We start from the raw sequence: 72,089 nt of genomic DNA, 5'->3' as shown, positions 1-72,089 counted from the left end.
GTACAGTACCCTAAAAAAAATGTTCTAATGGAAAAACGAGTTTCGAAGCTCAAAAGTTTCCATACCACATATATATAGACACACACACACACACACACCCCAACACTCAGGATCGTTCCTGGAAATTTCCCTTATACAATGTTATTGGCCATGATTCTTGATTGTAACCGTATAAATAAATTAAACCGTTTGATTACCAGATTGACAAACTCAAAAGTAAGAATACAGCAGAAAAAAGAAAAAAAAGAATAATGAAGTCAAGGGAGAACATATACTTGCATTGCAATCCATAGCAGCTGAAATGTGTGAGAAAGGGAGTCATGGGCTCAAGTCATTTTCTATATTAAATTTTCATAATCTAACTAGTGCGAAATAAGAGTATTAAATGTTAGAAATGGGAAAATATAAGATTTTATAGTAGAATACTTGCATTCGTAGATTGAAAAGTCGTGTCAAGAAATTGCAATCCCTAGGTAGAACTCCATGCAGTTTTCTAAATGTGTGTGTTTTTGTTATACCAAAGATAAGGAAATATAGACACTACCGAATCCTTGACATGCATTGTACTGTGGATTGAATAAAATTTAAAAGAGTTCATGACGTGTTTTCTAGAAGTAAAAAAAAAATTCATTAATTGAAAACCTGCTGTGTATTAGATTATAATTTTTTTAAAATATCAAGCTGATGATGTATTAAATGATTTTTTTTTATTGAGATGACAACATATTAGATTAATATAAAAAAATCTTAATTGACCTATAAAATTAAGATCAAGGTTATGAGATTATAATAACTTTTTAGAAAGCAAATCAAAATAAATAATAAAATTCAATTTCAAATCAATTTAATATATGAGGATGGAATTGAAAAAATAAATATTCAATTTATAAAAACAGACAAAAAAATACTGACTTGAGTCAACCTTAGTAAACCTGCTAGACTTATTACCTGAGTTATGAGAATGAGATAAACTAATAGAAAACAAACTAAAAAAAGATTACAAAGCTTAATTCTCAAACTAATACAATGTTAAAGGGAAAATTGATAAATAATAGATCTAAAAAATGACAAAAAAATAATAAATGATTTGGGTTAACCTAGTAAACTTGATAAACTCGTAATCCGGATCATGAGAACATAATAAAACCATTGAAAGTAAATTGAAAAGGACTGTGAAGCCCAATTCCCAAAACAACACATTATTGAAGGAAAAAATTGAAAAAAAAATCAATATAAAAAAACAATGAAAAAAATATTTGAGTCAACTTGGGTTATATCCTATAAAACTCGTCCCAAGACCTGATACTAGGATAACTCCATAAAAAATAAATAAAAAACTTTCAAAACCCAGTTACCAACTAATCAAATGTTCAAGGATGAGATTGACAAAAAAAAATTAAAAAGAACCCCAAAAACAAATAGCCTAAGTCAACCCACGTCATCTTTTCAAACCCATGACCCAAGTCATGAAATCAAAATTATCCCATACAGAGCAAATTAAAAAAAAATATAAAGTTTGATTCCTAATCAGTACAATATTGAATGATAAAATTTAAAAAATAATTTAATAAAAAAACTCGCAATAAAAAAAAAAGAATTAAATGACATAAGACAATTTTAAGAAAGCATGGAACGAAACCTGTGGTGAAGTGAGAAATTAAAAAGAGAAAGAAAAAAAGATTGGGATGGTGGCGACACGCAACTGTATATCCTCTAACATGCACCACCTCACATTGTAACCCTTTTTAAGATGGTGGAACACCATCTTCTGAGGTCTAAAGACGTCGCACACGTCTCTAAGGCGCGATGACTCTCTTCACATTTTTCAATGCCCATTAAATTTAGTTCTTGATGCTGGCCAAAAATACATTTGTTCAATCTTTAAATTCGGTCCTCAAAGCTTTATTTTTTTTTAATTAATAAAATTTCATAAAAAATTTTCCAAATCGAGCATCAAGTGAATCACATATTATTTTTCAAAATTACGAGACCCCCTTACCTAGAAAACTCAAACAAATTATCAAGTTCAATTCTAAATAAATACAACATTAAAGAAACAATTCAAAAAACAAAATATGAAAAATTCAAAGGATAAAAAAGAAGAAGAAGGAATAATCAGTATCTATATCTTGTTATGCTATCATAGCTATTATTGTATCTTTTTATTGTTTTGCTGATTTCATCCTTTAGATGTCCAACTTTATATAATTCTTTGATATTCATTAAAAAAAGACCAAAAATATCGTGGAACACTTGGAAGATGTTTTCTCTCTTGATGAAAAATGATTTTATCAAATCTCCTAGTTTTTTTCTTAGTGTTTTGATTCAAATATATTAATAAATTAACAAGTAAAATTATAAATTGCATGCTATATTCTTGAAGGGGTAGGGTTACAAAATTCTCAAATGTATATATGTCGAAAACATTTCTTCTACATCAAGAACACAATGAAAAAGGGAGGAGAGGAGAGGAGAGGAGAGCTGGATAGGAGAGGAGGGTTGAATTTTTTAGACCATACTGTTTTTCTGTAAATAATTAATTATAATACTTGACGACAAAGAAAAGGCAATTCTTCATGCGACAATTGAAAGGCGATTATTCAACGCATTTAAGGACATAGCCGCCCTTAATTATGACATCCTCATGCAAAATAACCTTGTCCATCGAGAAAAACAAAAACCATGTAATGAATATCAATCGAACAAAACCTTTGTCTAAATGGTTCATACACCGAACCCCAAAAACATCAACTATAAAAATAAAAAATAAAAACATAAGAAATCAACTATACAAAAACTTATGTGAAACCTCGAGTCAAATCCATCAATCTATATTTAAGTTCTAAGGAATGTTGATAGAAAAAATTTAAAGATCGGTGAGTTGAAAGAAAAAAAATCCAAGATTGTTGGCGGTTGAAGCAAGAACACCAGAACAAGAACACTTCCACAATAACATCTTCCCTGCCACGCGTTCAAATCATGCTAGTACACTACCCAATTTTGAAGGACACATTTCAGTACCATCCGAAGAAAGAAAAAGGAAGAAAGGAACATCTTTATTGTAGTCCAAAGGGTGGAGGTAGGTATGACTTCATCTATTCAACCAAAAAAATGGCACCGAGTAAGGTGAGTACTACACGAGTCAATTTTATAAGTACGGCAGTTTATTTGCCTTGTAGTTACTATATAAAATAATATCTTCTACTTCTACTATTATCATACGGTTCGTATATATTGAGCAAGGTGGCTGCTAATTTTCTTATCAAAATTCTTTTTAGCCACTCATAAACTAACAAATATTTTATCTTTTTGGGCATTGATGCTGGTTAAAGGTCTTGCTGGTGACAAACTTGGACTGGTGGTCTGCGCTAGCTGTTTATAAAAGAAGAAGTGGTAACGTGACTTTTTATAGCCATACTTTATCCTAATGCCTACGGATTCTTGCCTGGTAAAAAAAAAAATTCATACTCTAGAGAAGGGGAAGTCAGTTTACTAGCACCAAATTTTTCCTTTTCCACTTTCTCACGGCTAATAACGTGTGAAGGAAAGAAAAGAAGTCAATCTATGTTTTAATTGAAAGAAATTAAAGTTTAAGGGTAGAATGATAATTTTAAAAGTTAATTTGATTAAATAATAAGCTTAATTGCATAAATATTTAAATTTGATGAACAATTAGGGACATTAAAAAAATCTAAAACTGAGAACCAAACTGAAAAGGAAGTGTGAATGTAGAGGTTAAAATTGATCAAATCAATAGCTAAATTAAAAAAATTAAAAGTTTGTTGGTTAATTGAGAGTCGAAATGTACAAATTCATAACTAAAGATAAAAATAAAAATAGCACACAACTTTAGAGCTGGCAATCAAGTTTGACAATAGTGAAATTGCATGAAATTAAAAGTCTGAAGGGTATATATATATATATATATATATATATATATATATATATATATAATAACTTATTGAATTGATTTGAATAAATCTTGTCTAACCTGCAAAATCCTAATCTAGGTTAAAAGATTATGATAACTCGGTAGAAAACAAATCAAAATAAAATATGAAACTCAATTTCAAATTAATCAACCAAATGTTGAAGGATGGAGATAGTTGAAACAAAGTTTATGATTAATTTAGGAGGCTTGCGTAATGCAATAGCCATTTCGTATATTTATATGAGTAGGACAGAATACAATAGTTATTGTAGTGCACTACGCAATATAACTCTATATAAGAAAAATACAATCTTTCCTAAACTACAACACATTCCATAACTGTTGAGGATGCAACAATGTAGTAGCAAAAACTGCACCAAAAACCTGCAGTAGCAAAAAGTCGGTCAAGGGAGAAAAGACAGGGAAGAATCTATTCTGCAGAGGAGAAGGAAGCCTTGAATCTATTCTAGATGTTTCAAGCTCTAATACCAAGTTGAAATAAGGTTTATGATTAATTTAGGAGGCTTGCGTAATGTAGTCGTCATCTCTTATATTTATATAAGTAGGGCAAAATATAATAGTTATTGTGTAGTGTACTGTGCAGTATAACTTTATACAAAGAAACTACAATCTTTCCTAAATTACAACACATTCCACAATATAGATGAAAAAATATTCAATTTAAAAAAAAATACCAAAAAGACTGACTCGAGTTGACCCAATTAATTAAATCTACCAGACTTGTGATTCAGGTTATGATAATGAGATACACTCAAAAAGTACAAACTGCAAAGGACTATGAAACCCAATTCTTAGACCAACACAATGTTGAATGGAGATATTGGGAAAAAATTAATTTTTTTAAAAAAACTCAAATTAATTCAGATTAATATGCAAAACTCATGAACCAAGTCCTGATACTGGGAAAACACCATATAAATAAAATAAAAAAATTACAAAACTCAATTACCACTAACTCGTAACTTAGGTTATGAAACTGAGATTACTCCGTACAATGCAAATTGAAAAACATTACGAAGCTCAATCCATAATTAATTAGTACAGTAGTAAATGATGAATTTAAAAAAAACAATTCATTAAAAAAAATAAATAACAATTAAAAAAATAAAAACAAAAATTGATATATGACAAATTTAACAAAGCATGCATTAAACTTGAGGTGAAGAGAAAGAAAGAAAAAAGATTGGAATGCTTGCGACACACCATTGCCTATAATTTTATTAAACCAAGTATTAATCGAGTCATATACTATTTTTTTCAACACCGCAAGACCTTCTAATTTAGACATCCAAAACAAATCACCAAGTCTAATAAAAAATAAACACTACATCTAATAAGCAATTCAAAAAATTAAAAATTAAGGGACTGAAAAAATCCAAAGGACCAAAAAAAAAAAGACTGAAAACATAGTGTAACACTATTAAGTACAATTCAAGTGTTTTCTCTCTAGCTGAATAGTAGTTTTACCACCTCTCTAAGTTTTTTTAATGTTTTGATGCAAATTATATATTAACAAATATAGGTGCCTTTTTTAGACCATACTGGTTTTTTTTTGTTTTGTAAATAATTAGTATTCTTGACAACAAAGAAATGGAAATTCTTCAACGCATATAAGGATATAGCCGCAATTAGTTATACCATCCTTGTCTAAAACCATACTTGGCCATCAAACAAACAATTAATAGTATTTTGTAAATAATTAGTATACTTTCCCATCACACAAACACAGAATAAGCTGGGTTATATAATTAATTATATGCTACATGCATGCACTTCTAGATTGATTCACTAACTCTTATAGATTATCGTATATAATAAACTATATATTTGGTGATCCACAAGGACATCACCTTCGGTGCGTTGCATTGGACGTACAATTATTTCTTTTTTCCCCCATTTGCAATATATAAACCCAACTGAGCTTTCAAGAATTTTATTTTTCAATTACATTTCTTTTAGGAAAAGGCCCTTTTATCTAGCTAGAATCGGTGTGTACAACAATTTTAATTTTGTACAAAGAACGTCTACCTCTTTTCAAAACTTCTTTGGTTTCATTCCATGAATTCGCTTCTAAGATGGAATTGAAGATGTTGATGGATAATGACAAAGTGTCTGAACTGGAAACCTCCAAGCTGTTACTACTTCATTCCATGAAATAATAACGCTCTAGAGCTAAAGACTAGTGAGAAAGAAAGACTTGATGATAATGATCAAAGGCATTATTTTGAGTTAAAATCATCTTTGGACGTATTTGTGCTTGTCATGGCACATAAGAAATATATAAAAGGCATCAATCAAAGAAAAACAAACGATGAAAATGATAGATAGAACCCAAATTTTGAACGGTTTTGTTTAGAATGTTTTTATTTGTTTTGCTTTGGTTTTTTAATTTTCATCTAATCGAAACAAATTTTTTATTTGTTTTCCGGATAGTTATTTTCTTAATGGCCATGGAATCTAAATGATATTTCTTCATTACTAAATAACAAAAAAAGTACCCAAATTTTGACTTACATTTGTCTTGGGATGGTGAATGAATGTACACTACGGTGATGAAAAATTCAAGGATTGCATGTTCAACTTCATTTCGTTTTAATAGATAGTACCCAATTTATTTTAATGATTTTTAAACGAAGATGCATAGCATCTTCAGACTGTCTCCAAGGTCAAGATTAGCCATCCATGATTGTGTCAAGCAAAAGATTCATTTAAACCAAAAAAAATTTAAATTACCAGGTAAACTTGTAAAATTAATTTTATAAAACTCTCTAACATATTCTTCAAATAAAAACTTTTTAAATTTAAAATTTACATATATTCACACTACTTAGTGGACGAGCCAGATCTTTTTTGAATGGAACAAGTGTGTAAGCCTACGCGCCCACTTTGCCTTTTTTTGATTGGGTATCATTAAAATTTCATTTGTTTTTCATGAAATGATAGACCTTTTTACAGTAACGAGCCCATACCTTTATGATTTTTTTTTATTCGGTCGCTAGATTGTTTATCTTGTTTGATTAAATACTGTTTGATTTTTTGGTGTTTTCTATTTTTTTGTGAAATTTTGTGGCATTAGTTTTTATAACATTAGCCAGTGTTATATTTTTTAAAACCCTTCACAATGGTTTTGGATCATGACATAAGAAAAAAATTACTCGTACTAAAATAATTTCTTAATGCTAAAAAAATACATTGTTAATAACTATTTTTTTAAAATAAAATTAAAATTATATGGCCTACCACGAGGTAAGAATCAAGAGAGTGTTTGAGGTGTAGTAGTAATTATTTTTTAAAATGTATATTAAAACAATATTTTTTTAAAAAAATATTTTTAAAATTAATATATTAAAATGATCCAAAAATATAAAAAAATTAATTTTTAATAAAATAAAAAATTAAATTTTTATATATAAAAAAAAACATTTAGAACGCAATTTTAAATTGTCCATAAATAGCTTGTCATCATGAACTAAGCACGCGTAGGAGTCCCTCGAATACGTTCCATTTAACATATTCTGTGCTACCATGACTTCAACTTCAACGTGTTTCGAGTGAAAATTATGTAGTGACGTATTTTTTTGCTTACACCTTAATACTAGTAGTTGCCATGATACTTCAGACATTTGGAAAGCATCAATCAAAGAAAAACAAATGATGAAAATGATAGATAGTACCCAGATTTTGAACTTACATTTGTCCTGGGATGTTGAATGACTATGTACACGGTGAAGAAAGGTAGTTTAGTGAAAACATAGGTTTTTCTAAGGAAGGTTTAGGGGAAAAAAAAACTTTTTTTCCTAGAAATCATTTTAATGATTAATTTCTAAACGGATAAGAACGTAGCTAGATGGAGACTTTAGACTGTCTGCGAGGTCAAGATTAGCCTTCTATCGTTATGTTTTAGTAAATAAAATAAATGATTACAAAACCTTGTTCAATTGGGTGATTATCAAGATCATTAATTAACTATTATATTTTTCTATTAATTGAGGATTAATTTTCCTGTTTCGACGACTACGAAACCGACATTGTAGAAGAGACAAAACAGAAGCCAAGTATCACACGGTTGATTCGTGCATAAGTTTAAGTTCATTGATAAGTACAAAATAAATAATTGAATTCCCTTATCAATTTTCACGATGACATGGACGCGAGGAATATAAAAATATAGAAATGGATTAAATCATTTGGTTTAAATAAATTTTTTAAAAAAAAACAATTCGTAAATCAAATCTATTGATCCAATAATCATCCCCATCTTATGTTGTTGACTCAGTAGCAACACCTTGGTTGATGTGAACATTTTTGTTTCAGTGATTAGTGTTGAAAGAAGAGAGAGTTTAATCTAAGAGAAGAAGAAGAAGAAGAAGAAGAAGAAGATAATTAAGACCAACTTCGGGTGGGCTGGAGTAAATATGTGTTGGGGGTCCAGTGTATTCAGCCTTTCGTCTTTTGTCCTAAAATATGGATTCAACCGAGGAACAAAATTTTGTCGAGTACAGCCTTCAGAAATTTGAGGTGTTAATTTATTGTCAAAAACTAACTCACATGTAAAGCATTTCGAACCCCCTTATTTTTAAATTCTTAATACATAATCCTTATATATATATGTGTGTGTGTGTGTGTGTGTGTGTGTGTGTAGATAATAAGATAAATATAAGATCAAATTAGTCTAATCCAAATTAATAAGAATCCTAAAAACTAGTTAAACAAGAACATAAATCCTTCAGATCTCAACATTTGTGTGAGTAATTGCATTTCATAATCTAGAGTGCCCTCAGGCCTCAGCATCAGAATTGTAAGATCATTTTAAAATGTCAAGCATATAAACACCAAAACCGCAGAGAATTAATAGGATAAATATTTCATATCATGATTAATTAAGTGTTGATGTAATTGTTCATAAATTTTTGTGTTATAAAAAATAAAGAATCTCCTAATCCATGTCAAAACTCCAAGGTTACTTTGTGTACATGAAAGACATGAACTTTATTATTAACCTCTTTTGTTTTGCTAGACTAAGATTCTTTTATATATAACCTAATTTTAAACATCCATTCTATTAGAAAATAATATAATTATATTTTGGAACCTTACCTAACAGTTTAAACTTTTAGATTGAGATGATTTTTTAACATAATATCAGAGTTTTGATGACCAAGCGGTCATGAGTTTAAATCTCATCATCCTTATTTATTTAATAAAAATTAAACACAAGGTAGTGTGAGCATGTGTAAGTTTTAAGTTCAAAGAGTTTTTACTTGAGGGAATGTGTTAAAAAATAATATAAATCATATATTGAACCTTACCTAACAGTTTAAACTTTTCGGTTGAGATAATTTTTTGACACGTTCATCAGGGAGGTGTCTGGCCCACTACTAAAGTCCAATAGACTCTAAGCCTTAATTATCACTTAATTTAAAATCTATATAATAATATAACAGTCACATTAAGAATTTTTTTAAACATTCTCCCACTTGACTCATATGACATCACTTGAAAAATGACAATATCTTTATAAAGTTCAAAATATCTAGTAAGTGGAAACACTCATACTTAAGTCAATAATACAACATATGAATTATAGTAGTCATACTTTATAATCAAGTACTTCATTACATGGATTACAATATATTGCATTCTTAAAATAAGTATTTAATGAGCAAATAAACTTTTTGAATGAACTTTCGATAAGTCATTCATGTCCAACTTTATATATCCCAATAGATATGAAAAATAATATTTTATGTGCATGAAACATCACTTAAGTCTATATAAATAACATAAAAATTGTCCAAACAATCAACTAAAAGAAAATGAAGTCAAATACCAAATGGGTTAACTAGACCTATATGATCCACATGCTTTCTATATTGTCTTGTTGGCAATGCTTTAGTTATGGGATCCGCAATCATTAGCTCAGTGCTAATATGCTCAATGAGCACTTTATGTTCCTTCATTTTCTCTCTCACAACAAGATATTTTATGTTGATACACTTGTTTCAACTTCCACTCGTAGTACTCTTAAAGAAGAAAACTGCAGCCAAATTATCACAATATATCTTTATTAGTCTTGATATAAAATCGACAACTTTAAAACCATAAATAAAATTTATTAACCAAATGGCTTATGTTGTTGCTTAATAGCATCCAATGAATTTTACTTTCATAATAGATGAAGCAACAATATTTTTCTTAGTAGTTCTCCAAGATATAACTCCTCCAGGAATAAGAAAAATATATCTTGAAGTAGACTTTCTTGGGTCTATGCAACCAGCAAATCTTAGTCTGTATAACCAATAACCAAATAACTTTCTTAGCAGCTATCCGATGGTCCATTCCTAGATTGCTTTGGAACCTTCCCAACATTCCTATGGCAAATGTCATGTCAAGTCTTATATAGACTTGTGCATACATCAAACTACCAGCTGCAGATGCATATGGAATTTTACTCATCTGCTCCTTTTCTAATGTATTTTGTGGGCATTGATTTTGATAGAATTTATCCATTTTGATAATAAGCGCTACTAAAGGTGTGTAATTTAACATCCTGGATCTTTCCAAAACTTTTTCAATACAAGCTTTTTGAGATAATTTTAATATCTATTGAGACATATCTCTATGAATCTTTATGACAATGATATAAGAGGTTTCACCTAAATCCTTTATATTAAAGTTTTGAGAAAGAAATTGCTTTGTCTTATGTAGCAAACCCAAGTCATTACAAATAAATAATTTTAATTATTTATTTGTAATGAATTTTAATTAAAAAATAAAAAAATAAAGGGTATTGCTCATGTTATTACATCTTTACTACATGTTTGTTTACTTAAAACCATAGTTATTAAACTTGGACCGGCCTGACGGGTCGACCCAGGACCCGGTCGACTCGGGGGCTAGACCGGTCCGAGTTTGTCAAAAGATTCATGCACCAGTTTGATGACAGTTGAGAATAATTAAGAGGAAGAGAGAAGGCCGGCTACAAAAAGGAGAGGAAAAAAAAGTTCTAACGATAAAAGACTTTGATATCAGGTTGAGAATAATTAAGAGGCTTAACCTAGTGGCTAACCAACACTTTCTATATGTGTGTGTGTGTGTGTGTGTGTGTATGTGTGTGTATGTGTAGGGCAATATACAATAGTAATGGTGGAGGTTAACACGTAAGAGTATAACTACAATATTTTCTATATACAATATTTTCTATATAGGTACATTCTATAATAATAACAAAAATATTATCAAAAGAATCAATCCTCAATTTTATTTTATTTTTTACTTTTTGATGAATTTTATGATTTCCAAGAAAAACAAATGACTCGCATGTTCTGGAATATGACATAATGGAATAACAACTAAAAAAACTATAACTTTTTATCCGATTGTTACATCGCATTTAAATTTATGAAATCGCTACTTCGATTGTTGGATCGTTAGATTTTGAAAATCTCACCTTAGGGGCCCGATTTTGACAGCTTTTATGATTTTCCTTGTTATTTTCAGATTTCATGCTTCTTTCCTTTGTAATTTTGGATTTTTTTTCTAGTTAAGATAGGGTTTTATGTGAATTTGGGGTTCATATCTGCAGCTCCTTTCGCTTATTAAAATTCTTAGTGTTTTTTCTTTGTTTTTTGTTATTTTTAGTTCCTTCTGCATCACAAAGACTCTAATGAAGCTGAGTTGTTAGCTATAGTGAAAGCCTCAAATTATCTTCTTAAGAGATGATATGCTTGGAAAGAAATTTGTAGTAGAATCTGACTCTACTAACATTGTCAACTGGATGCTTAAGAAAAGTAATATATAGGCCATGGTATTACTGCTATCTCTTCATCCTTGCTACTTGTTTCTATCAAAATGAAGATCAAATCATTCATGTTTAAACTCCCTTGTATTCAGCAACAGTTCAAACTTCCTTAAGACTAGGAGTCTTTATCTTATCCTTCCTTGTATTTAGGTGTTGATTAGTGTCTTTAACCTATATGTACAGCTTGGTTGATTAATAAAGAAGCACAACAACATTGTAGAAATTGTTCCATCTCTCGTGATATCAGAGCTGCCTAATTCTATTCTTCATTAGTTTCTTCTTTCTTCTGTCACAAACCGTCGATCTTCTTGTTCAAAACATAAACATGACCACACAAATAGACTCAGCAGCTACTATCTCTTTTTCCAGCCTTCCACACCATGAGGTTCCTCTCATTACAATAAATACCACAACACAAACACCTCTCAAACTCACATCCACAAACTATATTTCCTGAAAGCTTCAGTTTGAAACTTTATTCATTGGATATGATCTCATTGGATACTGTTAAATTAATTAAGATCAAATAGATAAAGGAGGCTAGAATTCTGAATAATCGGTATATTATGAATGCTTAATGTTAACCTAAATACAAATAAAGTATATATAGGTCAAACTGAAAGTACTATTCTACCCTTAATAAATAAGATTACATAAATATTATTTAACATCTCCCCTCAAACTCACGATGCGGCAGCTACAAGCATCGAGAGTTTGCCAACCAAAAAACAAAAACGAGAGATGGAATGCGCCTTGGTAAAGAAATCTGCAATCTGCAAGGAAGAAGGAACAAAAGGCAAAGCAATGGTGCCATGTTTGAGATGATGACGAGTGAGATGACAATCAATCTCAATGTGCTTAGTGCGCTCATGAAAAACCGAGTTATGAGCAATCTGAATAGAACTCTGGTTGTCACAATACATAGGAGTAGGATGAGAAAAGGAAATTCCCATATCAGCAAGTAACCAACGTAACCAAACAATCTCTTTGGTAGTAGATGCCATGACACGATATTCTGCTTCGATGGATGATTGAGAAACAATAGATTGTTTCTTGCTCTTCCAAGAAATAAGAGAATCACCTAAAAAGATACAGAACCTGGTAACAGACTTGCGATCTGTGGGATCACTACCATGATCAGCATCAGAGTATGCACGCAACTCCAAGGAAGAGGTGGATGAAAGTAAAAGACTCTGAAAAACTGTACCCCGAAGATATCGCAAAATACGAAGAACAGCTGCCCAGTGAACAGTAGTAGGAGAAGCAACAAACTGACTAACAATATGAACAACATATGCAATATTTGGACGAGTAATGGTGAGATATACCAAACTCCCAACAATAGTGCGGTATAAAGTAGGATCTGTCAAAGGTAAACCATCAGAAGAAGAGTACCTTGCGTTAACCTCAATAGGAGTATCTACAGTTTTGTTATCAGTAAGTCTAGCCCGCTCAAGAATATCTGCAACATATTTCGACTGAGAAAAAAGGTAACCTCTAGGTGAGTATGCTACCTCAATACCCAGGAAATATCGAAGATAACCCAAATCCTTAATTTCAAATCGTCTAGCCAACTCTGTCTTCAAAACTGAAATACCATCAATATCATCACCAGTAATAATCATGTCATCAACATATAAAGACAGAATGATACGACCTGCATCAGTGCACTTAATAAAAAGAGCAGAATCATGACTGCTAGAAACAAAGCCAAGAGATGAGATCACAATAGAGAATTTCTCAAACCAAGCACGAGGTGCTTGTTTGAGACCATATAATGCTTTCTTAAGCTTACAAACATATCCAGAGTTATGTGAAATACCAGGAGGGGGTGCCATATAAACTTCTTCTTGAAGATCTCCATTCAAGAATGCATTTTTAACATCAAGCTGAGAAATATGCCACTGACGAATCGAAGCTACGACAATAAGAGTGCGAATAGTAGTCATTTTTGCAACCGGGGCAAATGTCTCCTCATAGTCCATACCATACTGTTGAGAGTATCATTTTGCAACCAGCCTAGCTTTGTATTGCTCAATAGACCCATCAGAATTAGTCTTGATCTTATACACCCAACGACAACCAACAACACTCTTACCAGGAGGTAGAGGAACCAGATCCCAAGTATCTGTCTTATGCAAAGCAGAAAGTTCCTCATCCATAGCTTGCTGCCAAAGCGGATCAAGAATTGTCTCTTTATAGGAAGAGGGCTCAAAGAGACAATGAATAGAAGCTAAAAAGGAAGTAAATGATGAAGAATAACAAGAATAAGCAAAATCTGGTAGTTTTGTGGACTTATGAATACGGATGGACTGACGTGGAGGTGGATCCACAATCTCAGATGAAGCTTGAGGGGCTGTAGATGAGAATGAAGCTTCAGGTGTGCCCGTGAGTAAAGTACCAGTACCTGCAGAGTTATGAGTACAAATTGATCGAACATAGGGAGAGGTATCATTACCAGAATCCTCAGAAAAAAGGATCTATATGAATAAGATCAGATTTTGTCAGGCTATGAGTAGTGGATGGAATAGAAAAGAAAGGTATATGCTCAAGGAAGACAACATGACAAGACACATAAAGTTTCTGAGTTATTGGATCGAAACAACGATACCCCTTTTTACCTTCACCATAACCCAGAAAGACACAAATAGCGGATCGAGAGGATAGCTTACTGCGTTCTACATGAGGACGAAGAACGAAACAAGAACAACCAAAGACTCTAAACGAGGAATAATCAGGGGCATACCATATATAACTTTTTAAAAGGAGATAGACCCAAAACTATGAGAAGATGAAATTATATTAATCAAACTTACAGCAGTAAGAACAGCTTCTCCCCAAAACTCACTAGGAACAAAGGCAGACAACAAGAGAGAACGAGCAGTTTCAACAATGTGCCTATGTTTTCTTTCAGCTACACCATTTTGTTCAGGAGTATCTGTACATGAAGTTTGGTGGATGGTTCCATCTAAGGCAAGCATTTGACAAAATTTATTAGAGGTGTATTCCCCACCCAAATCACATCTAAAACATTTGATCACAGCAGAATGTTGAGTTTTGATAAGAGCTCGAAAAGCTGCATATATCTCAAAGAATTCAGAACGATGTTTCATTAAATAAACCCAACAATAACGAGTATGATCATCAATAAAAGAGATATAATATTGAGACCCTCCTTTTGTGGAAACAGGAGAAGGTCCCCATACATCAGAATGAATCAAATCAAATGGTGAAGATGAAACAGAAATACTTCGATTAAAAGGTAAAGCAGAAAATTTTGCCAGTTTACATCCACTACAATCAGAAATGTCACAAGTTTTCAAATTTCCTAAAGCTCCTGTGGATGCCAAAAATCTCAAACGAGAAGATGAAACATGACCTAGACGGGAATGCCATAAATAAAAACTAGAAGATGAAAGACTCAAACGAAAAGAAGACAAATCAGCAGTAGCAGCAGCAGCAGCAGCAGCAACTGGCACTTTTAACTCATCCAAAATATATAGTCCATTCTCCCTACGGCCGGTCCCAATCAGCTTCTGAGACTGCAGATCCTGTACACAACAAAAAGAACCAGAAAACATGACTAAATAATCACCAGAATCACATATTTGACCAACAGACGCAAGATTCAATTTGAGTTTTGGAATAAGATAAACATTAGGGAGAGACAAGTGAGGTGTGACAATAGAACCAACACCTACTAAGGGTATGGAAGTGCCAGCAGCAGTCATAACAGGAATGGAGGACAAAGGGGACACTGAGGTAAAAGATGAGGAATCTGGAGACATATGATGGGAAGCACCAGAATCCAAGACCCATTCAGAGTGTGACATACCTAAGGAATTATGAGGCAACTGACCTATGGAAGAAACAGACATTGCTTGTGGCTGCAAGGAGAGAAACTTCTGAAATTGTTCAGCTAAAGTATTAGGATCGGTAATAGAGCCTGGGGAAGCTACTGCTGCAGTATTGTGGTGTGGTGGTTTATAACCCTGAGGTGGTCGATGAGCATTAGATTGTGACTGACTGCTAGACTTCCAAGCTTGATTCTGCTGTCTCAACTTAGGATACTAAGCCTTCCAATGACCTTTCTGCTTACAGAAACTGCACTCATCAAAGCCAACCCTTGTGTAAGGCTTGTTCTGATGATTAGAGAATGGCTTAGAAGGTACTGCTAGTACAGAAGGATTTGAAGCAGAAAGAATTCCCTTTTCAGAATAAGACTGAAGACGTATTTCTTCAGCCAATAACTCAGTGACAACAGAGTCAACAGAAGGCAGTGGAGTACGATGCAGAATTGAACCTCTAAGTCCTTCGAAGTCACTGCGAAGCGCTGTTAAAAACTGTACCAATCGTTGCTGCTCTTTACGCTCAATATAGGCACCACATGCCTTTAATTCTGCTGATTCTGTAAGAGCCAATTGATCCCAAAGATCTGTCATAGCAGAATAAAACTCTTGAATACTCATATTCTTCTAATGAAGAGCTCGTATGTCATTCTCTAATTGATATTGTTTTGCAAAATTTGATTGCGTGAATAACCTTTGCAGATGATCTCAAACCTCTTTTGCTGTCTCATACTTCGCCAACTGCGTACCTATCGAATGCTCAACAGAATTGTTGATCCAAGTAATGATCTTTGCATTATTTGTTTCCCATGTATCTATCAAAACAGCATCCCCCTCCTCAATATTCTTAGGTACTATATAAGTTCCACTAACATACCCCCACATCTTCTTACCCTTAAGAAAATTTCGCATTACATAGCTCCAATACGAATAGTTCTTCCCATCCAACCTCACACTCACAGACTGAAGCGAATCATCTCTTTCAGTAGCCATAATTAACAATCACAGAGAACCAGAATGCAAAAGCAGCGGAAAAGAAAATACCAAATTGCAGAAATTGAACAGAGATTGCAGAAACTAAACAAATATCTTCTCAAAATTATACAATTACTCCAAAACACAAAACCAATTTGCAGAAACTGAATGCAAATACCAAATTGCAAAAGCTGAAGGGTAGACGAAATACCAAAATAATTGCAGAAACTGACGAAATACCAAATTTTGCAGAAGCGGAAGATAAAATATCACTCCAAAAAATTTGTGCTTGGGATTAAGCCTCGTTTCATAAAACCAGCTCTGATACCATGTTAAATTAATTAAGATCAAATAGAGAAAGGAGGCTAGAATTCTGAATAATCGGTATATTATGAATGCTTAGTGTTAACCTAAATACAAATAAAGTATATATAGGTCAAATTGAAAGTACTATTCTACCCTTAATAAATAAGATTACATAAATATTATTTAACAGATACATCATGGATCAACACCCTGTCCTCCCAACACCATTACTGCAGACAACATCACCATAACAAATCTCTCTCTCAGTTTGTCCTCATTTTTAGGTTTTGTATCTTTCACTCATACTTTGCGTGGAGCTAATCATATGGCAGATAATCTAGCAAAAGCAAAATTAGGTGTCCGTAGGAATTGTGAATCTGTGGCATGGGTGTGATGTTTTCTGAAATTATCTTGTTGCTTGGTACTCAAATTCTTTCATGGATGCTTCTCTCTATATATATTGTTTCGTTATGAAAAGTCTCAGTGTTTATGCTCCTTGGTTTCGGGTTTCCAATTCTTAGTTGGCTGGTTTTGCTGAACATTTTTACTTCGAAGATCTGCGGAATTGGAAGTTTTGGTTTTATATGCTAGCTCTAACAGTTTCAATCAGATATAAAAAAATTTATCAGCTCAGCTATGTTTTGAATGAGCCAACGCTTTTTTCTAGAGGTATGAGCTCTGCACATGTATGAAAATGGCTTCTCTGAAGAAAAGATTTCAGATTATTAGGTTTTAATTGGTTGGTGATTCTGAGATGATGGTGTTGAGAGGTCTTTCGGGAGCAGTACCAGCATATTGGCTTCAAATAGAGCAATCCAGATGAATAAATTTCAGTCTTAGGATTGTATTAATGTGGATCAGATGTAAGAGGTTTGAGTAAATGATGCAAAGTAATCTCCTCACAAATGTTTATGGAAGGGATAATTTGTTGGAACTATATTAGAGTTCTTTCTTTTTTATTGCAAAGAAAAAGCATTGTCAGGTTGGGATTCAGTGGTGGAACACAATGGAAGGAGAACAAATGAAACATACCAATGCAATGGCACCAAGGACATTGCCACGAACACCATAAACACTCGCTATACTTAGTCTCCATGCAATTGTGTTTGCATCAAACAATTCATCCAAAACTCTTGGCCAGCATCAAAATTATGGGAAGCATTTGGATAGTCCAACAATTCTTGGACCCACATTTGATCTGTGTATGCCTCTCCATAATCCTCCACCTTGCCCATTTGCGCTTCCATTGAAGATGGCCGATCCAACAAACTTAGTTCTCCAGTTGATTCGAGCGATCCAATATTGTCCTCCACGCGCTTGTTTTCATTGATGTCATTCACATGACTGGAACTTGATGATGACAAATTACCAGTAGACCGAATTGGTGACGTGTGGAGCGTCCCCTTGGAGGACTGATCTTCTGAATTCAATATTTTTGGAGCAGTGGGAAATGAAACATCAATGATGTTCGATGATTTCCTTTGCTTGGATTCTTCTTCAGATGTCTGTGTTCCTTCAAGTTTAGGTGCTTGCACTGCAGTATTACTAATATTGTTGTTGAAGCTCTTCCTCAAGTGGGTGTTCCAGAAATTTTTAATGTCATTATCGGTTCTTCCGGGCAACTTTTCTGCAATTGCAGACCATCTGAAATACATGAAAAAATAAAATATTAATATCTTATGCAGCCGATCCAAGTCATTATTCTTTTCAATTGATGTAAAATACTACTAGTTTGCATACTTAGCTCTATATACCAATCGACTACTACTTAGAGTTGTATTACTTTCTTCAAATTTTACAAGAAGAGAAAAAAGTGATTGAATGCTTCGAAAATCATAGAAAATTCATGATAAAAAAGGGATTTTATAACATGAAATACCTATGAATTGTGTCTTAATATACTAAATAGAACTATTAGAGGAGACTGTGCATGTACATTTTTTTATTGCAGGACATAAGTTCAAGAAATGAGCTGAGAGTAACTCGATGAACATGTGGAATAGGTGAGCCCTCATAAAAAGAAATGGAAGCTCAAATGCGTTAGCTAGCTAATATTATCTATATTTGAGAATAAATTTACCTATTTCCTAACATTTCATGCAGCTTGATTATGGTCTGCACTTCTTCCTTGCTGAAGTTTCCACGCTTAATATCCGGCCTTAGATAGTTCATCCAACGAAACCTGCAACTCTTCCCTGACCTTAACAAACCTACAAATGGAGGCAAAAAAGAAGTAATAAATTATATCATAGTTTATTTTCACTGCGTTTTGCCTGTAAATGTAACATTTTGAATTCAAGTACTAATCATTAGCAGTATTTTTTGTATTAATTACCAGCAGCTTTCGGCATCTCATTCCAATTCCGAGTGCCATGTCTCATAATATAAGCTCTCAATATTTGATCTTCATCAGGATCCCATGCCCCTCTTTTCAGGCACAACTTCTGATACTTCTGTGAAATACTCATCATCTCCGGGCATGAAACTCCATTTCTAGACTCCACATCCTTTACCTTAAAACACCCTACAGCAGTATGAGTCATTGCCGTACAATACCCTAGAAAATGTTCTAATCGAAAAACGAGTCGATCCCAAAGTTTCCATACCCCATTTATATACACACAGGATCGCTCCTGGCGCTTTCCGTAATAGAAGGTTATTGGCCATACAATGCACGGAGTTTCTTTAGAAAAAAAAATATTTTTTGAAGTATTTTTATTTTTTAATTTAAATTTTTTTTCTATTTAGTATTATAAAGCTTTTCTAGTTTTTTTATTTGAAAAAAATAGTTTTTATATTTTTATTTTTCTATTCAATATTAATAGGATTTTCTAGTTTTTTCTATATAAAATTTTGTAATAGTATTTTAGCAAGTGAGACAATAATAAATAAAAATTAAATATTTTGACGTGTCTATATAATTATGGTATTTTTTCTATTTGAGGCGTTTGACTTTATTTTTTTTCAGCTATATTAGCTGGTATCAGAGCACATTAATTCCTAATAAATAAGAGCATGGTATGTTGTTAATGAAAATACTAATTGTGGGATCCATTATGAGGCGACTAACACAAATATATTATAGATACGATAAAAGGTTTTAAAAATTCATGATGAAATAACTCGTATAAAAATATTAGATATTCATGAAAAAACTCATACACATAAAAATTATTGGTTTTTTTGACTAAGTATATGCTCGAAGAATGTTATGATGGATTTTTTTATGGCAGAGGACAGTTTCTAATTGAGATGGTTCTTTCTAAGAATAATTTAAACTTGTTGATAAGTTTTTTTCAACATGAAAAAGAATGGTGTATGATCTTTTAGAGAAAATAAATATTTTTTTTATTTTTTTATTTCATTTTTTTCTATTTTTTCTATTCATAATTATTAGTCTTTTTTAGTTTTTCTATTTGAAGAAAATAAATTTTCTATTTATATTTTATATTAATAGGGTTTTTAAGTTTTTTTCTATATATAAAGAGTTACAATAGAATTTTGATAAGTGAGACGGGGATAAATAAAAATTAAATACTTCGAATAAATTGAAAAGTCTTCGCAAGAAATTTCAGTGCAGCCTACCCAGAAATTCAAGCTGTCGTCTAAATATAAGATCTTATGTTTTGATTAAATATATTGCTAAATTAATATATATATATATATATATATATATATATATATCGCTAAGGTAAATATGACAAGAATATTTAGACAGTGTTCGGGAACGCGGCTACAACTACATTCTTAAAAAATTTGAATTTTTTTTTTACTAAAATTTAATATGGTTTGTACATTTTGGATCATTTTGATGTGCTGATATCAAAAATAATTTTTAAAAAATAAAAAAACATCATTGATATATATTTTAGCATAAAAAATTATTTAAAAAATACTCGCAACTACACTATCAAATACACTCTTAATCCACAGTTTCACGATGAGTGAGGGGGAAGAAGAGGGGTGCATTTTTTAGACAGTACTGTTTTTTGGTAAATAATTAGTATACTTGACGCCAAATTAAGAAAAGGTAAATAATTGAATTCCCTAGCCAACTTTCATAAAATAAAAATATAAAATATAAATACTAATTAAATCATTTAATTTAAATAAAAATAACAAAATAATTGTTAGTAAATAAAGCTTTTAATCCAATAATCATCCACGTCTTATGATATCGATGATAGTAAATTTGTTTTAAACCATATTTAATTAATATATTTAAAATCAAATGAAAAATGAGTTACATTCATTTTTAAAGTTAAAAGTTTTATAAAAAAATATTCTTTAACTAAAAATTTTTATTATGAAATTTTGACATAACTAAAATAAATTATAAATAAATAAAAAATTAATATTAAAAAACCATTAATTAATATGTTCTTGTCAAAAATCCTTTTATTCTATATTAAAAAATTACAAGATTATCTTGTGCAAAAAATTAAATAATTATAAATGAGCCTGAACAAAATAGTTTTGGTCTTAAATCACACTCACTTGACACTCGGGCTTATTTTTTGCTAATTTATTTTGAATTTGAATTTAAATTAATTATAAAATAAATTTATGCATTAAAAACTATTCTTTATCAGCCCATTTATATATCCAGCCTAAAAATAAGGAGTCTAAATAGTTTTCTAAGGAAAAATGTTAGGTTTTCAAGGCAAAGAAGAGTTAAGTTTTTATTCTTTTTATAATATTAGCAGCCACACAGCAGCACCAACATGGAATTTTGAATTTGGAAATAGAATTTGGAACCTAAATGCTTTGCTTTAAAGGTTTCTGTACCTTGTTCATGTTTGTGCTAAAATGCCCTCAGGCCTCGGAATCATGCTACCATGGCAGAAGCAAGTATTTGATGCTGGCAAAGTTTGTTGAACAATTTGTGAGCTACTCGGCACAAAACTGCTTTTGCAGTGAGGATCCAACAGGCCAATTTGTAAGCTATGATCGAGAGAGCTTTTAGGGAAGACAACCCAAGATTGCTAATACACTTGATTTTTACAAACTTCAATAAATCAAACTCGGCCAGTGTGAAATAAGTAGTGTTGCTACAATATTTACAACTTCCACCACTAAACAAAGCACGCAAAGAACAGGGGTCTAACCAATAACCTAACAATGTTCATCTCCGTCTGCATGGACTGCAAACATCTTCTTCATCAGATACTCGCAAACAGGTTATCTTCCCTGATTTGAAAAGGCAGCAGTCTGAGTATAGGCAGCAAATGCTCCACGCTGCCCTCTGATTCTTCTTGTAAACAAGATTGGGTGATATTGCTTGCATATCACCCTTTTCTTCAGGAAATAAATCATGTGGAAGCTCATAACACGTTGATTCAGAGATCAAGGTCTCAAGCCCAAACATCTCAAGTCGAAGGTTGGTCACTGACATTGGTATTTTTTTGCATGCTGCAAACATCAGGGGAGCTGGTTGTGACAGCGGGAGGTGGGTGCAGCTCCAGGAACACTTTGTTTCCTTCACTATAACTACCCACACATATAGTGTCACCCCGCCCATGCCAGGTACCATCTTGGACATTGTTCATCTCCAATGTCCTGGATTCCTGCTCCATTATAGATGAAATGCTTAAAATTAGGTCTCAGAAACGTCAAGAGTATGGCTATAATTAACAACAATCAAAATTTATACGTAGGCTGGTAGTAAACAAACATTATCCAGTAAACGAACCTGGGATAATGTGCAGCATGGGCAGATCAGATGGTAGATGCAATCATCCAAGGAACTATCACTACCCTGAAATGAACACTCGTAAAAGAAAAAAATTAGTCTATGATTTAGCTTCAACTTATAATCTCAAAGACGAACATTTCAGAAACAAAAGTAAAGGATCAGGAAGCCTCGAATAACTACTAACTAATACCTCACTGAAAGAATGAAAGAGGAAATATTTCCATAATCTACATGTGTATTGTGGTAAATCAAACTAAAAAATAGATCTGCTTGAGAGAAGCTTGGTTCCTCATATGTGTTTAATTTGGTAAAAACACAAACAAGAGCCAGTAACCTTTGAACACTTATATTTGTAGGTCTTCCATCAAATTCCCATTACATTTGACAATTCACAGCACAGTGCATGGAATGGTCAAAGTTTGATTGAAAAGGGGGGATAGCTAGCTAATCTGAATATCAAATACAAATGTGAATATAGCTGCAGTCATAATTTAAAAGACAAACAAGAAAGCAAAACTCTAAGAATATAGCCATCTCATGTTGCAACTATATCAAATAATCAGCAAAAGTTAAAACATAGTGAGACATAAATGCTCACCCTGATATTAAATTTCTTTCTCATCTGTGTGCGGAAGAAACCCAAATATATTCCTAATGAGAAGGTAAATACAACTGACAAGTACAGAAAGCAGCGTCGCTTCGTCACAATAAAGGCAATGAAGTTGAGCAGGGCGCCAAGACCAAGAATGTAATATGCAATTCCCTGCAAAATGACATTTATGAATTTTCAAAAATTTTAATTCACATAAGGATCCCATGTCAGATTTGTATGAGCCAAAGTCTTACTCTAGTTTCCTAAATTCTTAAAATTTAAAGAATTGCAAGAAAATGTTACCTGAAGAAAACAAGAACCAAAACCAGCTCGTCTCATGTTCTTTCCAAATCTATAGCATGGACAGCTGCAACATCACATACACAGTAAGTTGAAAGTCAAATCAAAATTCAAACACATCATATCAATAAAACAAAATGGAAGAATCCTTTTTCTCCTGAACAAATCTATGTTCGATGACCCAAAGACAGCATAATTGACTAGAATAAGTAAATCAACATAGAAAATAATTCACCATAACACAAAAAAAAAAAAAAAAAAAATTCCCTTTAGAGCATTGCCTCAAGTCTTAACACCCAGAAAATTAAAATCAATATCAACAAAAACAATTTCTCTAAAGAAAACTATACGAGTAGACATCTAAAGCTACAACCATAATTTTCACCTCATATTACACAAATTTATTATAAGAAGCAACATGTAGAAACCAAGACTTTACTGAGTTTTTTTAATACAAATTTAAAGCGGCCAGCATAAAATTTTCATATCCAACTGAACTCCCAAAACCCATCAACATTAAAATCCTCCACACAAATGTAAACTAACTAAAATCATATTTCATTAAATTTAAAGCATAGCAATAGTAGCAAGAACACAACAAAACCAAACAAAAAAAAATGAAAAGTTCCATCATTTCTTTCTGGGTTTAACTTCTCCTTCTAAATTCTAATCATGGAACCCTTAGAAAGCAGAGAGAGAGAGAGAGAGAGGAATACCAAAGAGATTCAATGGCAATGCGGCGGTCATCAAAGCAATCAAGAACTTCACCTTCCCACATCCTGAAACCACCACCACCACCTCCATTATTGTAACGATTCAAATCATCGTCTTCTTCTTCGTTGCTTTCAAGTTTGGCCCAATATTTGCCTTGTGTTTGCATAGCCACGGTAGAACACAACATATCAAAATCCAAAACACTCATCCCTTCCATTAACAGCTTCTCCTCTTCCTCTGCCTCCTCCTTCCCTCCATTCACCACCACTTGCTTTTCCAAATCCCCCATTTCTAAAAACAGAGAAAACTTGACAAATCTTTTACCAGTTAACAAACAAACACACCAAAGTTTCCCTTTCTCTCTGTCTTCTCTTTTGTTCTTATCCTTTGTGTATTAAAAAGGCATCCCTCCTTTTATAAATGCAAATGCAATGTATTTTCTATTTTGTTTGTTAGAGGGAAAACTCTATTTCAGTCCCTATAAAGTAAACAATGTTCTACTTTAACCTCTATAGTTTAAAATATTTTTATATTAGCTCTCTACTTCTTAAAATTTTAAAATCCATCCCTGGTTGTTAACTACCTAAGGTTACCCCTTCAATTTTAAAATATCTTTATATTAGTTTATCATAGGATCATTTGTTTCTTGATATTATTTGAAATTTTTAATTATACTTTTAATTTCAATAATAAATTTATTATCATAATGTTTGATAGCAGATATCATATGAGATTTCAAATAATTATTAAAGGTGATGACAACATTATACATGCATAGTTCATAGCCAAATTACTTTTTCTTAGATATTTCATGGTTAGAATTGATTAAACTTTTTAGAAATATATACAAAAACTATACTATAAGGACTAAAGTGAAACATTCTTTAATGTATAGATGCCAAATTATGATTTGTTTTGCTTCTTATTCATGAAGGCCGTTGCTTTTTGGGATCCTCTTTCTTCTAGCTGGGCGGGGAATTAATGGAGAGTGGGACCCGATTGCATTATTGGACGGTGAAACGGTTGCCACGTAATAGTTTAATCTCAACAACTTCTTCTCTCCTATCCAATCTAACGGTCTACACAGTCAGAGATATCTGAAACCATCAAAATATGAAAAGGGATTTTATGATTATATTTTATCAGATTATTTTCCGAAAATAAAGCTTTGAGTGATTATGTTTAGATTAAAGAAATCCTTCACGCCAATAATAGTTAACCTAATTATCAACAACCCAATTAGCAATTTTATTGGTTAAATATAGAATGGTGTTAGGCAAAGTGGGGAGAGAGTTTTTCATGTGAGAAATTTAGAATGCGCAATTAAAATTTAATATGATTTTTATATTTTAAATCGTTTTAATGTAGTGTGTTAATTTTAGAAATAATTTAAAAAAAATAAAAAATATTATTAATATGTATTTTGATATGAAAAATTATTTAAAAAACAACTAATATCACACTACCAAGCAAAATTAAAAGAGTGATTACTATCTCTTAATTGCAATTAGTAAGTTATCCCAATGCATGAAAAATGAAACCCAGTTTGCAAATGAATCAACCATTAAAATAAAATTAGGATTTTCGTTCTTTCAAGTTGTCGCCTTTTCGTCCATTGAACATGAGAGAGAATATCCAACTTTGAGGCCTTTTGACATTACTCTGATTCACTAAAATTGGTGGCGGAATGTGTTTTTCTTTAATTGGAAGAAAAATTAGGTATCAGGTTGAGTGGAGGGCAAAAGACAGCGCGCCGTCAGGTGTCCACCGGCCACCAGGCCACGCCCATTGTGTTACACGTCTATGCCTAATCAGATGCCATCCATAATAATTAACAAACAAATCTTGTGCTGCTAAGATAACGAAGGCAGGCATCGTCAGCACTCTCTGTCTACCTCGCCCGTGGGGAAATTCTTTCCATCAATGGCTGGCAGCCCAAGATGGTGCGGGTCGTGGTGGTGGGACCTTTAGGAGCTCATGCCTGCTTAGGGTCTTCTGGTTCCCAATAAAGGTCGCCATTTTGGGCAACTCTCGAGTCTCCCCTCTCAATTTCTCAACAAACCCATGTGCAAAGAGCCATTTCGTACCAAGTTGACAAAATCAAAGGAAAATAATTATAATACTGTTGCCAGGCATGAACCGTGTATCATGTATGGTGTTGCCTGATTTCACAAAAGGCTGCAAACAGCGCCAGGCTAGAATTATATTTATTAAACTTCGACTGATGTAACGAGTTAATCTGAACTTGGTTGATTTAGTGATTGTACTGGTATGAATAAGATAAAAAAACTAAACTAAGTAAAAACCAGATAAACCTAACTGACCCTTAAAATCTAGTTTTTTTAAGTTGATTATTAAGTATTTTTAAAATTTATTATATAAATAGTAGAAGAATATTTTATTTTTTTAATGTGAAATTTGAAACTTTTTAATATATACACTTTATATTCACAAGAAAAAAATTTATATTTTTTTAATGTGAAATAAAAAAACCTTTTTCGTTTAAATACTTCAATTTAAAAGAATAATATGGTATCTTTTTAATATATTCATATAGATTGTTTTTTTATTTTTTTATATCAAATATTAAAACTTCAAATAGTTTTTTTTTTTATTTTTTCAAGTTAATCAGGATCAACCCATATAACCTGAGATCTAGCTTTTTAACCGGGTCAATTTTCTGATCGGGTTTGATAACTATGCGTAGAACTAGTCGAAAATGATAGCATCAAGGATAGAACAGTCCATGCCCTCCATGGCCTTGTCAAAACCATGCATATTTTAGCGATAATAAACTACAATCCTAATCGAAGTCATTTTCAGTCTAGTTATTGGTTTATGGCATTCACCAAAAAATAAATTGTATCACCAGTGGTTATCGTATTGTAAACAAACTCATGACAACACATCACACTGCAAACCGAGTGGATGACCATCTAAAGCAAAAGGACCTCGGTTTGCCGTTTATGATGATGCAAAAGAAACTATAACAAGATTACCATATTCTACAAGTGCTTGGAGTTTAAGTTTTCGTGGCTGGTCTCACAAGTCCCAATCCTGAACCACTACCCAAATGCTTGAAGTCTGTTGCCACAAGGTGATCATCGTGGCCAGCAAACCCTGTTCCACCTTTTTCCAAGTTCACCAAATTGCGCTCTTTACAACCCTTACCGCAAGCCAGACAAACCTTATCAACAGCCATAAATTTGTCAGCGCACTTCTTGCAGAAGACATGACCACAAGAACTTAATGCCACCAGTGAGAGTGTATTGGTGAGAGTAACCTTGCAGCTAGGACAAATGAAGGTCTTATCAAGAGAACTGGATGATTTCTTTTCACTGGTGTCTTCTGTGAAGTAGACTGGGAACAGGCTCTTCAGCTTGAGCTTTTCCTTGCCTTCTGGGCAGACAGTGCTTGTGGAAGGGGCATCCACTTTAACCGGCGCGACTGGCGTGGCTGAGGGCAGCCAAAATGCTTTCATTGTCCGGAGAGCTTCCTCTTCATACGAAGTGACCTTCACACTGTTTGCCCCATGGAAACCGTTCTTGTCTTGGCTGTGGTTTCTATCGCTGTACTGTGGAACTGCACCATGATTTTGCTGATCAAATGCATCAAGCTCTCTGGCCTTCTGCGACATGAATTTCTCTGCTTCCTCCTCCTTTTCCTGTTTCTTCTGCAATTCATGGGAAGCTAGCTTCCTGGCAGATAACAGAAAAACACACTTCTCATTACAAAATTGGTACAGTGAAGAATAAAAGAAGATAACACACTACATCAAAACAGGTTAAAATAACGTAGGAAACTGTCTTTCCTTCAGGTAAAAGGGCTGAGCTAACATAGGCTCTCTTATCTTTAATTAAAGTTCCAATCTGCCTACTTTCAGTCCATAACAGTAAAAGAAAGGGGGGCGAATTGCACTAAAAGCCAGTTCCAATTGAGGTCTAAAATAAAATTGCCACGTGACCATTTTTCCATCTAAATCTTTCCCATAAAGTACAACGACCAATATCTTCACATCTTAAATTGTTAACTAATAATCAGGAAAGAAGGAGCAAAGTATTATATATGCACATAAATGAACTTCTAAAAGTAGATTATGGCAGCCCAGACTACACTTTTATGAAGACCTCTGCCAAAAAATCCAGTAGTAAATAGCTTAGCTTTGAAGACCACTTGTGATGATGAAAACATAATCACCATGAAAATTGTTGAACATGGCTGGTGGCCTAAGATGACAGATTTTTCTGTTAAAATGACCAGCCTTCTTTCACCATGAATTCCAACCACTCAATTGCCTACGATCCTAATTTCCCAATTCTAAGAAATTGTGCCAGAATTAGATCAATTAGAAGACCATATCCATGCTTACAACATATAAAGCAATATTGTCATAAATCTACAACAGCACACATTCAGAAGAGACAAATGCAAAAAGGAGGGGAAAAACTTAAATCATGAGTTCCCTTCTCACCATTATGCAGTTCAATGAAAACATTCACCACACACCATTTAAGTTCAAACATAACCAAACAGTTACTAACCAAATAAATCAGAGAACTGAAAAACTTCTATTCATTACAAAAACATTCTATTCACTTATCATTATATTCATTACAAAAATTCAAAGAGCCTGCACGTATCAACACACAAAAGCACAGCCTGCCACAACAAAACTTCCCAATTTAACCTCTATCTCACATTTTAACCTTCCAGACAAAATTTAAACAATGATCTCTCACTTCTCATTTCAATTTCAGTTCCCAACTTCACACTAAACTCAAAATTCTACTTAATTGAGCTCAAATTTCACTACAAATCGCCATCAAAACAAAACCTCACAAAGAAAAGCATTTAACATTGCCAAAACCAAACTCCATCAGCTATACAAAACAAAACCCAGAATTCAAAATTTAAACAATGATCTCTCACTTCTCATTTCCATTTCAGTTCCCAACTTCACACTAAACCCAAAATTCTACTTAATTGAGCTCAAATTTCACTACAAATCGCCATCAAAACAAAACCTCACAAAGATAAGCATTTAACATTGCCAAAACCAAACTCCATCAGCTATACAAAACAAAACCCAGAATTCAAAATTTAAACAATGATCTCTCACTTCTCATTTCCATTTCAGTTCCCAACTTCACACTAAACTCAAAATTCTACTTAATTGAGCTCAAATTTCACTACAAATCGCCATCAAAACAAAACCTCACAAAGATAAGCATTTAACATTGCCAAAACCAAACTCCATCAGCTATACAAAACAAAACCCAGAATTCAAAATTTAAACAATGATCTCTCACTTCTCATTTCCATTTCAGTTCCCAACTTCACACTAAACTCAAAATTCTACTTAATTGAGCTCAAATTTCACTACAAATCGCCATCAAAACAAAACCTCACAAAGATAAGCATTTAACATTGCCAAAACCAAACTCCATCAGCTATACAAAACAAAACCCAGAATTCAAAAAACAAGTTCCTCTATTACCAACATGAAAATCAAAACAAAAAACAAAAAAAATCATTAAACAAAACCATATCACAAACAAAAAAGCAAATGAATTCGTAAAAAAATAAAAGGAACCCAAGTAGCTATTACCTTTGAATGTCTTTCTTTTGGGCTAAGAGGCATTCTAAGATGCACTCTTTACAAAAGACATGACCTTTTTGACAAGACATTGGATCTATAAATGGTTTCAAGCAGAGACAGCAAGCATCAAATGGCTTGATCGAATCCTTTCCAAGCCTCTCCTTTTGTGTCCCATACCCTAACTTTCTCTTCTCATCGTACGTGAAAAAAGCTAAATCGTTGTTGTTTTTTGAGTGTCTTTGCGGCATTCTTTACAGAAACCCTATTTGAGAGAAGCAAAGCTAGGAATTGTGATAATTTGGGGATTTTTGGGGGGGTTCTAACACTGACTTGACGCTGGAGTGCGAGGCGACATGTCGTCTCTAACATGAACTATAAAATGATAGGAGTTGCTTTCAGTCCCTCAAGTATGAATATTTAGTCAGTTAACTCTACTACTTATTGGTATTGCTGAAACTAAACCCTTTTCATTCATATATTTTTTTTAAATGGACGACGTTCTAATAATTAAGAGTTTTTTTAACATAAATTATGATAAATAACTTATAATAAAAAAAATTTAAGTTAGAAATATATTTAATGGTTTATGACTCAAAACAAACTTTGAAATCCATATATTAAAAATTAAATTGAATTACATGAATGATTTTATAGTTTGAAAATGATAATATTTTATATCCTAATTTGTTTTAAATATTATTTGAATTAATATTCTTTAAAAATGTTAACTTTCATGGAAGAATAATGTCTAAATAATCATAAATTCATCATTATAATGTACAATAACTTTTTAAAACTTTTTGAAAGCCCAATACATCTTTAATGTCGACCCTTTGAAAACAATTTAATACATGCATATATACATATCCATACATACATACATACATACATACATTCGCATATACATTAATGACAATTAAACTATAATCACCATAACACTTCAATTAAATCCTGAAGAAAAAATTGCAACCATAACACCTAAATTAATCATGAAGCATTGAAGTCTAGCGTGTGATTTCAATGTTCGTGAAACTTTATAACAATAATAAACCTAAGATAACTTGAAATGTAATTAAATTTATAAAACACAAACTCAGAGCATTGGCTAAGAGCCCGTTTGTTATTGTGATGATAATTGTTTTTGAAAGTAATTTTTTAAAAAAAATACACTGAGATAAGTTTTTTATTTTTTAAAATTTATTTTTAATATTGACATATTAAAATAATAATAAAATCTTTAATTTTTTTCAAAATTATTTCTAATAGTGTAACATTTTTTTTAGATATATTTATTTTAATAAGTTTTAATTTTTTTAGAACTGTGGTAGTGGTTATTTTTGAAAATAATTTTTTTAAAATGCATTGAAATAATTTTTTTATTTTTTAAAATTTATTTTTAATATCAGCACATCAAAATAATAATAAAAAACCCAAAATTTAAAGAAAAAAATTTTAAAAATATCTTTAATTTTTTTCAAAATTATTTTTGATAGTGTAACATTTGTTTTTTGTTTTTTGAGATTTTACTAAGAAGTTCTAATTTTTTTTAGAATTTGTTTGCGTTTATTAGTTCTTTGGTTTTGTTTCATTAAATTGTTTGTTTTTTTAACAACTCTTATATGGAGCATTATTACTATTATTAGTATTCAGGGCAGAACTAAGATTTAAAGATAAAGAAAGCAAAGAATAAGTTACTAAGAAATATAAGCGACAAATATCTATAAAGAAGATGATAAATTCGAATTATTAAAACAGTAGTTGAATACGTAAATTTATCTAAACACTAATGTGCCAAATTTTTAACTCAAAATTTAAAATTTTAATGATTAAATGCAATCTTACTATATTAAAATTGCATTCTTACTAAATTAAAATTTAGAATTACTAAGTAGATTTGAGAAATAGTACAAATGTTCAAATAATATCTTTCAAGTTTCAAGTTTTAATAATCATAAATTTCCATGTTCAAACTTTTTTTTTCTCTAAGTTTTGGCTTCTTTTTTTTTTTTTTTTCAAAATCCTTCATAAATTTATGATTTGTATAGAAAACTAAACTGTGATTATAAATTAGTACATGTACCTCAAAGCAGATGGAATGAAGAGCTGTGGGCACTCCTATAAAACTAGTTATTTTCTTTTATTTCTTTTGCTTTTTTAAAAAAAATTATAATTAAAAGGAATTGAGAATCATGCAAGGAAGTTTTTTTTAAATTCCTTTTCAATTTCTTCTTGAACTTGGTGTTTCCTTTTAAAGGCAAAGTAACTAACTCACTAACACTTTCAAGAATCTTAAAAGTTTAAGGTATAACTCATTTAATTCTTTATTTTATTTTAACCATTTAAATTCTAATTAAAATGGGATTTTTAAAAAAATAAAACAAAATGTGCTTGGACACTAACTTCACAATTCACCTTAAGCTTCACAAACTTTATTTAAAAAAATATATATATATTTTTTCCCATGCACTCACCAAGAATAATGAATTTAAGGTTTAGTGATGAATTTTGCCGACCTTCAAATTTTAAAAGATTTATGGCATCAATCATTCAATTCTTCTACTAATTTGTTGCTAACCTTATTGATTTTAAAATTTAAGGCATTATTTATTTAATCTTTATTTTATTATTTTGATCATTTAATTTTTATTTTAAAGGGATTTTCAGGACTATTTCAGTCAAGTAACCCTAAAATAGTTTGTATTTTCTCTATATTTTAAGGTTTTTAAAATTTAAAAAGAACAAGTCACCTTTTCTCTTATATAAGTGGTCGAATTAGTTAGAACTGAATAGTTATACATTCACATTCAAGTAACTGATATCTGAACATAGAAAGACATAGCATTTGAGTTAGTAGTTTTCTCTAATGTTAATATAAATGATATGCAATCTTTATAAAATTAATTTAAAGCCATAGAATATCCCATTGAAAGTTTATTTAATAAAATACCCAATTAATCTTTGTAAAATTAATTCATTTGGTATGCTTGTAAAAAGATATTCTTATTTATTTCTTCAAGTCAGCATATCCAAATATATTTAAAATAAAATCTTATTACCTTAAAATACATTTTTAAAGAAAAAGTATAAATCACTTAGAAAAATTAATGATTTGGTTCATCAAAATAATGAATAGTTGAACTCTTAAGACAATAATTTTTTTTTTAATGATGACAAATCATTAATGTTTTTAAACATAAAAAATACATCTTTGATCATGGCCCCCTCTATCAATATATTATATGTATGGAGTGGAATGCAGATGCAAGACGTATAAAGCTCCCCCTATCAAAATACATGTTATTTGTTCATCAAAAACGTGTTTTAAAAGGTTATTTTTAGGGCTGTTTGAGATTCTGCTGGTTAAAGTAATTTTTATTTTATTTTTAAAAAGTTATTTTTAAGATTAACATATCAAACGATCCTAAAACATATAAAAAAACATTAACAAAACAAAAAAAAATTAAATTTTTAGGGAACACAATTTCAACCGTGTTCCCAAGTGGGGCCTTATTTGCCATGAAAAAACCTTTTTTTTGTTGTCAATCTGTTTTATACAATGGATTTATTTTTTATTTTCATTCCACTCACCACCTCAATTTTTTTTAAAAAAGAAATTGTTGTTTGACATAAAAAAAACCTCAAGCATTTAGTTAGTATAATATTAAATGAAATATATTTTTTGAAATAAAAAGTTGCAAATTCCATGCGGTGCATAACTCGAATTATGGGTTGAATAAGTTAACATTAATTAACTCGTGTTTTTTTTAATTGAATATTTTTATTTTTAATTTTATTATTCAACATTAAGTTAATTAAAAATTTTATATTATAATTTATTTTTTTTTATGAAATTATCATGTTTTTATGATCTGAATTATATATTTAATTAATAAATTAAAATTTACTAAAATTGGTATAACATGCTACCGTCACAATATTTTTATAAAAAATATTTCTACCAACGTTTGCTACTTTTGACAAACAAGATAAACTCACCCTTTAACCTAGCTGCTATTTGATGTTTCCAACAACTCTTATAAGGATCATTATTAATATTTAAAAGCAAAACTAATATTTAAAGCTACAGAAAACAAAGAACAAACAACTAAAAAATTTTGATGATTAATGTTTAGTGTACCTAAAAATATAATGTTTAAACGAAATAATTTTTTTAATTAGAACAATAGACTTTAAATATAAAGCATGAGAGTCATAGATCAGGTTTGAAGCAAAATTCTCAATTTCTTTTAAAGAAAGCAAATGATTAAAAAAAAATTAGGAAAAATTATCTCGAATTCTTTACTAGTAACTATCATTCCACGTTTCATCCAAAAAATTCTCAATCTCGAAGTCTTTTAGTGTTTATTTTGGAGGCAATATATGGGAACAAACAACCTCACTAACACGTTCACGAATGTTTTTTTACTTTCTTTTTTATTTTTATACCACCTTCAAGAATCTTAAGATTTAAGGTATTAACAATTTAATTCAAATTCAATGGGGATTCTACATATTTTTTCTAAGAAAAATCGTTAGGGAAAAGGTATATAAATTTGGTTTTATTTGGATGGAATGAATATTGACTTCTAAAGATAATTTAATTTATATCACATTACAAATTTAATTTATAAATTTATTTTTCCGGTTGTGGAGTCGAGGTGTGATTTAGTTATATATACTTGTTAGATATAATACACTTTACAAATCACCTTAAGCTTTACAAACTATAAATTTTTTTTCAAAAAAATAAAAATAAAAAAGAAATAATAGAATTTTTCTTTTTCCCATGTAGTATAGCTGAAAACTTAAGGTTGAATTGTGAATCTTGTCAACCTTCAAACTTTGAAAGATTCAAGGCATCAATCATTTAATTCTTCTACTAATTTTTGCTCACCTTAAAAATATTTAAAGATTTGAGGCATTATTTATTTAATCTTTATTTTATTATTTTGATTATTTAGTTTTGAATTTAAGGGGATTTCATAATTATTTTAAGGGTATTTTTTAAGCTTGGAGTTATAGAAAACAAAACAAATAACAATGCATTTTAATTTTTAAAATATTTGATGGAAGTTCTTTTGATGTTTCAAAACAATTAAATTATTTATATCTTATTACAATCAAAATGAAAAAGAAAAAGAAAAGGACTTATGACATCTTGATTTGATAACCCAAATTAACCTAAAATGTATTTGAAAGTAGTGCAGTGTAGAAAGAGTTTTCAAGTCCAATAAGCACAAAAATCATCAACACATTGCTTCAGTAAACACTGATAAGATCAGAGAACACTGCTTCAGTAAAGCTGCAAGAAAGGAAGCATGAAGAATTGAGATGCGCAATTAGCAAAGAAGTAAAAAAACCCATACATCTCAAGGAAAAATGCAGCATCCAACTCATAACCCTTGTAGTTGGGCTATCTTTTAAGCATCAGAAAGGAAGCATGAAGAATTGTTCACCTTTCTATTCCTTTGTCTGCTCAGCTTTCATTTCTAGCAACTAGAAAAGATCTTCATCTTTCAAGCTACTGATCAGTCTTCAATGGCACCTCAACATACTTGAAAAATATAGCCCAAACTACAGACCAGTTTCAAACATTTGGCTTGGTTGAAGAATGAAGGCCCCGACCCGGCCAATTAAATATACAACCCACACACGAGGCTTGCAGCTCAGTGGCCATGGCAGGCTTCGCCCTGCCTATGCGTCCTGAGTTCGAGTCCTCGAGTGTACCCGCACTTGAGGGTTTAGCTGCTGTGGTCAATTCGTGTGACTTGTTCCGCCCCCGTCCCGGGTTCGACCCTCTATGTGTACGCCTGTCACCCCCGCGGTGCCTTACATGCTCCTGGGCTTGCAGGATGTCCAGCGGGCCGTGGGGAATAGTCGTGGTGCGCGTAAGCTGGCCCGGACACCCCACGTAAATCAAAAAAAAAAAAAATACAACCCATTTGTTACACTCTCTATCGCTAACAGTAGCAGCAGTATTCAAGTTCCACAATTAGTTTCCATAAATCCATCGCAAACGGTGAGTGCATGGGAAATCTAAGAATCATTTTAGTTAAAAGCTTAACGGTGGAGTTGCAGAAACTAAAGGCTAAACGAAGATCCTGCTACTACATTTTTTTACAAAGAACAAATTACATGGAAATCAAGTCAACCAAGACCAACTATTTGAAACCAAAGAGGGTTATGGGCTGGACATTCATATAAAAAAATAGCTCATTCAATGCAATTGATGATAAGCTCCATGCAAACAGAAAAGCTTAATCATATGCTTAAATTGGGAAGAAAAATGGGCTGCAACTTTATGATACTTCACACACAACATTCACAAAATCCATGTGAGGGACAACATTTCATTGACCTACTGATTGATTGTAATCCTACTAAAGTAGAAAAGCATGTATTCTAATCCTGTTCAGTCCTGTTGAAAACCAACGCCCTTGGGCTCCTACTCTTCATTACATTCTCTAAATAGCATGTGTGGAAAGACTATCACCCCAAATCCTATCGAAAACTAAAATCATACAGAGGAAACAAAAAACAAGCCAGTCCTATCCTTGGTGAAGATGAATTCTGGTCCTATTCTAGAAAATCGGATGTGCTACCTAAAAACTTGGCCAAGTTTTCTATTGAAACATAAACTAAAATATTCCCTTAAGAACTACGGTTATGGCCCCAGTAAAAAAAAAAGGAAAAGGAAGAACAAAACAAAAAGTAATTAGGTGAGTGAAAATGTCATAACCTAATGATTGCAAGAATATTGAAGCTGACAGCAGCCTACAACACTGAATGCATAAGAGCTAAGAAAATGCTATCTTTTTGTACATTCCAGATCACCAAAGAAGAAAGGGCCTAAATTTCTATTTGGGATGGAAGGGCACAACTAAAATATAAGCATCAACTAACTACTTCAAAAATTGTGAAATAATTCATACCGAAGTTAGCATTTCAAAATAATTGTCAGTTTCAACATTGAAAAGAGCATACCTTGGTCATTAGCATCAACAAGCTTCTTTATAGTTATAAGTTTTGCCACCCATATTCAGACCCCCTACAACAACATTTGCCTTCTGCCCAATTAGAACAATACACCAAGAAACAATTACCTTCTTCCCAATTAGATTTCAGTGTCTCCATTGCCTTGGTCCAATTAGAATCGTTGCAGAAACTTCATCTGCAGTCTTAGCGTCATTAGGTGAAGATACTACAATGAGATAAATTCCAAGGTGAAAGCAAAATGTATGGAATAATACACAAAGAAACAATTACCTTCTGCACATGAACCTTTTCCAAGGTTCTAGATTTTGTCTCATTGCCAAAGACCTAACAATATACCTGCAGACAAAAGGTGAATAAGTTTTGAACTACTAACTGACATTATGAATGAAGACCAAGATATTCTTATGGGAAAAGTTTTCTCTCACACCCATGAAGATCTTGCAGATTGCTGGAGTGGAAAGGTTCATCATGAAATCTACATATTCATGAGTCAGACCGTTGACAAGTATAACTACAAATTCCATGAGATAGAGCAATCTCAATAAGCTAATCTTAAATACAGTTGAGTTCAATAAAAAAAAAGTAATATAGTGTTCCCAGCTTCCATGTCAGCAAAAAAAAAAACTTCTAGGAAGACTACTGAGAAAGCAACAGAGCATTGACTACGGTTGCAAAACAAGGTACTTCTAAATTCCTATCGAAGAACAACAAATTCTCCAATGATATAAAACCACCACCGCTGGAAAAAAAATCAAGTATCATAAGCATAGGACAATGATGGTAGGAAATGATGAGAGAAACATCATGGAATTCACAAAGGAACCAATGGTCTACCTAAAATGTGTTGATGGATCCTTTCCTTACCAACCAATGGGTCCTTCCACTGCTAAGATAACCACACAGTTCTTCTCTGTGAAAGGCAGAATCCCATAAGGCCTTCAAAGCTTCCTAGAGTTTAGGCGCAGTACTGTATAATAATGCAAGCAGGGAGCCTTCATGTTTCAAAAACTAACGACCTAATTACATGCAATATGTAGATGGAAAAGTTAAGGACTCGTACGAACCACAAATCTAGGAAACAAGCAATTCAAATGTATATTTTAAATAGGTTGAGCTGATTCTATTTCGACAACACCCAAATGGTCCATGGAACCTTCAGAAGAAGGGGTACTTGGTGCACAGGAACCGGAGCATCATTAGGAATATGTAGACAGCTCAGCAGCCTCAACACGCATTACTCCCGCAAGAATCAAAGAGAAAACAAGTCACTAAATTGAAAGAAAAGCCAAAGAGTAGTTTGAAAATGGAGATCAATAGCTTTGATAATTCTCACTTGGCATCACTGGTGCACAAGGTTCTAATAATGTTAATAAGAACACAGGATGAATAATAACTGGGTACAAGTGCTTCAGTAACAAGCATATTCAGATTTCTCTTTTTACCATGTCAAATCATCTTCTTACCCAAATTTAACTAGAGATTCGGCCTCAAGAAACTGCCACTAGTAGGATTAGTTACTAAATATCAAGAATGTGATATTCAAAATAAAAATTTCCAACAATCCCCAAATCAGTTGCTTGTTGCAAGAAGGAAAAAACATCTGTAACCCCTTATATACAATAAAAACCTTACTTATATTGGGCAGCAAGATGACATGGCAATATGGCATTTGCGCTTCTAATTGAAACAAAAGCATGGCAACAAAGAAAACCTATCAATTGCCATTTCATCAACCACTTATATCACAGATGACATCCACAGCCAAAAGAGATGCCACTGTCAACAGGGTAAACCAGAGTTTCATTTATATCATTTTACTTATTTTTCAGTGCAAGAATGGAACCAATCATTTCATTTTACTGATTTGCCAAAAAAAAATTAATACTACTGGAAGGTAATGGTAGGCCGTGATTGATGACAGGCTAACCAGACATCAGAGCATGTCAGAAATTTCATGTCAACAAAGAAGAAACTGACACTCAGATAGCGAGTCTTAAACTAAAAGATGTAGCCAAGAGCCTCACAAGCTGGATATTATTCAACCTCAAGATGATCTCAGTATCAAGCAGAAACTAGCATCCTTGCACAAACAAGTATTACAGAAAGTAGAAGAACAAGGAATAGTCCGGTGCCAACACTGCAACTTAACTTTTTGGGATCCACTTTTCTCCATGAAGCAATACAACCATACAAGGGAAGGTTACTGATACAACTGAAACGCTGTCTGAATAGTGATAAAAGAATTTTGTTTGGCATGTAACATCATCAAGGCATTTTAATTAGTTCTGCTTTCCTTGGCGAAACTTTTGAACTGCCTATTAGCACCTTAACCTAGAGACTGGAAAAAATGTGGAGAAGCTGACTCATCTGTGATATACTTTATGGATTGAATACTATAAGAAATATGATATACCCAACAAGCAACCTAGAAGTGGATTGTTGAAGAAATAACATATACTGATCAATGAGTTTTAATTTGCAAGAGCAACCGTTGCCTATTAAACAATTTGCTTTCAAGCAGACACGACTAGACTAAAATTTATTAACTGAAAAGCAAAAAACTCTGTTTCCAACATAGCAAACTGAGAGTAGATGCTATAAGATGAGCAAATCCAGGTTTCATAATTTGCAAAAAAAAAAGTTTCATATATGCCGCACCACCATTTTAAGTGTACAGTGAACATCTATTATTCATTACACCAAAAACCACCTCAATTAAATGTGAAACAAACCATGAAAATGATAAGGAAGAAAGAAAACATGTTTCACTGGGTTTCATTTTTTTAAGATCATTTTCTATTGAAAGATACGCAATGCAAGTGCTCATTTTCAACTTAAAATAAATCAAATTGGGAAAGGTTAATTTTTTTAGCATTTCAATTTCCTACTCCCAGTTGGCATAATTAGCAAGCAAACAATTTTTTTGATAGCAAATAGGTAACAAAATCTGGCAGCAGAAAGCTCAAACATACAATACTGGTTTTATAGTAAGAAGAAGTGAGGTTAAGAACAGAGGATTTGATAAAGAGAATTCGAAGGAGAAAAGTTGAAATTGAATTGACTGTATTCTATACTTTTCGTATTCAACTGATACCCTTAATCATGGTTTTATAGTAACTGAAGATAACAACTAACTGACTACTCTAACTAACTATAACAGCTGTAATAATATGCTAACTAACTATGGCTAACAACTAACGGAATTAACTTGCATGTTGCAGACGCTACCAATCCTGCACCACCTTTAGCTTCTTCTTTCCATATACTGCACCCATTCCTAGTGACTAGGTACGTAACAGTACCCCCTCCATGAAAAGATTCTTGTCCCAAGAATCTATAGCTGAAACAATTCACGTATCAACACTGAATCCGGGAATTGTAACTGCAGCTCTGTTAACTCCTCCCACGTAGCATCTTCAGGGAACGAATTTGACCACTGAACTAAGCCTGCAACCACTTCTTTCTAAAGCCAAGGTTCGTAACAATCCTCAAGAATTAAGGCAATGGAAGCTGTCATTAGCTCTACTTTTAGGCTCATGAGTTAGGTGTCCTCTCTAAGGTGCTCTTTATCATGATCATGTACAGCATGCCATTCAGTTTTGGCGTTTAGGCAGAGGGAATGAACAGCTGCTCTTTTCAAGGAGGACTTTGATCTATCCTTTACATCAAGATGCCTCTGAATATACCTTGCAAGAGTTAGGTGTTGAGCTTCCTCTTTTAAAGTCCCTCTTTTTGAGCCTCTACCAAGATCATAAGCATGCTGGAGAAACTCCCAGGGATGGTAATCTCTCCCATCACAATAGCGGTATTTGTAAAATGAACCTGAAACTCTAACTCTAATTCTTTCCTTCTTCAAATCTTTATAATGCCTTTCCTCATACCTGTAAAACTCGGACTCCCTTATGTTCCTTTCTTGTAATCTAAGATACATCACTAACCCTCCAAGGCTTGTTGAGAAAGAAACTGTGATATTGGATTCTTGATCAAAAAATAAAATTGAGTGGTTGTTGTAAATTACAGCCTTTTTACTATTATGTTCTTTCCCATCAGAAATTGTGCTAGCTCTTTCAACTTCTTGGCTTTCTGAGTATGTTCTTAGCAGGGCCAATAAAACCTCCAATTTTGATCCGATTTGATCAAGCTTTTTGTTTTGTTCCTGCGATTGTCTCTTGTATTCAGCTCTAAACTTTTGAATTTCTTGATTATTAATTTGACCTTCATGTACGTTCTTGAATCCTTGCAATACTCTTTCTTGATTGCTGTGAGTACCGTTTTTTTTTCCATTGTTAGAGTATTCAAGATCCCTCTAGAGTTGGCTCCAACTTCTCTTCCTGCCATCTGAGTAGCAAGAAATGATTGGAACTGATTTGATAATGTTTCAATCTGCAAACTGATTTGATCAGTTCTCTTGTTTTGCTCCACCCATTGTTCTTGCAATTTGCTTTGTTGATCGGCCATTGATTCATGAAATTCCTGGTGAAAGCTTTGCATTCTTTCATCCAACCTCTTGCAACGTTCTTCAACATTTTTCAATTTGTGATTTTCCACCATCTTGATTGGATCTTAGAGCTCTGATACCAATGGTTAAGGTTTCTTAACAAGTGAAGAAGAAATGAGGTTAAGAACAGAGGATTTGATAGAGAGAAATCGAAGGAGAAGAGATGAGACTGAATTGACTGTATTTTATATTTTTTGTATTCAACTGATACCATTGATCATGGTTTTATAGTAACTGAAGATAACGACTAACTAACTACTCTAACTAACTATAACAGCTGTAACAATATGCTAACTAACTATAGCTAACAACTAACAGAATTAACCACCTTCTTGTTGCGTGTTGCAGACGTTACCAATCCTGCACCACCTTTAGCTTCTTCTTTCCATATACTGCACCCATTCCTAGTGACTAGGTACGTAACATCCCAGTGAGGGACAACATTTCATTGACCTGTATTGATTGATTGTAATCCTGCTAAAGTAGAAAAGCTTGTATTCTAATCCAGCTCAGTCCTATTGAAAACCAACGCCCTTGGGCTCCTACTCTTCATTACGTTCTCTAAATAGCATGTGGAAAGACAATCACCCCAAATCCTATCGAAAGCTAAAATCATACAGAGGAAACAAAAAACAAGCCAGTCCTATCCTTGGTGAAGATGAATTCTAATCCTATTCAAGAAAATTAGAGGTGCTACCTAAAAACTTGGCCAAGTTTTCTATTGAGACACAAACTTAAATTTTCCCTTAAGAACTATGGTTATGGCCCCATTAAAAAAGAAAGAAAGAAAGAAAATGGAATAACCTTCTGATTGCAAGAATATTGAAGCTAACAGCAGCCTACAACACTGAATGTCTAAGAGCTCAGAAAATGCTATCTTTTTGTACTTTCCAGATCACCAAAGAAGAAAGGGCCTAAATTTCTATTTAGGATGGAAGGCACAACTAAAATACAAGCATCAACTAACTACTACAAACATTGTGAAATAATTCTTACTGAAGTTGATAGTATTCAACCTTAAGATGATCTCAGTATCAAGCAGAAACTAGCATCCTTGCACAAACAAGTATAGAAAAAAGATAATGATTTAACTTACAGCAAGTTCATCATACTCATCTTTGCCAACAATAGAAATGCTGACGTCCCCAAGCACCGTGTAAGCTTGGCAAGAAAAATATAACAAAAGTAATTCAAGTATAGTTCACTAAAAGGGAAAAAGTCCTGAGTCATGTTATCAAAAAAATTAGAAACTGCTGGTATACAACTATACAAGACATTACAATTCTATACTATTACAGAAAGTAAAAGAACAAGGAATAGTCCAGCCAACATTGCAACTTAACATTTTGGGATCCACTTTTCTCCCTGAAGTAATACAACTATGCAAGGGAAGGTTTCTGATACAACTGAAACGCTATCTAAATAGCGATAAAAGGCTTTTGTTTGGCATGTAACATCATCAATTTGGCATTTTAATTAGTTCTGCTTTCCTTGGTGAAACTTTTGAACTGTCTATTAGCACCTTAACCAAGAGACAGAAAAACATGTGGCGAAGCTGACTCATCTGTGATATATTTTATGTATTGAATACTATAAGAAATATGATATACCCAACAAGCAACCTAGAAGTGGATTGTTGAAGAATTAACATATACTATCAATGAGTCATAATTTGCAAGAGCGACCGTTGCCTATTCTATCCTGCAGAACTGCCCTTTCATATTATTAGAGTTACACAATTTGCTAAAATTTATGAACTGAATAGCAAAAAAATGTGTTTCCCACAGAGCAAACTGAGAGTGGATGCTACAAGATGAGCAAATATAGGATTCATAATTTGCAAAAACAAAAGCTTCATATTTACATATATACCGCACCACCATTTTAAGTGTACTGTGAATATCTATTATTCATTACACCAAAAACCACTTCAAATAAATGTGAAACAAACCATGATAATGATAAGGAAGAAAGAAAACATGTTTCTTTGAGTTCCATTTTTTAAGATCATTTTCTATTGAAAGATACGCAATGCAAGTACTCATTTCCAACTTAAAATAAATCAAATTGGGAAAGGTTAATTTTTTTAGCATTCCAATTTCCAATTCCCAATTGACATAATTAGCAAGCAAACAATTTTGTTGATACCAAATAAATAACAAAATCTGGCAGCAGAAAGCTCAAACATATGATACTTGGAGAATTCATTTGCTATGGACAGGTTAACAACACAAACATAAACAGAAATTCAAATTATAGAAAAAAACAACTATTTTTTTTGCAAGATAATGAGAAACCTATTTAAAAAATTTAAACCCCATTAAATAGAAAGTGAAAATAAAATCTAATCAATTAAAGGGTTTCTTGTTCTTATAATCCTAATTCTTTAAAAGTAAGAATTAATTGAAAGAATATAAGCACCTTGGAATCTAAAAGATCCAAAAAAACATCAACTTTGAAAATTCTCCACTCCCTTAATAAATTCAAGAAATCAAACAGGGAAACGAGACAAAGTTTACATGCAAATCACTAAAATATGATCAAAACCAATCATAAAATCACAAGATGTTAAAGATACCTTTGAGAACAAATTGTATAATTATAGCGAGAGAGGGAGAGATGGGTACTTACAGAGAATTTGAGTGTCATGAACACTCTCCCTTTGAGCGAATTTGAAATTCGCTATGATCACATGAAAAATCAAACTTCATACAGAGAATTTGAATGGCTAAAACAAAATTGTTGTTTCTTGAGAGAGAGAGAGAGAGAGAGAGAGAGAGAGAGTTTTTCTTTTGAAGAAATTGAAAAATGTTGAGATTTAGAGAGAGAGAGAGAGAGAGAGACTGGATTTATATAGTGGAAGAGAAATTCAGAGAATTCAAAAAAAAATTCGACCGTTGCATGAACTGAACGAACGACACTGCATTTGGTCTAGGTTTTCTAAATGACGACGTCTTATGGGGATTTAAACCGTATTTAGTTTAAGAAACTAATTAAACACTTTTATTTAAAGCCAATTATGGATAAAATTGATTTGGTTTTATTAAAGTTGGGTGAGACCTTCTCTCATCCCATCACACACTCAATATTTTTATTATTTTATTATTTATTATTTTTGTTCATATCCATGTTTAGAGATTGTATTTCCTGGTTTTATTTAAAAATTTTATTTTATAATAATATTACAATTCATGGATGACGAATTATTATTTTATGCTTTAGTTTTTTATTTTGTAATTTTGTGCATGATAATAATTCTATTTCTTTAAAAAATTATTTAGTTTGGGTACTAGCGAGCAATAAGAGGATGAAAAAAATTATTTACAATATTATCCTAACCATTAAATAGCCTATTTTTCTGAATTTATTTTTTATTTTTGCTATGTATATTATAACATTGGAGATTTGAGAGAGAAAAAAGAAAAAGAAAAAAAATGCAATTATGAAAAAAAAATCACCTTTTTGATAATTATTTACTATCAAAGGGCTCTTAATTAATAATAAACTTACAATGTGTTGGTAAAAAGAATGAGATCTCAAGATCCAGTCTCATCTTGTAAAATATTTAATAAAATTGGACATAATAATCCAAAAATAAAAAATAAAGAGAAAAATTGAGACCCATTTTAAAGACTATAAGGATAATATTGAGAGAATTTAAACTATGGGGACATTAGTGAAACATTGATAAATCTATAAGGTCAAAAATATATATTTACCCAAATCTAATCAAGAAGCATCCAAAGGGTATACTGTGGATCAAAACCTCTTTAGTCTTTACTTCTTCCAAACCAAAGTACGGCCACCTCTCCACTTGTCATCGTAACAGTTCTCTTGTCCTTCACATCCAAACTCGAAGAACCTTCCTTTCCTCCTCCTTCTATCCATCTCCAAAAACAGCCAAAGTACCAATCTTTCTAACACAGTTTGCTTCTTCTCCCAAATAAACCCTTCTCAAACTCCACAAAAACAGAAACCCAGAAGCCAGAGCACTTGTTTATTCGCTTTTGTGTCTTGTTTTTCCTGTTTTGCAGCAGCTATGGCATCTTCACCATCACCTAAGAAAAACCCACCAACAGAATCAGCCGTGGTGGTTCAAGTCCAACCCCCTTCCCCACGTGTACATGTCACCACTCCAACAACTGGTGCTCAAAGAAGAATAGGAATTGCTGTTGATCTCAGTGATGAAAGTGCTTTTGCTGTCAAATGGGCTGTTCAAAACTACTTACGTGCTGGTGATGCAGTGATCTTAGTCCATGTTAGCCCCACAAATGTTCTTTATGGTGCTGATTGGGGTTCGTTGCCAATTAAAGAGAATTACAATCTAGATGAACAAAATGAAGAGAATCAGCAAAAGATTGAAGAGGATTTTAATCTGTTTACAAGCACCAAAGCTAATGATATAGCACAGCCTCTTGTTGATGCAAACATACCCTTTAAAATTCATATTGTGAAGGATCATGATATGAAAGAAAGGCTTTGTTTGGAGGTTGAGAGGTTGGGGTTCAGTGCTGTGGTAATGGGGAGTAGAGGGTTTGGTGCTTCAAGGAAGAGTAGTAAAGGGAGGTTAGGGAGTGTTAGTGATTATTGTGTTCATCATTGCGTTTGCCCTGTTATTGTTGTGAGGTTTCCTGATGAGAAAGATGGTGGCGCTGGTGAGGAGTCAGAGAGGGACGGTGGGGCGACGTTGTGTACGGTGATGGAGGAGGAGCAGGAAGGGCACGACATGGATGGTAAACAATCAGGTTTGAGTTTGTTTGTTGTTTTGTTATGCTTAGTTGGCTTATGTTTCTCTTGGATTGATTAATGTCATTAAGGCTAATGGTCTTTTCATTAGGTGCGATCATTGGTTAGTTCTTGTGTTTTAAGCCGAATGGTGCTTTGAGTTGGTAATTACATGGTTTATCAGTATGATCAGCTTTATGATTGTTAGCAGAAGAAATATATCTTGAGTTTATGCCATTAGTTTCTTCAGTTTAGTTTCTTTCCGTTTAGGTTTAGATCATTGTATGTGATTATTCAGTCAAAGCTTGTTTCCATTTTAGCTCCATATTGTCATCTTTATGATTATAAAGGCAATCTCATGCAAGATTGATAGTGCAGATGACTATGAGAGTGCATTGACTAGTGAAATTTCCTTTAAATGTGGCCACTGAATAACTATTAGGCCAGAGCTTTTTTTCCTCTTAATGGTAATGATTTTGATTTGGGTGTTTAGGACCACGCTAAGGATGATTTCTGATCAGTGATAAATGATTTTGGTGTGAAAGACCTTTTTGTTGTTACTACTAGTTTTTTTGGGGTCTTTCTTGGATATTAATACTTTTCCTTTGTATCAACCCATACCTTATTACCATTCCAGAACAGCTTGATTCAGCAACATCGATGGTGACGATTTATATACAGGATAGTGCACTAAAAGAAAATACATGTAACATGTTTTTAGAGGATTTTTTATATTTAACAATGAACTTGAGAGATTTCTTTTCAAATGACAAGCAAGAATCAACTTGATGAACGTTATGCTTCTGCATTTATTGTTTCAACAGATGATTAAGGAATAATAACAAACTATGACCAGTTTAGTTACTCTTTCATAGAATTTTGATGTTTGCTTACAACATCACACTACTTGCACCATGTACAATGGTCTACTTGTCAATGCTGTGAACTTCTGTTTCTGCTAATTTGGCTGTTTTATTTTGATGAGAACTAAGAAACAAGAAGACAACCTTAGATTCTGTGTCTTTTTTAATTTAGTGCGTTTAGAATAAATCCAACTGCTTCTGCATCTTTGTCGTTTCCAATGAGGTAAGTTTCAGCATGTTTTATTTTTCACGCAACTCAGTAGGAGCCTATTTGTTATTTTAATGAGTGGTGTTGTGTTAAAGGCATAATTCATATGTTCCCTTTTCTTTTGCTCTGCCTCTTTCATTGCCGGAGTGTTATCCTAATTTTGATCACCTTTTCCCTTGTGCTATTCCAGGCCTTCAGTCTATTCACCAAATAAATTCATGAAGTGTCAACTTAGGGAACATTCCATGTTGCAAGTCTTAGTTGCTTAGTTCAATGAAGCAACTTTAGGGTTCTTGTTCAAATACCATCAAACTTTTTGACCTTTAAATTTACTTCTTGGAATTACATCACCAGTCTGCCTTTTAGTTTTAATCAACTAGCATTTTCTCTTGTACAGTGATAAATACTGCTAGTGTTTGAGAACTGTTGTATATGTGATTTTTTCTTTCAATTTGCAACACTGACAAACTCCAACTACATTCTCAAAATGAAAACTTTGTACTTGTGGCACATAACCCTATTGATGTATTCAATTTTTGGGTTGATCGAGGGCTGTTAGCTAGAAGAATATTGGTCTTTGAACTTATATCTCGTTATATTAGCTTGTGTCAATAATAATCACTTGGGTGACCTAAGAAACTTGACTGAGCATTGGATGAAAAATGAAAAACATTTGCTAATTCCATGGATTAAGACATTCTGTCTTCCATTTTTAACATAGATGGAAAAGTTAGTAGCATTCAAGGCTTGATATAGTGCTTCTCATTGAAATTGAATTTGGTTGTGATACACATGACAGGGGTACATCTTTCATGTTTAGCTTAGGAGGGATGCTTGTGGGTGGGTGGGTTCAGGTGGTTTTCTATTAAGTGATGGTGAAGCATTGATGGTAATTTCAAATCTGAGTTACAATGTAGCTAAAGCCAAAAGTACCTCTGGCATACCAGGACCTGAATGTGCATATTCTATAGGTGTTGTTGATTTCAGCTTGGTACTGGAAGGATCTAATCCTATTACTATCACCAATAGCAGTTTTCTTTTCTAAGTGAGGATACTATCAGGAATGGTTGATGTAGTTAGCATGCCTAGGAAAAAGTTGTCATCTAAGAGAGTTTGCTCATCTAATATTTCCTTTCATTGGTGTGTTTATCTTATATTAAGTTTAAAAGAGAGATTTGTGTTTGTTTCAGAGCATTTATTATTCTCTAGACCGCATAGAGAGTTTGTCTATGTGGAATAATTGTCATTTAGTATATAATTCTGCCTTAGAACCCAATATTGTTGTGTGCCAGAATTATCAAAACATGTGTTTATAGTCATTTTTGTGATTGTTGGCTTCTTCTTTTTTTGTCCCCCTTAATTTCTTTAGCTTGTTTCTTTTTACCACCATCTCTAACGGACCACATAAATGAATAGGGAACAAGAGAGACAAATGATTGCAGAGGAAGATAGTTGTGGTGGTCCAAAGAGACTGCTGGTAAATATCGAGAGAGATTCTATGGGCTTATTTGGTTGGGAACTACTTTTCCTTGTAGTTTAATGTTAGAAAATAATATAAATCATATTTCGGGGCTTTTCCTAATAGCTTAAGATTTTGGGTTCATATGTTTCTTAACAATTAACTGGTGGTCGTGATATTATCACCCAGCCTGTTACTTCCTGCTGGGTTTAAAATACATGCGAGCTTATTCACAAACATCAAAGTGGCTCTAGCGTCCAAACTCATTTAAACTCCTGAAAAGTCAGTAAATCAAGTTGTTCTAAGTTAACATTTCATGCTAACATTAGATTCATTTCTCGTGTGGTTGTATAGTGTTCCATCATGATATATGCATCTGCTTCAATGACTATTCTTCTCAATGTCTTAACTACAACATCCTTTCTCAAGTTCTTTATGTGCTACCGCTACCAGACTACCAGCTATGCTGGGAAGTACTTCAAAGTTCCATGATTTTATTGATTCCCTTGTTGGGGCGTATTGGGTTGGCTCATTATCATGAGACCAACAGGAGGATTCTGATACCGCAGCATGAATCAATTATGGAAACCATCTTGGAGGTTAAAATTGCAATTCCATGAGTGTAATAGAATCAAAGTTCCAAATACTTCTTTCTTTCTCTATTCAAGACTACATACCCTCATATCTAATGGACAAAAATATAAGAACATGATGTATTTATAAGAAAATTGATTTCAGTATTCCTTCTCTTGCGTTAAGGCTAAATTCTAACAACCTTTTCTGTGTCTTGCAGACATGACGGCAGCTTCTTGAAAGGATAGATGAGATGTTCCATGTGTCCTGTTGGTTGCATGATCATGTCTTTGAAAAATGCTTGGTAGTACTGTTCTCTGTCAGCTTAATACTCTACCTTTTGAAATGTGCAGTTTACTTAAATGTGTAGTTTGGATGATGGATCGGTGATGATGAACTGTTCCTTTGGAGGTCTTAGTGTAAATAGGGTGCGCTTTTTTGATGGACTGATGAAATATCTGCTAAGAACCTCATCTACTTGTATGCATATTTGGTTTTCTTTATTTCCAATATGTTTTAGTATATGTGAACTGATTGGGAAATGAACAGCTTTTAGAGCTTGAACAGGCAGGTAATTAATGACATGCTAAATTAAACAAGAATAAAATATAATATAGTTAAGTTAGTCATGGTTTTGAATATAGAATGAAGTCAGTAAGGGTTGGTATAATTCTGAATGAGAAATTACAAGTCGGTGGGATGTTACGAATAAGAAGCTGAAAGAGATATCTTCCTAGCTATAGTCGTGAGTTACACGAGGATCCTTTTCTTTCTCTCAGGAGACTTATCAATGTTTTTTGGGGTGATATAAAGAAAATAACAAGCCTTTATCTGTTCATAACTGATTGTTTAAATCGCACCTAGGTAGAAATACGAGGATAATGACAAATACAAGCGCGAGAACCAAGTTATTGATCATATAAAGTTCTCTGGAAATGAGAGTTGTTGTGAAGATGGTCTGGAGGAAGATGACCAGCATGTATATCTACTATTATGAGTGATGATGAACGAAGACGTACTGGCATTTTCCATACATATATTAAGAGTGACAATCGATCTTGAAAGCTGGTGATTGATGGAGGAATTGGTGGTTCTTAAGATTGTTAGAGAAATGTTGGATTTGAAAGTTGAAAAACATCCAATTCCAATTCCTTTTCGAGTAGCATGTATTAATAAGACAATTATAACTTCAAAATTTAATTTACATATGAAAGAAAGATCCATATTATACTTTCTATTCAAAATAATGATTATCTTAAATTTTACTAAGATGACATTAAAAACATACTAATATGAGTTTTAAACTATTATTTTTTAGCTCTACAAAAAAAACTGTGTGACAATAAGAAACTTTATTAAAATAAAAATAAGCTTTCAACTTTGTCAACCATTTAATTAATTTTTTCTTCAAAAATCTCATATTAGAATGAAATATCATCAAATTTAAAAATAGATCTAGGGTTTTGCCTACCTTGAAATAAGTTTCCATGCAAGTCCTTTTCTTTACAATTACTCTTTGCATTACCCATTAGGTGAGCTAGATCCATTATGGTTTGCTCTATACAATCAATTGCTCTATACACTCAAACCTCTGTTTCCAACGATTTAGTTTTTGCTCATGAGCCCGCACAATGCCCTAAAGGGCCTCCACTCCTATATCATGAAGTGGGTTGTTACTGTTTTCGTCCATTAAAGATACCTACTTGCTCTGATATCAACTGACATGATTTATAATATAAATAAAAATTAGGGTTTTCAAGTCTTAAGGTTTCATACCTAACTATTGAGAAATTTAGAGAAAATTATCCACTGTTTTATAAAATCTCAATAATAATCTTCATATTAAAATAAACTTGAGATCCTATTTGTATTAGTTTTAAAATATTTTATAGGAAATGATTCTTAATTAAAAATAAAATCCTTTATAGAAAATAATTTCTGTTTAAAATTTACTTAACTAGTAGAATTTATCTAGCATTAGTATTTCTAGATAATAAAATACTAATTAAATTAAAAGTCATAATGTAAATGAAAAGAAATTCAAATACAATAAGTTAAATAAAGACAATCTTGCATAGTAGCTTCCAAGTTTTATTTGGAGACCTTCTTGATCTCTGATAATTATAAAATTTTTAAACCAATATGAAATAGGGCCTTCAAAATGTTCTTTAACATTTCAGCTCGATCTAATGGTTGAATTAAAAGTTATACTTAATTTATCAAACTACATCTTGAATTTTTCTTAAACTCTTCAAAATTTAAAAATCTTAACTATCAATAAAATAGTGCAATAAACATTATTATGTCAAGAATATAAAAGAAATTCCCCAATATCATACTCTATTTTAGTTATGGTTGATATGTTTCTAAAATGAAATATTTTATTTCATGTAATAAAATATTTGATGATGCTTCACAATTTGAAATTTCTTTAGAAAAATTGTTAAATTACACGGTTTAACTTCTTCTATTGTGTTCAAAAGGATATGAAATTTGTTAACTATTTCTTAAAAACATTATGAAAATTGTTTGGATATTTTTCATCAACAAATTACTCAAATGGTTGATCTTATATAGTTTGGGTTGATTCGCTTATAATTACTTTATCGATCGTTCAATTAGTAAAGTACTTTTCAAAATTGTTCATGGTTGTTCTCCATTTCCACCTGATCATATCTGCACTTTTGTATTTTCTGAGTCTTTTGCCCAACACATCCATGGTTTATGTGGTGTGATTAGGTGGAAGATAGCATTAAGTATTGAAAATTATAAACTTTCTTTTGATATGCATTGTAGAAATAAGTAATTCAATGTGAGTAAGTTTGTCATGCTTCATCTTCGTCTTGAGAGATTTTCTAAAAACTCTTACCAAAAACTCGGGCTGTTGATCCCTTTTATATTTTATGTAAACTTGGATATAATGCTTTTTTCCTTGATTTGCCTAATGATATGAATATTACTCCCACTTTTAATGTCGAGGATTTATCTCCTTACCAAGACCCTTCTAAGCCTTTTACTTTACCTTTTAGGGTTACTGCAGATTGTCATATACCTAAAGCGTGGACCATGTATCCAAACTTGATCATGAAATGAAATATTGATAACCTGATTGAAAGGAAAACAAAAATTTGTTTTTCAAAACGAATAACTTTAAAGGATATAATAAGTAAAAACATAATATCAATTAGTGTTTATTTTTCAAACTCATGACCCTAACAAGTGATTAAACCGAAAGCACCGCATCTGTAAAGCCACTATTTTAAACTCGGCTTGATCTGACAGGTTGACCTATGACCTGAATGACATAGGGATTAGATCGGGTCGAGTTTCAAAAAAAATTAGGAGAAAATTGATCCAGTGTAAAATGGTAAAAAAATAGGTTAACCTATGTCCTGGTTAGCTTGAGGCAAATCCACTCAAAACCCGTTGATTATTTTTTTTAATTTTATTTTTTATTTTCAAAATGATATCATTTTTACTTATTTCTAAAATAAAAATATTTGGTTGACTTGGATTCACTCGGGTCAATCCACTCAACCTATGACTTAGTACTTGTCCTAAATTGACTCTCAGATCGTGCTTAAAAACAATGGGAAAAATCAAAGAGACCAAATCTCAATAAATCAAATATTGAATGATGAAGTAAAAAAAAATAAGGATAAAAATAGCAATTAAAAGAATAAGAATCTTATTTGAAAAAAAAACAAGAGGACAACCTAAGATTTTTAATTGAAGTGGAAAGTTGAAAAAAAGGGGATCAAATTAACAAATGAATCCAAAATAAAAATCAAGAGAATGAAGAATAAATCAAAAAAATATATATATAAATATTATGGATCTAAGAAAGAAATTGAAATTTTTTTTTTGATAAAAGATCCAATAATCAAAATTAGAAATCAAAACATTGAGGGTTAAACTTGAAATATCATCAAATTTTAAATTAAAGGGTAAAATTGAAAAGAAAAATCAAATTCACAAAGTAATTCAAAACAAAAATAAAAATCAAGAGAATAAAGATCATACATGGAAAAGTCAAAAACAAGATTATGGATCCAAGGACAAAATTGAAAAAAAATTAAAATTTGATAAAAGAACTAAAAATCAAAATTAGAAGTAAAAACATTAAGGGCTAAACTTGAAATATTATAAAAACAAAGGATAAATTTGATATAAAAATCAAATGAAAAAAATAAAAAAACAAAGAAATCAAATCTGACATAATTAAAATAATGAGGACTAAATATAATAAAATTAACAAATAACACACATTTCTGAGATTTTGCAAGGGCAGCAAATTTTCCAAGGTTGAAGAGAGAGAAAAGAGAGGGAAAAAAAATTATCATCGGAGCTTCACCATGCAGAAAGTGGCTACATGTGCCTCATCATTTTGAAGGGGATGAAAAGACACATCAAACGTCGTCTCAGAATGTCGTATTTAACCGTTAAGAAGTGTAGCACACGCCACCCAAAAAGCATGGATGCCTCTCACACGCCAGCAACTTTTCTATTTTTTTTTTATCAATTTAATTTATGCAAATACCTAAGTGCCTCTAATCCCATACAATATTAACAAAAAGACCAAAACCCCCTTTAATCTTACTTATAGATTATTTGGCTCCAAAAAGTATTATAGTAATTACACTATAACAAGAAAGAGAAAAAACTAAATATACTCCTGCTCTAACATTTAAGGAAATTCAACATTTGAGTGTATTTTAGATATTAGAACGTGCAAATAAAAAGTTAAAATACTTCTTTATTCTCATTTAATATTGTAATAGCAAATATGTTTTGTGAAAAATATCATATTATCTTTGAAAGCATGCTTTGAGGCTTAAATTATTATGGACAAAATGATAATTTCAATGTGGAAATCCTCGTTGAAACATGAGTGCGTGCACAGTAAATGACTGATTTGTTTTAGCTTTTTAGCTTTTGTTTTAATATAGGGTTTAATTTTATCATTCTAGTTTTCATTTCTATTAGGACTTATTTTACAAGATGCCTGTAAATAAGGGCATGAGCTAACATTCAGTTTTTATTATTTTTTCTTAATTTTAATATTGTGAAGTGTTAATTATGAATCTGGATGGATGATGTAGATTCAAATTTGGAGTGATGGTGGAATATTTTTTTTTATGGTATTTTCTTTATTTTAATGTAACAAAGAATTTTTAATTATAAAATAAAAAATAATGATAAATCCGTAAATAATCAGATAATTTTTACTAATTTTTTTAAACTTGTCAGATACAAAATATAAACTATATATTACATGTGTATCAAAATTTAGAATGTAAACTGTAATTTTTTAAAATTCAATATACTAATATAATTTCGACTAAATTATAGAATAATATGAGTAATTTTTTCTTATTGCAAATAAAGACTTGAGTTTTCCAGTCTCTATAAGATTGAGTGTATCTCTTTCATTGGTGATTTGGATTTTAATTTCAATTTTATTTATCTTATTTTGGTAATTTTTGCTCGATTTGTTTTACGCAAGACTTGTGTTGGGTATTCTCAAAAAAAAAAAAAACTAATTATTTCATTAAACAGTGGAATCAAATTATAATTAACTCATTGAAAATTGAGGGGTCATAATCATTGCTTAATATGGGATTGATTGCTGCATGATCAACGGTGAAGTGGCAGCCAAATGCTGCCTTCATCCTCGACCACAGCTGGTCTACTATTTTTCTCTTCATTCAAACTTAACAAATGCTCAATTCCCTTTCCTAGTCATGATTCTCGTGGCAATCCAGTGCAGAAAACATGTACAGATTGGCAAGCTGGTGTTTGAAGGAAAGCCATACAATTAGGGCTAACTTTTTTTTGGTATTTAGAATGTGTTTCGTGAGTCCGATCATCCTCATCTGTCAAAAGAGGTGAGCTCGCCGACAGTCAAATATGGCGTTCTCTCCATATCTTAACCATTTCAGTGGTAATCATCAAACTCTTCTTTCAAGCTTTTTAAAGGGATTTTGGACATCGCAGTCACAAAACACACCTTATATATGCTATATAACTAAAATCCTGCAAGACTTGCACAGCTTTAACAATATTATTTTTTTTATCAAGCAAAAACAAACAATACTTGCTCCTCTCAAAGTTGACTCTAGATATTATTTTGCATGGAGACTTTTTTTTTTCTTTAAATTCTAAAGGTAACTTGATGAGAGGAATTTTTTAACCAATTTTTATACATATAGATAGTTTAGTAAATCGATAATCCTAACTCAAAGTGATGAATTAAACGATGTATTCATGAGAAATTTATTTATCCGTAGTCTTTTCTTGAATTTCATTCTGAAATAATAATATAAAAAACAAGTTCATTATCAAGTATTTATGTTAGGCATACAAAACAAAATTGTCAATGACAAGTGGTTAGATCAAATTTGAATATAGTACTAATTGTAATTCAATTAAAAATATAAAAAAAGTTACGTGTTATTTAGTATTGTGGTGCAAAGTGTTTTTTAAAAGTATTTTTCACTTGAAAATATATTAAAATAATTTTTTTAACATCAACACATTAAAATCATAAAAAACACTAAAAAAACATCAATTGGATTATATATAGTAAATCATCCTAACTCAAAGTGATGAATTAAATTCATGAGAAATTTATTTATCATAGTCTTTTCTTGAATTTCATTATGAAATGATAATAAAAAAACAGGTTCATTCACCCTACGAATAAAATAGAAGTATTTAAGTTAGTCATACAAAACAAAATTGTCCATGACAAGTAGATAGATCAAGATCGGTTCTAATTGTAATTCAATTAAAAATAAAAAGAAAGTTACTTGTGTTTGATATATATTGTGGTGAAGCGTAACTTTTAAAAGTATTTTCCACTTGAAAGTATATTAAAATAATTTTTTTAAATTGTTTTTTATACCAACAAATGAAAATAATAAAAAAACACTAACTAAGACAAATGTATTTTTAAAAAATTAATTATTGTCAAACGGTGCCCAATGGGGTGGCATTAATTTGCACTCCCAAACGGTGTCCAATGGGGGTGGCATGGCATGGCATGATTCAGATTTTAATTATACATTGAAGCTCAACGCAATGCTTTCAAGAAGATAAAGAAAACGTTACTGTCAAACTTGCTAGAAACTGAGCTCATTTCATTTTCCAGCAAGTCATTTCACAAGAGACTTATTGTCACTGTTTCAATGTAGATAACCTACTTGGGACCTCAAAAATTGACCAGTGAGAGAAAGATGCCAAACATTACTCATTCATTCTTGGATTTCTTCCTTCACCTAATCAATTGAGCCCTCCCAATTTCATCAGCCTCCTGGTTCTAAAGGCATTATGAAGCACCGAATTCTTGAAACTCATCCAATAAAAGGAGTGACCCTTGATGGATCGAGACGTCGAGTGGAATAAGCTGGCATCACTTTGCTGGTGTGACGAAGGGGAAGTAGGGCAATGCAAGAGAGCATCACATGGTCAATTTTTATGTGATGATATTCCAGAGAATAACGATCGAGCAAGAAGTGGCTATCATTTGAAGTTATAAAGGCCACGAACACCGTGAAGAATAAATGAATAATTCAGTTTCTGGCAGCTTTCCAAAGCTATCACAAACAGAATCAAAACGTCAACAGAGGTGAAAGGTGACATAAATATCTCTGATATTAATTCTTGGTGGTGGATGATTATTTTCTGAGCTATAAAATATTTCTCGTTAATTATTTGCCTTCATCGTTAGGGAGTAAGTTATATATAGTCAAGAGATTTTTTTAAAAATATTCTTATTATCATTTGACCACGGTTGTGTATCATGGTGGCGATCAAATAAAGGTAAAAAAAAATTTATTATATATTAGAGTTTCATTTAAATATTCTGATTTTTTAATATATATGATGTTAAAATTTCGATGATAATTAATAATTTTATTTAAATTATAGAATATATCACGACAATAAATACCATTAAATTAAATTACCTAATAGTAATGGATTTCTTTTTCAGAATTTCTCCCTAAATTGCAATCAACTCTCCTTTAACAAAGCAATCAACTGTCCACTCTCGTGATTCCATCATCATGTTCTTAAATATACTGAAATTGCTTTAAAAAAGCTTCACGAGGAAAATTATCCATGATCAAACATGGCTTATGGTAGGCACGTTCAGCTGTCGGAAAATTAATTAACTATTATAATTGTAATCACATAATAACATTTTTTAATGTCCTCCAATAATCTAGCTGCAATCTGCTTACATAAACCTCCTAAATCCTCGAATTAATGTGGTCGGACGTTGTGCATTAATTTATATTATTTTTATATATATAATTTTTCTATGATATCCTCGAATTAATTTTCTCATTTAAAATCAAATTATTTTTTATCCGTCCATCTAAATTACTAATCATAGATTCAAAATATTTCTTTTTTCTTGAAAATCTCAAATTAAATTGAAGTAAAAGATACAAATATAAAAAACTAAGCCAAATCTCAATAGATGATAAAGAGATAGGAAGATTGATCTTAAGCTCAAGTGGAGATCACAATCTGAAGATATTTTGTGTCTGTTTTAGATTGTGGTTCAAATAGAGGTAGTCAAAATTTTAATTTTTTTAACTAAAATTAATTTTTTTTATGTTTTTATATTATTTTGATGGATAATATTAAAATTAAAATTTTTAAAATATATATATATATATATATATATATATTATTTTAATATATTTATAAACAAAAAAAAACAACCATTATTATACTTCTAAACACTCCCCCCGTCATGCTCCTAAACACTACCTCCTCACCGTCTTGCAGCCGCAGATTATTCATTTGTGTTTGGGAAACCATGTCCTCTTCTGTTGGCAGGAATGAATTTTTTATTAATTTAAATCCTAGTACAATGCATGTGGCCCAGGTGAGGCACTAGTCTCACCTGAAACCATTCAATTTTTTATTACCACATAAAAGAATTGAGAGGAAGGCAATGAAACAAAGAACAGCAGGTGGGACTTCGGCAACAAAACTTGTGGTTCTTGCAAAAGAAACAATGAAGGCATACCACCATCAACCCCAGAGTCAATGGATTTTGTCATGATCTGCTACGTTTATATTCGTTGGTCAAAGAATTAAAACCATTTCCTCTAAGTAAATGAGAGAGATGATGGTATCCACATTCCTTCTAGAGTAGGGTCCCACATTCAGTTGGGGACGAAATCTGCACCACAGAAGAAGTTTTTGACATGGACCATTCAAACACCTGGTGATTCCATCATGTCATATTGAACATCTAGGACAATTTCTTGAAGAAAAACTGAACCAAAACTTGTAGAATAGTGCAGCTAGAATTTTACAATAGAATTTGTATTTCAGTTTGGAGAAAGATATATGCATTGCTGCAGGAAATTGCAGGAACTTATGATTAGTGCAAACAATAGTCTTAGTGAAAGGTTAAATATCAGAGAGTAAATAAAGATCATTCTAGGATTCAAGTTATAACAACTTCGCTATTACAGAAAAATTACCTGGCTATTACAATCCAGTCAAAATCATCATTCAGCAAATCCAGGTTCTTGATTTGCTGAGCTTGTTGTGACATGGGAAATTTTAGCTATCCTTAAGCTCAAGGTACCCATAAAAGTTGATTCACTTGACTTCAACACATTCAGGTTATCTTGCAACAAGAAGCAGCCTAGCTACCCTACATGATACTGATTCATAAGAGAGAGTTCTATCTTTACAATCTTCAATTTCGCTTCAAGATTTATAAGGGTTTGGATGAAAGATTTTGATTATCAAAATTAACATCAAACATAGATAACTCGTAGCCTAAACCCGATGAGAATTAGTAGGCTAAGGCACAGTTCCACGCCTGTGTTTCGAAGAAAATGCTCTTCTTGATTTTGATATCCCTCCATCACTGTCACAAAATCTGCTTGAACATTCTTCACTATCATTAGAAGGGCTTGAAACAGGTGGAGGCGGCGTAGAAGACCATGGAACTACTTGATTTTCTTCATCATCTTCACCCCCATGATCATTACCACCATCACCATTTTCTTCATCTTCATCTTCATCACCATCTTCTTCTCTATCAAGATCATCATCATCATCATCATCATCATCATTGTCGCCTTCTTCGTCATCTTCTCTTCCTCTTTCTTCTCTACAACCCGAGTTGTTTACGCAGTTGTTGCAGACAGAAAGGGTAGGGCCTAACTTGTGTCCGGTTCCCGTCCAGGGCGTGAGAGATTGACAAACATGACAAAGAAGTGATCTTGAATGTTTGGCAACAAGAAAATTTGCACTATGAACATTAGCATCACAGTCCCAACATAGGTTGGCTTGATCTGATTCACAGTACACTTTTGCTAAAGAATCACAGAGCTCACACCTTTTCATTTCTTTCCTCTCTATTTGGAGACGGACTAAATTAACCTGCAAATTTCTATGTGCATGTCCTGCTTTTATCTGTGTCTTTGTTTGGGCCTAAAAAAACAAAACACATGGTTCAGGACAACTTGCAACTGTTCATATTTAAGACCTGCTTAACTCTTTTTTTTTTAATTCTTAAAATGAAAAAAAGGGAAATTTTCTTTTGAAATTGGAAAATTGCACCGACTCCCTATTTCTTGTTGCTTAACTTCAGAAATTATTGTTTTTAGATAGATTTGATGTTATTATGCTGACTTTAATAAATCTGATTAACTGTAATCTCGTGTCAACTTTTATCTTATAATAATTTAAGATTTTAATGCATTAAGAATGAAAAATAGGTCACATGATCTTAGATCAAAACATTATAGTAAAAAATCATAAATTTAAGATATCAATGAGCATGTTCTTGCATAGGAGGAATTACGAAGGAAGAAGTTTCACTTTTGAATTTCATCTCTGGAGATTCAAATCTAATAAATCAAATAACACTTATAAGGAAAAGGATATTGATAAGAATTCGATCGAAAGAGTTCAATGCATTATTAAAAATTCGATCAAGTGGCATCCATCTCTCATCGCTTAAGAATTTATTCAAAGTCAATATAAACTACAATGAAATTGTTTCAATAATGCCAACTTGCTGTAAAAAACCAATCCTCAGCCAACGGATTGTTCAAATTGGCGTGCTATAGAAAGTAAAAGCTTGTACAAGCCATCGTGAGGCAAAATTGTGAATAACGAGGATGATTGTGGATAGGGAGAGAAAGGGGTCTTGCTTTGTGTTCTATTGGGTGGGGATTAGGTTAACTATTGGACAAGTCAGTGCCCACCAAATCAAAACGCTAACGTGGGGGTTGAAGCGAGGCACTTGAGGTCAAGAACTGGACCTAACCCCCTGGTCCCTGCTTTTCTTGCTCTTGTGCATTCATCAAGTTACAAGGCTATGTTGTAAGACAAATGCAGAAAAGCTTTCAAATCTGCTTCTGTACCGATAAGAAACGCGATCGATGTTGATAGTGTTGTCGTCTCATGTCCAGATGTTCCTCTTTCAGGTCTACAGTTTTTGAAATAGAAGTCCAATTCGAGCCAAGACTCAATCAGCATCTTCGAAGATAAGTCAATCTATCTCCGAAGATAAGTCAATCTATCTCCAATAATAGTATCTTATATAAAATAACCAGTATTTATTTAAGAGCATATCTAGGTCCTTTCATATGTTATGAACTCATAACAACGAAATTGGAAAACGTTAATGGAATATTCTGTCAAGTATTGTTTTGTCAATAATTTATATTGCTAATGGATTTACTGACAAAAATATGTTGTTAGGAAAAATTGTCTTCAGCAATTCTATTACTAAATAATGATGTATCAATTTTTTAATAAAATTATCAATGATATTTATTGATTTTTTTTTATTACTTTCAATACTTTGTCAAAAATTTTGTTGAAAATTACCAATAAAATATATTTTGTTGTTATGTATGATGTCAGAAATTTCTGATATAAATTTTTTGTTGCTATTTACATCAAAAAGTAATGAAGAAATATTTTTCATATGCATTTACATTACTATTTACCAATTTTTATGTTTATATACCATGGTATTTCCAATCCTCGCTTTTAATGATGTAGCTCCAATTAATTCTGTTAGAAATAATGTTCAGGACTGCTGAGCTGGAATTTTATTCTTTCTTTAATTTTTGATTTAGTCAATTCTGTTCCTATTCTCTTGTTCTTGTTACTATTTCGCAACTCTGTTATTTCCATTATCAATTGATCATGGCATGAATGTAGGACCATGATCGTAGGAGTTTGTTATGTATCAGCTCTATAAATTGAGCTGCAGTTATGAATAAAGTATTCAAGCTTTTCATTCATCAATCTCTTCTTAAACACAAGCATTATCCTTTGTTATTTTTGTTGTTCAGAATCACTGCAACAACGACAATTGGTATCAGAGCTTCTTGATTTAAAGGGATCTGTGTTGTAACCCATGGAGACTGAAGTAAGCTTCTCATCAATTGCTCCACCAGTGTTCAATGGTGACAATTACCAGTTTTGGGCAGTACGGATGGAGACATACTTAGAGGCTCTGGATTTGTGGGAGGCAGTGGAAGAAGATTATGAAATCCCTGCACTTCCAAATAATCCCACCATGGCGCAGGTCAAATCACAGAAGGAGAAGAAGACAAAAAAATCAAAGGCAAAGGCGTGCTTGTTTGCTGCAGTAGCATCCACCATTTTCACTCGAATCATGTCTCTGAAAACAACAAAGGAGATATGAGAGTTTCTCAAGACTGAGTATGAAGGGGATGAAAGAATTCAAGGTATGCAAGTGTTGAACTTGATGCGTGATTTCGAGTTGCAGAAGATGAAGAAGACTGAATCCATCAAAGAGTACTCTGACAGGCTGCTTAATATTGCAAGCCAAATCAGTTTACTTGGCTCGTCCCTGCCTGAGTCAAGAATTGTTCAAAAAATTCTTGTAACAATTCCTGAAATCTTTGAGGCTACAATTACATCCTTGGAAAATACCAAGGATATGTCAAAAATTACTTTGACAGAAATGCTAAATGCATTACAAGCTCAGGAGCAAAGGAGGATCATGAGACAGGAAGATGAGATTGAAGGAGCTCTATTCATCAAGCATAGAGAAAAAGGAAAGAATTACAAGAAGAATGGAAGCAATCAAGCATCATCAGGTGATTCCAGGAATTTCAACAGGAGCAACACTGGAAACAAAAAAGGACCTTTTCCTCCATGCCAGCATTGTAAAAGGAGATCACATCCACATTTTAAGTGTTGGAGAAGACTAGAAGCTAAGTGCAACAAATGCAATCAAATGGGGCACGAGGCTGTCATCTGCAAAAACAAAATTCAACAGCATGGTGAAGAAGCTCAAATTGCTGATCAAGAAGAAGAAGATCAATTGTTTGTGGCCACTTGCATTTCCAGAAATGACTCAAGTGAAAGTTGGCTCATTGATAGTGGTTGCACCAACCACATGACACATAACAGAAACATATTCAAGGAGCTGAAACAAACAACTTCAAAGGTTCGAATTGGAAATGGAGAATACCTTGCTATTGAAGGAAAGGGAACCGTGGCAATCTTGACTTGCTCAGGTACTAAGTTCATCTCTGATGTATTGTATGTCCTTGGTATAAATCAAAATTTATTCAGTGTTGGTCAGCTTATTGAGAAGGGTTATAAAGTAGTGTTTGAAAACAATTGCTGCTTGATCAAAGATGTGAATGGTCATGATATTTTTAAAATAATCATGAAAGGGAAGAGTTTTGCTCTAAATCCATTGGAGGAGGAGCATACTACTTTCCCAATTAAAGAAAATATCACAGATATTTGGCACAAGAGGCTCGGGCACTATCATCATAGAGGGCTGATGCTTATGAAATCCAAGATGATGGCTAAGGATTTCCCAGCACTTGATGATCACATATCTAGCTGCAGAACTTGTCACACTGGCAAGCTAAACAGGAAGCCCTTTCCAGAAGCCACATGGAGAGCAACAAGGAAGCTGCAATTGATTCATACTGAGATTGCAGGACCACAAAGGACACCCTCTCTAAATGGGAGTCTGTATTATGTTGTCTTCATTGACGATTACAGCCGAATGTGCTGGATTTTCTTCTTGAAGCACAAGTCAATGGTAGCACAGGTGTTCTGGAATTTCAAGGCCAAAGTTAAAAATGAAAGTGGCTGCAAAATTCAAGCCCTCAGATCAGACAATGGCAAGGAATACACTTCCAATGCCTTCAATGTTTTTTGTGAGGAGGCAGACATTCATCATCAGCTAACAACTCCGTATACTCCTCAGCAAAACGGAGTTAGTGAGAGGCGAAACAAGTTCATATTAGAAATGACAAGATGCTTGCTACATGAGAAGAATTTACCAAAGAAATTCTGGGCAGAGGCTGCAAACACTGCTGTGTTCTTGCAAAACCGACTGCCTACAAGAGCCTTGAATGATCAAACACCCTTTGAGGCATGGTATGGTTACAAACCATCTCTGAATTTTCTTAAGGTATTTGGATGTTTGTGCTTCACCTTTGTTCCACAGGTCAAGAGGGATAAACTTGACAAGAAAGCACTTCCAGGCATTTTTGTTGGCTATAGCTTAGTTTCAAAGGCTTATAAGATTTTCCAGCCATAAACTGGAAAAATCGTTATAAGCAGAGATGTCCAATTCCTGGAAGATGAAGAATGGGACTGGAACGATGCAATCAAAGGAGATTCAGCCTCTCCAAAAGGCAATTATCTTGTTTCAGACACAGATGATCAAAGCATGGAAGATTGGGACATCAACATGACAGATGACACTCCTGTTAGAGGCACACGGTCACTCCTTGATGTGTATCAAAGGTGCAACATTACTGTGTGTGAACCAACAGACTTTGAAGAAGCCAAGCTAGATCAAAATTGGCTTGCTGCGATGAAGGAGGAGCTTCTCATGATCACGAGAAACAACACGTGGGAGTTGGTTGACAGACCTCAAAACAGAAATGTAATCGGTGTAAAATGGGTGTATCGAACAAAACTCAACGTTGATGGCTCAATCAATAAGCTCAAAGCCAGGCTAGTGGTGAAGGGTTATGCACAAATCTTTGGTGTGGACTACTCAGACACGTTTGCACCGGTAGCAAGACTTGACACTATCAGGCTGCTACTTGCCATTGCAGCACAACTGAATTGGAAGGTGTATTAAATGGATGTCAAGTCAGCGTTTTTAAATGGTGTTTTGCAGGAGGAGATCTATACTGAGCAACCAGAAGGCTTTGCAAATGAAGGAGAGGAGGACAAAGTCTGTCTTCTTAAAAAGGCACTATATGGATTGAAGCAAGCTCCAAGAGCTTGGTACAGCCGAATCAATAAACATTTGCAGCACTTGGGATTCACTAAAAGCCTCTCTAAATCGACTCTTTACATCAAGCAAAATGGTGATAACATCCTTATCATCTCACTTTACGTTGATGATTTGCTTGTAACAGGAAATAACAACAATAATATGGAGACGTTCAAGCAAGAGATGATGAGTGTATTTGAGATGACAGATTTGGGTTTGATGTCTTTTTTTCTTGGAATGGAAGTTAAGCAAGCTGAACATGAAATGTTCATATGTTAGAAGAAGTATGCCAAAGAAATCCTCAAAAAGTTCAAACTTGAAGATTGCAAAGCAGTAAACACTCCTATGAATCAAAAGGAGAAGCTATGTAAAGAAGATGGAGCCGAGAAGGTTGATCAAGCACAATTCAGAAAAATTATTGGATGCTTGATGTATCTCACTGCAACTAGGCCTGATATTTTGAATGCTGTGAGTATCTTGTCTAGATTCATGCATTGTGCTAGTGAATTGCATTTCAAGGTTGCTAAAAGAGTGATAAGATATGTCAAAGGAACCTGTAATTTTGGCATAAGATACACAAGAAGTAGAGAGTTCAAACTGGTCTGGTACTCTGACAGTGATTAAGGAGGCTCAATTGATGACTTGAAGAGCACATCAGGCTACTGTTTCTCTTTAGGTTCTGGTGTGTTTTCATGGAATTCAAAAAAGCAAGAAACCGTAGCCCAATCCACTGCTGAAGCTGAGTTTGTGGCTGCAACAGCTGCTGTCAATCAAGCTTTGTGGCTGAGGAAAATTTTATCTGATCTTAACCTAGAGCAAAAGGAAAGCACAGAAATTCTAGTTGACAATCAAGCTGCCATTTCCATCTCTAATAATCTTGTGTTTCACGGGAAAACCAAGCACTTCAACATCAAATTATTCTTTTTGAGAGAGGTGCAGAAAGATGGGAGTATCATTCTTATTTACTGCAAAATTGAAGAACAAGCAGCTGATATTTTCACCAAACCACTGCCAGTCAACAAATTCGAATTTCTGAGAACAAAGTTGGGAGTTTGCAGCTCCTAAACAAGGAGGAGTGTTAGAAATAATGTTCAGGACTGCTGAGCTGGAATTTTATTCTTTCTTTAATTTTTGATTTAGTCAATTCTGTTCCTATTCTCTTGTTCTTGCTGCTATTTCGCAGCTCTGTTATTTCCATTATCAATTGATCATGGCTTGAATGTAGGACCATGATCGTAGGAGTTTGTTATGTATCAGCTCTATAAATTGAGCTGCAGTTATGAATAAAGTATTCAAGCTTTTCATTCATCAATCTCTTCTTAAACACAAGCATTATCCTTTGTTATTTTTGTTGTTCAGAATCACTGCAACAACGACAAATTCTTCTTCGAATATATAATTTAGTGGTGGTCTCACTATTATCCTACAAATCCAAACGTTGGAGCTTTAACCTTTCAATATAACTTTAGAATCATTTTAACACACATTAGATACATGAAAGATTTGATAGATTCAATTCGTTAGATATTTAAACGTTGGAATGCCATATGTGATATGCTTGCCAGTACTCCTTGGAATAACAGATCTGTAATAAATTCCTCTGAATGAAAAACTATATATCAAGTACTTGGAATGGATTTTGAGGTTGATCCGAATCGCAGATGGCACGATAGAACAAATAACATTGGATGCCATTTCAAACATGTGACAAAGATCTAATGATCTAGACTGTCAAATCATGTAGAAATTGCATGCGATGCTGCTGTGACCAGTGCATATATGAAAGCAAGCTGGGGGTTTTATTTTTTCTGTAGCCAGGAAAGTGATGTATTGGCATCAAAACAATGTCATTATGAAATTGCATGGCGTGGCTCATCTTACTTCAATGGCTATTTATAGGGTACTTGTTGCTTTATAGGATTTTAGGGCATCTAATAATAATAAAAATCTGAATTGATTTGAATTAACTCATCTAACCAACATTAACCTATAACATGAGCTTTAAGCCAAATCGACTTTCAAATCAAGTTTTATTCCAATGATTATGACCTGACTAAGGATAATTCTAATTTTAGAGAAAAAAAGCTGGTAGAATGAATGTTACAATGGATATCCGTCTTCTTGTACAAACATAACAATCAGGTCTTCTCAATTGTGAAGGTGTTAAAAATATTATACAAACAAAATAGGGACAATACTGTTTAAAAAAACTCCGATGTAATCTCACCATCGAATAGCTGAGGAAACAAAGGATGAACATTTTGTGAATGTTTCGTGTCTTCTGTCAGGAAAATATGCATATGATATGATTATTCGCGTTGAATTTTTGAGAGGAAAGAATATGAAAACTGAAAGAAAACACGCAAAGGCCTGTATAATTAAGCTATGATAATTGTTACTCATCAACCTCCATACATTCACTGATGGCTTCAATTGCTTTTGTTATAAATCAAAAACAGTGAGCGACAGGTAATTAAGTATGTTATATATTTTCTAGGTAGGAGTACTAGCTAGATATCACTGGGGGTTAATTAGCATAAACAACTACCAAAACATGTCTGCAAAATAATAATCATGCACACCAAGAATTGTTGTACGAGGCACATGTCTCTTGTCTTCTTAACCACAAAAATCCTAAATTCTAGAACAACTTCTTGATGACAAAATGACCTCTCGAGCTAGAAGCAGTTGGGTTCATAAATTTGCATGTTAAAGAGGCATCCTTTTTAGTGATCTCTAGGTGGAAAGCATACAGCATTTCCAACCAGGGAATATGCTTCCATTTCTTTCCACACAGAAGGTTCACTAGCAAGGTCTCTTGTGCCATCCATGTATTCCTGTTCCTCATCTTTTCCCTTTCTCTATAGATTAGTGTCCATTATCATCACAACTCAGGCACAAATGTAACTTGGAGATGCATTTTGAAGCTGCACTTTAAACTAATTCACACTTTTAAACACACTCATAATTAAGCTGAGCTGATAAAAAAAAGAAGCTATCCCATTATTACTTCCCTGCACTCGTAAGCCGATCTAGAAGAGACTTTGTCCCGTCTAGGCCATCTATCATTTGGACGTGTAAAAGGATCTCCATATTCTGGTCAGATTCCTTTCTCTGGCCATAGTTTGAGTTTCTTTCTCTTGCTGCCTTAGATTTGTATTTTATATAATTCTAAGAATTGAATCAACTTTTCGATTATTTACATAGTTAATATTGTGGAATACTGGCTTAGCTTGCAGTTCCATAGGCTTATAATAAGAATAAAAACTTTAATCTTCCATAAAGCATGCAGCCCTCAAACTACTACCGGAGACTTTTATCCGCAACAACTCCTCCTGTTTTTTATTCATCGTTTTAGGCCGTACTGATATTTTATTTTATTTTATTTTCTACCGTATATTGTTTGTTGATCTTGTTCATCTTAATTTATTCCTTTTAATAAAGGATTGATATTAACCTTAATTGCCAGAAGTCCCTTTCACAAATGGGAATCTCAGTCCCCGTGTTTTCCGCAAACACCGCTGACGGGGGCTCTCTCTTTTCTTGTGTTCTTGTCCATCTTCATTTATTCCTTTTAACAAAGGATTGATGATTATTTCTGATTGGATGGAGAAAAATTAACTTTAATTGATGCTTTTGAATATTATATAATTAAAATTATTTTATATAACTCAATTTTGACTCTCCTTTTAATTATACACGACTTATTTGACTCATGTTTGCCGCCAATCAGATAATTTTTATGGGAAAAAAAATAAATACACAAGCTTTTCAAAATGTATTTTTTTAAAAATAAAAATCTAATTATAAAAAAAACCATGCATGAATTTAATTAAATACATCGAGAACTATATGTATCAATAAATATAAAAAAAATGTTAATGCATTTATTTAACTCGTCTTTTTGCAGGTTGACTAATTTTTTCTTTAACACAAACAAATTAATATGTAAATATTATTAACATGTCTTTTGACATCGAGTAAAAGATATAACTGTAAATCAAAAAATCAATACTTATATATAATAAATTATAGTAATTATCATATGCGTTAATAAAAATATGTAAGATCTCAAGATAATTTCTAACGTAACAGAATAATAGAATAATGTTTCAATTGCTACAGTAAAATATCATTTCCTTAGTCATTATATAATAAATTTTCAAAAACAAAAGTGTAAAGAAAAAATAAAATAAAAATTACAAAAGAATGAAGATAAGAACTAAAATAATAGTATAAACAGGTCAAATGTAGAGTGATAAATATTAAAATTATAAAAAATAAAAAAATAATGTTTTTTTCTGAAAAATAGTGTAAAGAAAAAAAAGTAAAAACTAAAAAAAATACAAAAAATGAAGATAAGAAAAAAATAATGATAAATAGGCTAAGTGTAAAATGATAAAAATTCCAAGTATAAATAGAAAAAATATATAAGAAAAACTAGTTTTCTAAATTTAAAAAAAATACGATTTTGTCACTGCTATAATACCGTTACAGTAAAAAATTAAAAAAAATTATAATTATGTCATTTCTATAGAAAAATATCATTTCCTTTTAGTATATGTATAATTTTAAAAAGTTTCATAAATACAAAAATTTCTAAAAATATTTACTAATTTTAGCTATTCAGTAAAGGTTTCAACTTTTGTACTTGCAATGCACTTATTGATGAATTTTTAAAAATAAAATAAAAGCTGAAAAAAACCAAAGAAAAAAATAAAAAAAAATATAGTGAGCATAGTGATAATTGAGGAAGGGCTGAGGGATTAATTAACATAATCGTTTCTAATCCCTTCCCCTACCCTAACAACTAAGGGATAAGGTAAAAAAAAAAAAGTAAAAGAAAAAAAAAAGTTGAAGATGGGATCTGAGTTGTGAGAGAATAATAGGGAGTATAAATAGATGTATGATACACACAAGCAAAGCATGGAAGAAAAATTTGAGAAGGAGAAAATAAAAAAGAAAAAGAGAAAAAGAGAGAAGTGTGAGAAAAAAAAAGAGAAAATCAAGAGAGAAAATAAAAAAGAAAGAAAGAAAAAGAGAGATTGGAGAGAAAAGAGGAGAAAATAGAAAAGGCTCTCTATTCCTAGCCAACTTTGGCAAGCGCTAACCCCTCCTCTATTTTTTTCATTTCCCAACCGATCCACCAGCACCAAAGACTCCACTGACCGATCACACTCTCCTCTTCTTCTAGCTGACCGAACCTCCTGTCTTCCTCCATTTTTCAAAAAGCAAAACTTCAAATACATTTTATTGATTATTTAAAACAATTTTAGCATGTTATTGATTTTTATTAAAATTGTGATGAAATGTTTCAATTTGAAACATTTTTAACATGTTATTGATTGTTGTGAGATATTTAAAGTGTTGGGATCCACATATTAATATGAAAATATCTAAGGTACAATGCCTTTAAAAAATTTATTTTTTAAGGTGGAATAAGGTTGGGATTAATACCTCATTATAGGATTGGAAGGATCGAGTTACAATATGTTTATTTGAAGTATAATGGTTTGGTCTTGGTGTGAAATTTAATGTATGCCAATATGTTTTTGAATTGTTATGCCGTGTAGATATTATTTTTACTATGTGGTGATGTTTTTATTTATTATATTGATGTTTGTTTTTAGGGTGTTATGATAATGTTTTTATCTCGTTGTGTTGTATGTTATGTTAATTGTTTAATATGAAATTTTGTTATTCACTAATCATCTACATATTAGGTGGTGTCATTGATGTACCATCACCAGGCAGCAGTGTCATAGTTGCGTTTACAAAATAATAAAAACACACATTATTAGGTTAAAATGTTTATGAATGGAGCCTAATTCATACAAATCCTAAAGAGTAACAATGCTCCATATCGGCAAGCCAATAAGTACAGCTATTCTACTCACACAGTATGTTATGAACTTGCACTCTTCAAGGTCGTCGAAGATGCAAGCAAAACCTCGAGGAAGATACCATTACATGTTTTGAAATTTCTGAAAGGAAAGAGATGAAACGTGAAAGATAAGATGGCGTGCAAGCTAATATGTTTTCATACACCAACTAATTTTGTTAGAAATCACAACTGGTAAGGAATTCTATCACCAAAGAAAAGGACATGAAGAACATTATTCACGTATAGAGATCATGGGTGGTCATATAATATCTCTACGCACGACTACTAAATATCATCAGGGATTATAAACAACAATTAACAATATATTCCTATAATTATCACATCTAAGATTAGTGTAAGAGGTGTTTTGTAATTTTATGAGATTTATTTTATTTTAAAATTATTTTTTTTATATTTTTGAATTATTTTAATGTGTTGATATAAAAAAGTATCATTTTAATATATTTTAAAATAAAAATTACTTAAAAAACGTATGTATTTTGCATAGAAATAAGCTGAGATGGGGATGTAAGAAACCCACCCCATTATCTCTTTGGACTTGTAAGCTAGCCTAAGAAAGTTTGTCCCAAAAAGCCCATAAATTCTCTGGACTTACAATTTGGTCTTAAAAATGGCTTCACAGTCTAGCCAGATTCCTTTCTCTGGCCCTTTCTTCTTTTACCTTTGATTTTGTTACCTTCTTAGAAATGAGCTCTTGGCATAAGATTCATTTTAAGAATCGAATCTAACTGTTGTGTTGCATACTTAAAAAGGAAGGTTGATATATTGCAATCAATTAGATTCATATTAAAAATTTAATGTGTTCTATGTAATGAAAATGGAAGAGAAGAATAAAATGGCTGCATTGCAACAAATTAGATCGATGGAGAGCTACAATATCTTTAGAAAGAAAGAAGAAGAAGAAGAATGATTAAAAAAAAAAAAAAGGGCCTACATCTCACTAATAATAGCCTCTACGAGCCATTCTGTTGAATTCATCATCAACCCAGGACTCAGCCTGAACATAAGGGTACAAAATTCCATCTCATTCAATGCACCATCTCCATCCAAATCACCTTCTCTTACCATACACTTTACTTCATCATCACTCATATCCTGCAATCCAAGCAATGCTGAATTCTTCTTCAAACTCTCAAATGTGATCAAACCCTTGTCTTCATCAACCAACAACTGAAACCCATTGGACAACTCCTTCATAAACCCTTCAGCGCCTAACTTCTCCACCATGGCGGGAAAGAAATCCTCGAACACAATCCCATTTTGCGACGCCATTCGAGACCAATCACGTAGCGTAAACTAGCACTCAGCTAGTTGTTTGTGTATGGATTGAATGCAAAATGGAACTGATAAATTGTGAAGGTTGTGACGATGGAAATGTGACTCGATAAGGGTCCATATTTATAGTTTGTAAAGAGAATACCGAGGCTTAGGAGGAAAGGAAAAGAAACATTCGAGGAAAGATCATCGGATAGGTGTCAATGACACCGAGAGTACAGATAATAGAGGTTAGTTGTTAAGGAAGGTTGTTCTGGCCGGCTTTTTGCAGCGTATGATCCGTGACCATTTCTTCCTCGAAGTTGCATGGGAAGGTACCACCTTTAATTTTTGGTGAGGAGGCTTGCTTGCATTTTCCTTGCCAAAAAGGCGAGCTTTGTTTTGGACGGCATCATTTACAAAAAACGCCACGCAATTAATGTACACATATCTAAAAAAAATTATGAAGAATAAAATACTCCATATATAAAGCAGTGGTTTTGACCCACCGGCAAATTAAACCTTAAAGAATACAAGGAC

At 32.5% G+C, this 72,089-nt stretch overlaps 5 protein-coding genes across 8 annotated transcripts; 1 reads left to right on the top strand and 4 right to left on the bottom strand.

The window, feature by feature from the left end:
- Positions 1–17,967: 17,967 nt before the first annotated feature.
- LOC133703648 (transcription factor MYB14-like) lies at positions 17,968–19,350 on the bottom strand. Its single transcript, XM_062128261.1, has 3 exons — positions 19,218–19,350; positions 18,963–19,092; positions 17,968–18,526 (listed from the first exon to the last, which is right to left on the bottom strand). The coding sequence occupies exons 1-3, from the start codon at positions 19,348–19,350 to the stop codon at positions 17,968–17,970; spliced, it is 822 nt and encodes a 273-aa protein (XP_061984245.1).
- A 2,468-nt stretch (positions 19,351–21,818) lies between these two features.
- LOC133702870 (uncharacterized) lies at positions 21,819–24,581 on the bottom strand. The gene is made up of 5 exons (XM_062127192.1): positions 24,186–24,581; positions 23,473–23,536; positions 23,176–23,340; positions 22,575–22,640; positions 21,819–22,449 (listed from the first exon to the last, which is right to left on the bottom strand). Exons 1-5 carry the CDS (start codon positions 24,470–24,472, stop codon positions 22,252–22,254), a joined length of 780 nt encoding a protein of 259 aa, XP_061983176.1. The 5' UTR covers positions 24,473–24,581; the 3' UTR covers positions 21,819–22,251.
- Positions 24,582–26,999: 2,418 nt separating this feature from the next.
- Positions 27,000–30,131, bottom strand: LOC133703731 (E3 ubiquitin-protein ligase CSU1-like). The gene is made up of 2 exons (XM_062128355.1): positions 29,792–30,131; positions 27,000–27,881 (listed from the first exon to the last, which is right to left on the bottom strand). Exons 1-2 carry the CDS (start codon positions 30,028–30,030, stop codon positions 27,206–27,208), a joined length of 915 nt encoding a protein of 304 aa, XP_061984339.1. The 5' UTR covers positions 30,031–30,131; the 3' UTR covers positions 27,000–27,205.
- A 14,895-nt stretch (positions 30,132–45,026) lies between these two features.
- LOC133703527 (universal stress protein PHOS32) lies at positions 45,027–49,607 on the top strand. 4 transcript variants are annotated; one of them, XM_062128112.1, is made up of 3 exons: positions 45,027–46,009; positions 48,489–48,549; positions 49,325–49,607. In XM_062128112.1, exons 1-2 carry the CDS (start codon positions 45,316–45,318, stop codon positions 48,506–48,508), a joined length of 714 nt encoding a protein of 237 aa, XP_061984096.1. In that variant the 5' UTR covers positions 45,027–45,315; the 3' UTR covers positions 48,509–48,549; positions 49,325–49,607. The 4 variants fall into 4 exon arrangements, with proteins under 4 accessions (XP_061984096.1, XP_061984094.1, XP_061984095.1 ...); XM_062128110.1 differs by having other exon boundaries at positions 45,027–46,021; XM_062128111.1 differs by lacking the exon at positions 48,489–48,549.
- A 21,506-nt stretch (positions 49,608–71,113) lies between these two features.
- On the bottom strand, positions 71,114–71,680 carry LOC133703685 (calcium-binding protein PBP1-like). The gene has a single exon (XM_062128291.1). It carries the CDS (start codon positions 71,565–71,567, stop codon positions 71,226–71,228), a length of 342 nt encoding a protein of 113 aa, XP_061984275.1. The 5' UTR covers positions 71,568–71,680; the 3' UTR covers positions 71,114–71,225.
- Between the last annotated feature and the right edge of the window lie 409 nt (positions 71,681–72,089).

Source organism: Populus nigra, chromosome 9, assembly GCF_951802175.1.
Source record: "Populus nigra chromosome 9, ddPopNigr1.1, whole genome shotgun sequence".
In the NCBI taxonomy this organism is placed as follows: Eukaryota; Viridiplantae; Streptophyta; class Magnoliopsida; order Malpighiales; family Salicaceae; genus Populus; species Populus nigra.
Note: the sequence above shows the minus strand (reverse complement) of the source record. Positions and strands in the feature narration are given on the sequence as shown.

Coding starts and splice junctions, on each gene's coding strand:
- LOC133703731 (XM_062128355.1), bottom strand. CDS start 30,030: ATGCCGCAAAGACACTCAAAAAACAACAACGATTTAGCTTTTTTCACG. Junction 27,882..29,791: donor CAAAAGAAAGACATTCAAAG/GTAATAGCTACT, acceptor GTTATCTGCCAG/GAAGCTAGCTTCCCATGAAT.
- LOC133703685 (XM_062128291.1), bottom strand. CDS start 71,567: ATGGCGTCGCAAAATGGGATTGTGTTCGAGGATTTCTTTCCCGCCATG.
- LOC133703527 (XM_062128109.1), top strand. CDS start 45,316: ATGGCATCTTCACCATCACCTAAGAAAAACCCACCAACAGAATCAGCC. Junction 46,022..49,324: donor CATGGATGGTAAACAATCAG/GTTTGAGTTTGT, acceptor TGTGTCTTGCAG/ACATGACGGCAGCTTCTTGA.
- LOC133702870 (XM_062127192.1), bottom strand. CDS start 24,472: ATGGGGGATTTGGAAAAGCAAGTGGTGGTGAATGGAGGGAAGGAGGAG. Junction 23,537..24,185: donor ATTGCCATTGAATCTCTTTG/GTATTCCTCTCT, acceptor GTGATGTTGCAG/CTGTCCATGCTATAGATTTG. Junction 22,450..22,574: donor CATGCTGCACATTATCCCAG/GTTCGTTTACTG, acceptor ATAATGGAGCAG/GAATCCAGGACATTGGAGAT.
- LOC133703648 (XM_062128261.1), bottom strand. CDS start 19,350: ATGAGTATTTCACAGAAGTATCAGAAGTTGTGCCTGAAAAGAGGGGCA. Junction 19,093..19,217: donor TGAGATGCCGAAAGCTGCTG/GTAATTAATACA, acceptor CTCCATTTGTAG/GTTTGTTAAGGTCAGGGAAG. Junction 18,527..18,962: donor CATGAAATGTTAGGAAATAG/GTAAATTTATTC, acceptor CATGTATTTCAG/ATGGTCTGCAATTGCAGAAA.